This window comes from Oncorhynchus kisutch, unplaced genomic scaffold (genome assembly GCF_002021735.2).
Source record: "Oncorhynchus kisutch isolate 150728-3 unplaced genomic scaffold, Okis_V2 scaffold1550, whole genome shotgun sequence".
NCBI lineage: Eukaryota > Metazoa > Chordata > Actinopteri > Salmoniformes > Salmonidae > Oncorhynchus > Oncorhynchus kisutch.
In genome coordinates, this window is record NW_022263495.1 from 700 (window position 1) to 72788 (window position 72089).

The window sequence follows — 72089 nt, forward strand, 5'->3', positions numbered from 1 at the left end:
AGCTGTATAATATGGCTGATGTGTAAATGTATAATATGGCTGATGTGTAGCTGTATAATACGAAGCCATGTGTTGCTGTATAATATGGAGCCATGTGTAGCTGTATAATATGGCTGATGTGTAGCTGTATAATACGGCTGATGTGTAGCTGCATAATATGGAGCCATGTGTAGCTGTATAATATGGCTGATGTGTAGCAGTATAATATGGCTGATGTGTAGCTGTATAATATGGCTGATGTGTAGCTGTATAATATGGCTGATGTGTAGCTGTATAATATGGCTGATGTGTAGCTGTATAATATGGCTGATGTGTAGCTGTATAATATGGCTGATGTGTAGCTGTATAATATGGCTGATGTGTAGCTGTATAATGTGGCTGATGTGTAGCTGTATAATGTGGCTGATGTGTAGCTGTATAATATGGAGCCATGTGTAGCTGTATAATATGGCTGATGTGTAGCTGTATAATATGGCTGATGTGTAGCTGTATAATATGGAGCCATGTGTAGCTGTATAATATGGCTGATGTGTAGCTGTATAATATGGAGCCATGTGTAGCTGTATAATATGGCTGATGTGTAGCTGTATAATATGGCTGATGTGTAGCTGTATAATATGGAGCCATGTGTAGCTGTATAATATGGAGCCATGTGTAGCTGTATAATATGGAGCCATGTGTAGCTGTATAATATGGAGCCATGTGTAGCTGTATAATATGGCTGATGTGTAGCTGTATAATATGGCTGATGTGTAGCTGTATAATATGGAGCCATGTGTAGCTGTATAATATGGCTGATGTGTAGCTGTATAATATGGCTGATGTGTAGCTGTATAATATGGCTGATGTGTAGCTGTATAATATGGCTGATGTGTAGCTGTATAATGTGGCTGATGTGTAGCTGTATAATGTGGCTGATGTGTAGCTGTATAATATGGCTGATGTGTAGCTGTATAATGTGGCTGATGTGTAGCTGTATAATGTGGCTGATGTGTAGCTGTATAATGTGGCTGATGTGTAGCTGTATAATATGGAGCCATGTGTAGCTGTATAATATGGAGCCATGTGTAGCTGTATAATATGGCTGATGTGTAGCTGTATAATATGGCTGATGTGTAGCTGTATAATATGGCTGATGTGTAGCTGTATAATATGGCTGATGTGTAGCTGTATAATGTGGCTGATGTGTAGCTGTATAATGTGGCTGATGTGTAGCTGTATAATGTGGCTGATGTGTAGCTGTATAATATGGCTGATGTGTAGCTGTATAATGTGGCTGATGTGTAGCTGTATAATGTGGCTGATGTGTAGCTGTATAATATGGCTGATGTGTAGCTGTATAATATGGCTGATGTGTAGCTGTATAATATGGAGCCATGTGTAGCTGTATAATGTGGCTGATGTGTAGCTGTATAATATGGCTGATGTGTAGCTGTATAATATGGCTGATGTGTAGCTGTATAATATGGCTGATGTGTAGCTGTATAATACGGCTGATGTGTAGCTATATAATATGGAGCCATGTGTAGCTGTATAATACGGCTGATGTGTAGCTATATAATATGGAGCCATGTGTAGCTGTATAATATGGCTGATGTGTAGCTGTATAATATGGCTGATGTGTAGCTGTATAATATGGCTGATGTGTAGCTGTATAATATGGCTGATGTGTAGCTGTATAATATGGCTGATGTGTAGCTGTATAATATGGAGCCATGTGTAGCTGTATAATATGGCTGATGTGTAGCTGTATAATATGGCTGATGTGTAGCTGTATAATATGGCTGATGTGTAGCTGTATAATATGGCTGATGTGTAGCTGTATAATATGGCTGATGTGTAGCTGTATAATATGGCTGATGTGTAGCTGTATAATATGGCTGATGTGTAGCTGTATAATATGGAGCCATGTGTAGCTGTATAATATGGCTGATGTGTAGCTGTATAATATGGCTGATGTGTAGCTGTATAATATGGCTGATGTGTAGCTGTATAATATGGCTGATGTATAGCTGTATAATATGGCTGATGTGTAGCTGTATAATATGGCTGATGTGTAGCTGTATAATATGGCTGATGTGTAGCTGTATAATACGGCTGATGTGTAGCTGTATAATACGGCTGATGTGTAGCTGTATAATATGGCTGATGTGTAGCTGTATAATATGGCTGATGTGTAGCTGTATAATATGGCTGATGTGTAGCTGTATAATATGGCTGATGTGTAGCTGTATAATATGGCTGATGTGTAGCTGTATAATATGGCTGATGTGTAGCTGTATAATATGGCTGATGTGTAGCTGTATAATATGGCTGATGTGTAGCTGTATAATATGGAGCCATGTCTAGCTGTATAATATGGCTGATGTGTAGCTGTATAATATGGCTGATGTGTAGCTGTATAATATGGAGCCATGTGTAGCTGTATAATATGGCTGATGTGTAAATGTATAATATGGCTGATGTGTAGCTGTATAATATGGCTGATGTGTAGCTGTATAATACGAAGCCATGTGTAGCTGTATAATGTGGCTGATGTGTAGCTGTATAATATGGCTGATGTGTAGCTGTATAATATGGCTGATGTGTAGCTGTATAATGTGGCTGATGTGTAGCTGTATAATACGGAGCCATGTGTAGCTGTATAATGTGGCTGATGTGTAGCTGTATAATGTGGCTGATGTGTAGCTGTATAATATGGCTGATGTGTAGCTGTATAATATGGAGCCATGTGTAGCTGTATAATATGGAGCCATGTGTAGCTGTATAATGTGGCTGATGTGTAGCTGTATAATATGGCTGATGTGTAGCTGTATAATATGGAGCCATGTGTAGCTGTATAATATGGCTGATGTGTAGCTGTATAATATGGCTGATGTGTAGCTGTATAATATGGCTGATGTGTAGCTGTATAATACGGCTGATGTGTAGCTGTATAATACGGCTGATGTGTAGCTGTATAATACGGCTGATGTGTAGCTGTATAATACGGCTGATGTGTAGCTGTATATACGGCTGATGTGTAGCTGTATAATACGGCTGATGTGTAGCTGTATAATACGGCTGATGTGTAGCTGTATAATACGGAGCCATGTGTAGCTGTATAAAACGGAGCCATGTGTAGCTGTATAATATGGCTGATGTGTAGCTGTATAATACGGCTGATGTGTAGCTGTATAATATGCAGCCATGTGTAGCTGTATAATATGGCTGATGTGTAGCTGTATAATACGGAGCCATGCGTAGCTGTATAATATGGAGCCATGTGTAGCTGTATAATATGGCTGATGTGTAGCTGTATAATATGGCTGATGTGTAGCTGTATAATACGGCTGATGTGTAGCTGTATAATATGGAGCCATGTGTAGCTGTATAATATGGCTGATGTGCAGCTGTATAATATGGCTGATGTGTAGCTGTATAATATGGCTGATGTGTAGCTGTATAATATGGCTGATGTGTAAATGTATAATATGGCTGATGTGTAAATGTAAAATATGGCTGATGTGTAGCTGTATAATATAGCTGATGTGTAGCTGTATAATATGGCTGATGTGTAAATGTATAATATGGCTGATGTGTAGCTGTATAATATGGCTGATGTGTAGCTGTATAATACGGAGCCATGTGTAGCTGTATAATACGAAGCCATGTGTAGCTGTAAAATATGGCTGATGTGTAGCTGTATAATATGGCTGATGTGTAGCTGTATAATATGGCTGATGTGTAGCTGTATAATGTGGCTGATGTGTAGCTGTATAATATGGATGATGTGTAGCTGTATAATATGGCTGATGTGTAAATGTATAATATGGCTGATGTGTAAATGTATAATATGGCTGATGTGTAAATGTATAATATGGCTGATGTGTAATGTATAATATGGCTGATGTGTAAATGTATAATATGGCTGATGTGTAGCTGTATAATACGGAGCCATGTGTAGCTGTATAATACGAAGCCATGTGTAGCTGTATAATATGGCTGATGTGTAGCTGTATAATACGGCTGATGTGTAGCTGTATAATACGGCTGATGTGTAGCTGTATAATATGGCTGATGTGTAGCTGTATAATATGGCTGATGTGTAGCTGTATAATATGGCTGATGTGTAGCTGTATAATGTGGCTGATGTGTAGCTGTATAATATGGAGCCATGTGTAGCTGTATAATATGGCTGATGTGTAAATGTATAATATGGCTGATGTGTAGCTGTATAATACGAAGCCATGTGTTGCTGTATAATATGGAGCCATGTGTAGCTGTATAATATGGCTGATGTGTAGCTGTATAATACGGCTGATGTGTAGCTGCATAATATGGAGCCATGTGTAGCTGTATAATATGGCTGATGTGTAGCAGTATAATATGGCTGATGTGTAGCTGTATAATATGGCTGATGTGTAGCTGTATAATATGGCTGATGTGTAGCTGTATAATATGGCTGATGTGTAGCTGTATAATATGGCTGATGTGTAGCTGTATAATATGGCTGATGTGTAGCTGTATAATATGGCTGATGTGTAGCTGTATAATATGGCTGATGTGTAGCTGTATAATATGGCTGATGTGTAGCTGTATAATATGGCTGATGTGTAGATGTATAATATGGCTGATGTGTAGCTGTATAATATGGCTGATGTGTAGCTGTATAATGTGGCTGATGTGTAGCTGTATAATGTGGCTGATGTGTAGCTGTATAATATGGAGCCATGTGTAGCTGTATAATATGGCTGATGTGTAGCTGTATAATATGGCTGATGTGTAGCTGTATAATATGGAGCCATGTGTAGCTGTATAATATGGCTGATGTGTAGCTGTATAATATGGCTGATGTGTAGCTGTATAATGTGGCTGATGTGTAGCTGTATAATATGGCTGATGTGTAGCTGTATAATATGGAGCCATGTGTAGCTGTATAATATGGAGCCATGTGTAGCTGTATAATGTGGCTGATGTGTAGCTGTATAATATGGCTGATGTGTAGCTGTAAAATATGGCTGATGTGTAAATGTATAATATGGCTGATGTGTAGCTGTATAATATGGCTGATGTGTAGCTGTATAATACGAAGCCATGTGTAGCTGTATAATATGGAGCCATGTGTAGCTGTATAATATGGCTGATGTGTAGCTGTATAATATGGAGCCATGTGTAGCTGTATAATATGGCTGATGTGTAGCTGTATAATATGGCTGATGTGTAGCTGTATAATATGGAGCCATGTGTAGCTGTATAATATGGCTGATGTGTAGCTGTATAATATGGCTGATGTGTAGCTGTATAATGTGGCTGATGTGTAGCTGTATAATGTGGCTGATGTGTAGCTGTATAATGTTGCTGATGTGTAGCTGTATAATATGGCTGATGTGTAGCTGTATAATGTGGCTGATGTGTAGCTGTATAATGTGGCTGATGTGTAGCTGTATAATGTGGCTGATGTGTAGCTGTATAATATGGAGCCATGTGTAGCTGTATAATATGGAGCCATGTGTAGCTGTATAATATGGCTGATGTGTAGCTGTATAATATGGCTGATGTGTAGCTGTATAATATGGCTGATGTGTAGCTGTATAATATGGCTGATGTGTAGCTGTATAATGTGGCTGATGTGTAGCTGTATAATGTGGCTGATGTGTAGCTGTATAATATGGCTGATGTGTAGCTGTATAATGTGGCTGATGTGTAGCTGTATAATGTGGCTGATGTGTAGCTGTATAATATGGCTGATGTGTAGCTGTATAATATGGCTGATGTGTAGCTGTATAATATGGAGCCATGTGTAGCTGTATAATGTGGCTGATGTGTAGCTGTATAATATGGCTGATGTGTAGCTGTATAATATGGCTGATGTGTAGCTGTATAATATGGCTGATGTGTAGCTGTATAATATGGCTGATGTGTAGCTGTATAATACGGCTGATGTGTAGCTATATAATATGGAGCCATGTGTAGCTGTATAATACGGCTGATGTGTAGCTATATAATATGGAGCCATGTGTAGCTGTATAATATGGCTGATGTGTAGCTGTATAATATGGAGCCATGTGTAGCTGTATAATACGGCTGATGTGTAGCTGTATAATACGGCTGATGTGTAGCTGCATAATATGGAGCCATGTGTAGCTGTATAATATGGCTGATGTGTAGCAGTATAATATGGCTGATGTGTAGCTGTATAATATGGCTGATGTGTAGCTGTATAATATGGCTGATGTGTAGCTGTATAATATGGCTGATGTGTAGCTGTATAATATGGCTGATGTGTAGCTGTATAATATGGCTGATGTGTAGCTGTATAATATGGCTGATGTGTAGCTGTATAATATGGCTGATGTGTAGCTGTATAATATGGCTGATGTGTAGCTGTATAATATGGCTGATGTGTAGCTGTATAATATGGCTGATGTGTAGCTGTATAATATGGCTGATGTGTAGCTGTATAATGTGGCTGATGTGTAGCTGTATAATGTGGCTGATGTGTAGCTGTATAATATGGAGCCATGTGTAGCTGTATAATATGGCTGATGTGTAGCTGTATAATATGGCTGATGTGTAGCTGTATAATATGGAGCCATGTGTAGCTGTATAATATGGCTGATGTGTAGCTGTATAATATGGAGCCATGTGTAGCTGTATAATATGGCTGATGTGTAGCTGTATAATATGGCTGATGTGTAGCTGTATAATATGGAGCCATGTGTAGCTGTATAATATGGAGCCATGTGTAGCTGTATAATATGGCTGATGTGTAGCTGTAAAATATGGCTGATGTGTAAATGTATAATATGGCTGATGTGTAGCTGTATAATATGGCTGATGTGTAGCTGTATAATACGAAGCCATGTGTAGCTGTATAATATGGAGCCATGTGTAGCTGTATAATATGGCTGATGTGTAGCTGTATAATATGGAGCCATGTGTAGCTGTATAATATGGCTGATGTGTAGCTGTATAATATGGCTGATGTGTAGCTGTATAATACGGCTGATGTGTAGCTGTATAATGTGGCTGATGTGTAGCTGTATAATGTTGCTGATGTGTAGCTGTATAATATGGCTGATGTGTAGCTGTATAATGTGGCTGATGTGTAGCTGTATAATGTGGCTGATGTGTAGCTGTATAATGTGGCTGATGTGTAGCTGTATAATATGGAGCCATGTGTAGCTGTATAATATGGAGCCATGTGTAGCTGTATAATATGGCTGATGTGTAGCTGTATAATATGGCTGATGTGTAGCTGTATAATATGGCTGATGTGTAGCTGTATAATATGGCTGATGTGTAGCTGTATAATGTGGCTGATGTGTAGCTGTATAATGTGGCTGATGTGTAGCTGTATAATATGGCTGATGTGTAGCTGTATAATGTGGCTGATGTGTAGCTGTATAATGTGGCTGATGTGTAGCTGTATAATATGGCTGATGTGTAGCTGTATAATATGGCTGATGTGTAGCTGTATAATATGGAGCCATGTGTAGCTGTATAATGTGGCTGATGTGTAGCTGTATAATATGGCTGATGTGTAGCTGTATAATATGGCTGATGTGTAGCTGTATAATATGGCTGATGTGTAGCTGTATAATATGGCTGATGTGTAGCTGTATAATACGGCTGATGTGTAGCTATATAATATGGAGCCATGTGTAGCTGTATAATACGGCTGATGTGTAGCTATATAATATGGAGCCATGTGTAGCTGTATAATATGGCTGATGTGTAGCTGTATAATATGGAGCCATGTGTAGCTGTATAATACGGCTGATGTGTAGCTGTATAATGTGGCTGATGTGTAGCTGTATAATATGGCTGATGTGTAGCTGTATAATATGGCTGATGTGTAGCTGTATAATATGGCTGATGTGTAGCTGTATAATATGGCTGATGTGTAGCTGTATAATATGGCTGATGTGTAGCTGTATAATATGGCTGATGTGTAGCTGTATAATGCGGCTGATGTGTAGCTGTATAATGCGGCTGATGTGTAGCTGTATAATGCGGCTGATGTGTAGCTGTATAATGCGGCTGATGTGTAGCTGTATAATGCGGCTGATGTGTAGCTGTATAATATGGCTGATGTGTAGCTGTATAATATGGCTGATGTGTAGCTGTATAATATGGCTGATGTGTAGCTGTATAATATGGCTGATGTGTAGCTGTATAATATGGCTGATGTGTAGCTGTATAATATGGCTGATGTGTAGCTGTATAATATGGCTGATGTGTAGCTGTATAATATGGCTGATGTGTAGCTGTATAATATGGCTGATGTGTAGCTGTATAATATGGCTGATGTGTAGCTGTATAATATGGCTGATGTGTAGCTGTATAATATGGCTGATGTGTAGCTGTATAATATGGCTGATGTGTAGCTGTATAATATGGCTGATGTGTAGCTGTATAATATGGCTGATGTGTAGCTGTATAATATGGCTGATGTGTAGCTGTATAATATGGCTGATGTGTAGCTGTATAATATGGAGCCATGTGTAGCTGTATAATATGGAGCCATGTGTAGCTGTATAATATGGCTGATGTGTAGCTGTATAATATGGCTGATGTGTAGCTGTATAATATGGCTGATGTGTAGCTGTATAATATGGCTGATGTGTAGCTGTATAATATGGCTGATGTGTAGCTGTATAATATGGCTGATGTGTAGCTGTATAATATGGCTGATGTGTAGCTGTATAATATGGCTGATGTGTAGCTGTATAATACGGCTGATGTGTAGCTGTATAATACGGCTGATGTGTAGCTGTATAATATGGCTGATGTGTAGCTGTATATACGGCTGATGTGTAGCTGTATAATATGGAGCCATGTGTAGCTGTATAATATGGCTGATGTGTAGCTGTATAATATGGAGCCATGTGTAGCTGTATAATATGGCTGATGTGTAGCTGTATAATATGGAGCCATGTGTAGCTGTATAATATGGCTGATGTGTAGCTGTATAAGCTGATGTGTAGCTGTATAATATGGCTGATGTGTAGCTGTATAATATGGCTGATGTGTAGCTGTATAATGTGGCTGATGTGTAGCTGTATAATATGGCTGATGTGTAGCTGTATAATATGGAGCCATGTGTAGCTGTATAATATGGAGCCATGTGTAGCTGTATAATATGGAGCCATGTGTAGCTGTATAATATGGCTGATGTGTAGCTGTATAATGTGGCTGATGTGTAGCTGTATAATATGGCTGATGTGTAGCTGTAAAATATGGCTGATGTGTAAATGTATAATATGGCTGATGTGTAGCTGTATAATGTGGCTGATGTGTAGCTGTATAATATGGCTGATGTGTAGCTGTATAATGTGGCTGATGTGTAGCTGATGTGTAGCTGTATAATGTGGCTGATGTGTAGCTGTATAATGTGGCTGATGTGTAGCTGTATAATATGGCTGATGTGTAGCTGTATAATATGGCTGATGTGTAGCTGTATAATATGGAGCCATGTGTAGCTGTATAATATGGCTGATGTGTAGCTGTATAATATGGCTGATGTGTAGCTGTATAATATGGCTGATGTGTAGCTGTATAATATGGAGCCATGTGTAGCTGTATAATGTGGCTGATGTGTAGCTGTATAATATGGCTGATGTGTAGCTGTATAATACGGCTGATGTGTAGCTATATAATATGGAGCCATGTGTAGCTGTATAATACGGCTGATGTGTAGCTATATAATATGGAGCCATGTGTAGCTGTATAATATGGCTGATGCGTAGCTGTATAATATGGAGCCATGTGTAGCTGTATAATACGGCTGATGTGTAGCTGTATAATATGGCTGATGTGTAGCTGTATAATATGGCTGATGTGTAGCTGTATAATGTGGCTGATGTGTAGCTGTATAATATGGCTGATGTGTAGCTGTATAATATGGCTGATGTGTAGCTGTATAATATGGCTGATGTGTAGCTGTATAATATGGCTGATGTGTAGCTGTATAATGTGGCTGATGTGTAGCTGTATAATGTGGCTGATGTGTAGCTGTATAATGTGGCTGATGTGTAGCTGTATAATGTGGCTGATGTGTAGCTGTATAATATGGCTGATGTGTAGCTGTATAATATGGCTGATGTGTAGCTGTATAATATGGCTGATGTGTAGCTGTATAATATGGCTGATGTGTAGCTGTATAATATGGCTGATGTGTTGCTGTATAATATGGAGCCATGTGTAGCTGTAAAATATGGCTGATGTGTAGCTGTAAAATATGGCTGATGTGTAAATGTATAATATGGCTGATGTGTAGCTGTATAATATGGCTGATGTGTAGCTGTATAATACGAAGCCATGTGTAGCTGTATAATATGGAGCCATGTGTAGCTGTATAATATGGAGCCATGTGTAGCTGTATAATATGGCTGATGTGTAGCTGTATAATGTGGCTGATGTGTAGCTGTATAATATGGCTGATGTGTAGCTGTATAATATGGCTGATGTGTAGCTGTATAATATGGAGCCATGTGTAGCTGTATAATATGGCTGATGTGTAGCTGTATAATATGGCTGATGTGTAGCTGTATAATGTGGCTGATGTGTAGCTGTATAATATGGCTGATGTGTAGCTGTATAATGTGGCTGATGTGTAGCTGTATAATGTGGCTGATGTGTAGCTGTATAATATGGCTGATGTGTAGCTGTATAATGTGGCTGATGTGTAGCTGTATAATGTGGCTGATGTGTAGCTGTATAATGTGGCTGATGTGTAGCTGTATAATGTGGCTGATGTGTAGCTGTATAATGTGGCTGATGTGTAGCTGTATAATATGGCTGATGTGTAGCTGTATAATATGGCTGATGTGTAGCTGTATAATATGGAGCCATGTGTAGCTGTATAATGTGGCTGATGTGTAGCTGTATAATATGGCTGATGTGTAGCTGTATAATATGGCTGATGTGTAGCTGTATAATATGGCTGATGTGTAGCTGTATAATATGGCTGATGTGTAGCTGTATAATATGGCTGATGTGTAGCTGTATAATATGGCTGATGTGTAGCTGTATAATATGGCTGATGTGTAGCTGTATAATATGGCTGATGTGTAGCTGTATAATATGGAGCCATGTGTAGCTGTATAATGTGGCTGATGTGTAGCTGTATAATATGGCTGATGTGTAGCTGTATAATATGGCTGATGTGTAGCTGTATAATATGGCTGATGTGTAGCTGTATAATATGGCTGATGTGTAGCTGTATAATATGGCTGATGTGTAGCTGTATAATATGGCTGATGTGTAGCTGTATAATATGGCTGATGTGTAGCTGTATAATATGGCTGATGTGTAGCTGTATAATATGGCTGATGTGTAGCTGTATAATATGGCTGTAATGTAGCTGTATGTATTTTCTCCATCACTACTATACATACCGCGTTGTGTCCGAAGAACTCACAGTAGCAGCAGTCACAGTACTTCCCATCCTTCTGGTTGTTTGAGGAGGAAGCACAGGAGCTCCTCTCAGAACTAGAGTCCTCGTCCTCTCCCTCCTCCAGCTCCGAAGGGGGGTGACACAACCCCCCCGCCCCGTTAGACAGCTTATGTCCTTTACACGCCTGGTCCCTGGAGCATAGACACGGGATGCAGAGAACAGATAGTCAGATGTAGAGACAGAGAAAGACAGAAACCATGCTTAGTGAGGTGACATTTTTAATTGAGCAGTGACGACAGGTAGAACCACGGCCATGTCTCATCACTAGATTCTAGAGCAGTGATGACAGGTAGAACCACGACCATGTCTCATCACTAGATTCTAGAGCAGTGATGACCGGTAGAACCACGACCATGTCTCATCACTAGATTTTAGAGCAGCAGACAGCGATGACAGGTAGAACCACGACCATGTCTCATCACTAGATTCTAGAGCAGTGATGACCGGTAGAACCACGACCATGTCTCATCACTAGATTCTAGAGCAGTGATGACCGGTAGAACCACGACCATGTCTCATCACTAGATTCTAGAGCAGTGATGACAGGTAGAACCACGACCATGTCTCATGACTAGATTCTAGAGCAGTGATGACAGGTAGAAACACAACCATGTCTCATCACTAGATTCTAGAGCAGCAGACAGTGATGACCGGTAGAACCACGACCATGTCTCATCACTAGATTCTAGAGCAGTGATGACAGGTAGAACCACGACCATGTCTCATCAATATATTCTAGAGCAGTGATGACAGTTAGAACCACGACCATGTCTCATCACTAGATTCTAGAGCAGTGATGACCGATAGAACCACAAACATATCTCATCACTAGATTCTAGAGCAGTGATGACAGGTAGAACCACGGCCATGTCTCATCACTAGATTCTAGAGCAGTGATGACCGGTAGAACCACGACCATGTCTCATCACTAGATTCTAGAGCAGTGATGACAGACAGGTAGAACCACTACCATGTCTCATCACTAGATTCTAGAGCTGTGATGACAGGTAGAACCACGACCATGTCTCATGACTAGATTCTAGAGCAGTGATGACAGGTAGAACCACGACCATGTCTCATCACTAGATTCTAGAGCAGCAGACAGTGATGACCGGTAGAACCACGACCATGTCTCATCACTAGATTCTAGAGCAGAGATGACCGGTAGAACCACGACCATGTCTCATCACTAGATTCTTGAGTAGTGATGACCGGTAGAACCACGACCATGTCTCATCACTAGATTCTAGAGCAGTGATGACCGGTAAAAACCACGACCATGTCTCATCACCAGATTCTAGAGCAGTGATGACAGGTAGAACCACAGCCATGTCTCATCACTAGATTCTAGAGCAGTGATGACAGGTAGAACCACGGCCATGTCTCATCACTAGATTCTAGAGCAGTGACGACAGGTAGAACCACGACCATGTCTCATCATTAGATTCTAGAGCAGTGATGACAGGTAGAACCACGATCATTTCTCATCACTAGATTCTAGAGCAGTGATGACAGGTAGAACCACGACCATGTCTCATCACTAAATTCTAGAGCAGTGATGACCGGTAGAACCATGACCATGTCTCATCCCTAGATTCTAGAGCAGTGATGACAGGTAGAACCACGACCATGTCTCATCAATATATTCTAGAGCAGTGACGACAGGTAGAACCACGACCATGTCTCATCACTAGATTCTAGAGCAGCAGACAGTGATGAACGGTAGAACCACGACCATGTCTCATCACTACATTCTAGAGCAATGATGACCGGTAGAACCACGACCATGTCTCATCACTAGATTCTAGAGTAGTGATGACCGGTAGAACCACGACCATGTCTCATCACTAGATTCTAGAACAGTGATGACCGGTAGAACCACGACCATGTCTCATCACTAGATTCTAGAGCAGTGATGACAGGTAGAACCACAGCCATGTCTCATCACTAGATTCTAGAGCAGTGATGACAGGTAGAACCACGGCCATGTCTCATCACTAGATTCTAGAGCAGTGATGACCGGTAGAACCACGACCATGTCTCATCACTAGATTCTAGAGCAGTGATGACAGACAGGTAGAACCACGATCATTTCTCATCACTAGATTCTAGAGCAGTGATGACAGGTAGAACCACGACCATGTCTCATCACTAGATTCTAGAGCAGCAGACAGTGATGACCGGTAGAACCACGACCACGTCTCATCACTAGATTCCAGAGCAGTGATGACCGGTAGAACCACAACCATGTCTCATCACTAGATTCTAGAGTAGTGATGAACGGTAGAACCACGACCATGTCTCATCACTAGATTCTAGAGCAGTGATGACAGGTAGAACCACAGCCATGTCTCATCACTAGATTCTAGAGCAGTGATGACTGGTAGAACCACAACCATATCTCATCACTAGATTCTAGAGCAGTGATGACCGGTAGAACCACGACCATGTCTCATTACAAGATTCTAGAGCAGTGACGACAGGTAGAACCACGACCATGTCTCATCAATATATTCTAGAGCAGTGACGACAGGTAGAACCACAACCATGTCTCATCACTAGATTCTAGAGCAGTGATGACCGGTAGAACCACGACCATGTCTCATTACAAGATTCTAGAGCAGTGACGACAGGTAGAACCACGACCATGTCTCATCACTAGATTCTAGAGCAGCAGACAGTGATGACCGGTAGAACCACGACCATGTCTCATCACTAGATTCTAGAGCAGTGATGACCGGTAGAACCACGACCATGTCTCATCACTAGATTCTAGAGTAGTGATGACCGGTAGAACCACGACCATGTCTCATCACTAGATTCTAGAGCAGTGATGACCGGTAGAACCACAACCATGTCTCATCACTAGATTCTAGAGCAGTGATGACAGGTAGAACCACGACCATGTCTCATCACTAGATTCTAGAGCAGTGATGACAGACAGGTAGAACCACTACCATGTCTCATGACTAGATTCTAGAGCAGTGATGACAGACAGGTAGAACCACTACCATGTCTCATGACTAGATTCTAGAGCAGTGATGACAGGTAGAACCACAACAATGTCTCATCACTAGATTCTAGAGCAGTGATGATAGGTAGAACCACGACCATGTCTCATTACAAGATTCTAGAGCAGTGACGACAGGTAGAACCACGACCATGTCTCATCACTAGATTCTAGAGCAGTGATGACCGGTAGAACCACGACCATGTCTCATTACAAGATTCTAGAGCAGTGACGAAAGGTAGAACCACGACCATGTCTCATCACTAGATTCTAGAGCAGTGATGACTGGTAGAACCACGACCATGTCTCATCACTAGATTCTAGAGTAGTGATGACCGGTAGAACCACGACCATGTCTCATCACTAGATTCTAGAGCAGTGATGACAGACAGGTAGAACCACTACCATGTCTCATCACTAGATTCTAGAGCAGTGATGACAGACAGGTAGAACCACTACCATGTCTCATCACTAGATTCTAGAGTAGTGATGACCGGTAGAACCACGACCATGTCTCATCACTAGATTCTAGAGCAGTGATGACCGGTAGAACCACAACCATGTCTCATCACTAGATTCTAGAGCAGCAGACAGTGATGACCGGTAGAACCACGACCATGTCTCATCACTAGATTCTAGAGCAGTGATGACCGGTAGAACCACGACCATGTCTCATCACTAGATTCTAGAGTAGTGATGACCGGTAGAACCACGACCATGTCTCATCACTAGATTCTAGAGCAGTGATGACCGGTAGAACCACAACCATGTCTCATCACTAGATTCTAGAGCAGTGATGACAGGTAGAACCACGACCATGTCTCATCACTAGATTCTAGAGCAGTGATGACAGACAGGTAGAACCACTACCATGTCTCATGACTAGATTCTAGAGCAGTGATGACAGGTAGAACCACAACAATGTCTCATCACTAGATTCTAGAGCAGTGATGATAGGTAGAACCACGACCATGTCTCATCACTAGATTCTAGAGCAGTGATGACTGGTAGAACCACAACCATATCTCATCACTAGATTCTAGAGCAGTGATGACCGGTAGAACCACGACCATGTCTCATTACAAGATTCTAGAGCAGTGACGACAGGTAGAACCACGACCATGTCTCATCACTAGATTCTAGAGCAGTGATGACAGTTAGAACCACAACCATGTCTTATCACTAGATTCTAGAGCAGTGATGACCGGTAGAACCACGACCATGTCTCATCACTAGATTCTAGAGCAGTGATGATCGGTAGAACCATGACCATGTCTCATCACTAGATTCTAGAGCAATGACGACAGGTAGAACCACAACCATGTCTCATCACTAGATTCTAGAGCAGTGATGACCGGTAGAACCACGACCATGTCTCATCACTAGATTCTAGAGCAGTGATGACCGGTAGAACCACGACCATGTCTCATTACAAGATTCTAGAGCAGTGACGACAGGTAGAACCACGACCATGTCTCATCACTAGATTCTAGAGCAGCAGACAGTGATGACCGGTAGAACCACGACCATGTCTCATCACTAGATTCTAGAGCAGTGATGACCGGTAGAACCACGACCATGTCTCATCACTAGATTCTAGAGTAGTGATGACCGGTAGAACCACGACCATGTCTCATCACTAGATTCTAGAGCAGTGATGACCGGTAGAACCACAACCATGTCTCATCACTAGATTCTAGAGCAGTGATGACAGGTAGAACCACGACCATGTCTCATCACTAGATTCTAGAGCAGTGATGACAGACAGGTAGAACCACTACCATGTCTCATGACTAGATTCTAGAGCAGTGATGACAGGTAGAACCACAACAATGTCTCATCACTAGATTCTAGAGCAGTGATGATAGGTAGAACCACGACCATGTCTCATAACTAGATTCTAGAGCAGTGATGACTGGTAGAACCACAACCATATCTCATCACTAGATTCTAGAGCAGTGATGACCGGTAGAACCACGACCATGTCTCATTACAAGATTCTAGAGCAGTGACGACAGGTAGAACCACGACCATGTCTCATCACTAGATTCTAGAGCAGTGATGACCGGTAGAACCACGACCATGTCTCATTACAAGATTCTAGAGCAGTGACGAAAGGTAGAACCACGACCATGTCTCATCACTAGATTCTAGAGCAGTGATGACTGGTAGAACCACGACCATGTCTCATCACTAGATTCTAGAGTAGTGATGACCGGTAGAACCACGACCATGTCTCATCACTAGATTCTAGAGCAGTGATGACAGACAGGTAGAACCACTACCATGTCTCATCACTAGATTCTAGAGCAGTGATGACAGACAGGTAGAACCACTACCATGTCTCATCACTAGATTCTAGAGTAGTGATGACAGGTAGAACCACGACCATGTCTCATCACTAGATTCTAGAGCAGTGATGACAGGTAGAAACACAACCATGTCTCATCACTAGATTCTAGAGCAGTGATGACAGGTAGAACCACAGCCATGTCTCATCACTAGATTCTAGAGCAGTGATGACAGGTAGAACCACGGCCATGTCTCATCACTAGATTCTAGAGCAGTGATGACCGGTAGAACCACGACCATGTCTCATCACTAGATTCTAGAGCAGTGATGACAGACAGGTAGAACCACTACCATGTCTCATCACTAGATTCTAGAGCAGTGATGACAGGTAGAACCACGATCATTTCTCATCACTAGATTCTAGAGCAGTGATGACAGGTAGAACCACGACCATGTCTCATCACTAGATTCTAGAGCAGTGATGACAGACAGGTAGAACCACTACCATGTCTCATGACTAGATTCTAGAGCAGTGATGACAGGTAGAACCACAACAATGTCTCATCACTAGATTCTAGAGCAGTGATGATAGGTAGAACCACGACCATGTCTCATCACTAGATTCTAGAGCAGTGATGACTGGTAGAACCACAACCATATCTCATCACTAGATTCTAGAGCAGTGATGACCGGTAGAACCACGACCATGTCTCATTACAAGATTCTAGAGCAGTGACGACAGGTAGAACCACGACCATGTCTCATCACTAGATTCTAGAGCAGTGATGACCGGTAGAACCACGACCATGTCTCATTACAAGATTCTAGAGCAGTGACGAAAGGTAGAACCACGACCATGTCTCATCACTAGATTCTAGAGCAGTGATGACTGGTAGAACCACGACCATGTCTCATCACTAGATTCTAGAGTAGTGATGACCGGTAGAACCACGACCATGTCTCATCACTAGATTCTAGAGCAGTGATGACAGACAGGTAGAACCACTACCATGTCTCATCACTAGATTCTAGAGTAGTGATGACAGGTAGAACCACGACCATGTCTCATCACTAGATTCTAGAGCAGTGATGACAGGTAGAAACACAACCATGTCTCATCACTAGATTCTAGAGCAGTGATGACAGGTAGAACCACAGCCATGTCTCATCACTAGATTCTAGAGCAGTGATGACAGGTAGAACCACGGCCATGTCTCATCACTAGATTCTAGAGCAGTGATGACCGGTAGAACCACGACCATGTCTCATCACTAGATTCTAGAGCAGTGATGACAGACAGGTAGAACCACTACCATGTCTCATCACTAGATTCTAGAGCAGTGATGACAGGTAGAACCACGATCATTTCTCATCACTAGATTCTAGAGCAGTGATGACAGGTAGAACCACGACCATGTCTCATCACTAAATTCTAGAGCAGTGATGACCGGTAGAACCATGACCATGTCTCATCCCTAGATTCTAGAGCAGTGATGACAGGTAGAACCACGACCATGTCTCATCAATATATTCTAGAGCAGTGACGACAGGTAGAACCACGACCATGTCTCATCACTAGATTCTAGAGCAGCGATGACAGGTAGAACCACAGCCATGTCTCATCACTAGATTCTAGAGCAGCAGACAGTGATGAACGGTAGAACCACGACCATGTCTCATCACTACATTCTAGAGCAGTGATGACCGGTAGAACCACGACCATGTCTCATCACTAGATTCTAGAGCAGCGATGACAGGTAGAACCACAGCCATGTCTCATCACTAGATTCTAGAGCAGTGATGACAGGTAGAACCACGGCCATGTCTCATCACTAGATTCTAGAGCAGTGATGACCGGTAGAACCACGACCATGTCTCATCACTAGATTCTAGAGCAGTGATGACAGACAGGTAGAACCACGATCATTTCTCATCACTAGATTCTAGAGCAGCAGACAGTGATGACCGGTAGAACCACGACCATGTCTCATCACTAGATTCTAGAGCAGTGATGACAGTTAGAACCACAACCATGTCTTATCACTAGATTCTAGAGCAGTGATGACCGGTAGAACCACGACCATGTCTCATCACTAGATTCTAGAGCAGTGATGATCGGTAGAACCATGACCATGTCTCATCACTAGATTCTAGAGCAGTGATGACAGGTAGAACCACGACCATGTCTCATCACTAGATTCTAGAGCAGCAGACAGTGATGACCGGTAGAACCACGACCATGTCTCATCACTAGATTCTAGAGCAGTGATGACAGTTAGAACCACAACCATGTCTTATCACTAGATTCTAGAGCAGTGATGACCGGTAGAACCACGACCATGTCTCATTACAAGATTCTAGAGCAGTGACGACAGGTAGAACCACGACCATGTCTCATCACTAGATTCTAGAGCAGTGATGACCGGTAGAACCACGACCATGTCTCATCACTAGATTCTAGAGCAGTGATGACCGGTAGAACCACGACCATGTCTCATCACTAGATTCTAGAGCAGTGATGACAGACAGGTAGAACCACTACCATGTCTCATCACTAGATTCTAGAGCAGTGATGACAGACAGGTAGAACCACTACCATGTCTCATCACTAGATTCTAGAGCAGTGATGACAGACAGGTAGAACCACTACCATGTCTCATCACTAGATTCTAGAGCAGTGATGACAGACAGGTAGAACCACTACCATGTCTCATGACTAGATTCTAGAGCAGTGATGACAGGTAGAAACACAACCATGTCTCATGACTAGATTCTAGAGCAGTGATGACCGGTAGAACCACGACCATGTCTCATCACTAGATTCTAGAGCAGTGATGACAGGTAGAACCACGACCATGTCTCATCAATATCATCTAGAGCAGTGACGACAGGTAGAACCACAACCATGTCTCATCACAAGATTCTAGAGCAGTGATGACCGGTAGAACCACGACCATGTCTCATTACAAGATTCTAGAGCAGTGACGACAGGTAGAACCACGACCATGTCTCATCACTAGATTCTAGAGCAGTGATGACCGGTAGAACCACATCCATGTCTCATCACTAGATTCTGGAGCAGTGATGACAGGTAGAACCACGACCATGTCTCATCACTAGATTCTAGAGCAGTGATGACAGACAGGTAGAACCACTACCATGTCTCATGACTAGATTCTAGAGCAGTGATGACAGGTAGAAACACAACCATGTCTCATGACTAGATTCTAGAGCAGTGATGACCGGTAGAACCACGACCATGTCTCATCACTAGATTCTAGAGCAGTGATGACAGGTAGAACCACGACCATGTCTCATCAATATATTCTAGAGCAGTGATGACAGGTAGAACCACGACCATGTCTCATCAATATATTCTAGAGCAGTGACGACAGGTAGAACCACAACCATGTCTCATCACAAGATTCTAGAGCAGTGATGACCGGTAGAACCACGACCATGTCTCATTACAAGATTCTAGAGCAGTGACGACAGGTAGAACCACGACCATGTCTCATCACTAGATTCTAGAGCAGTGATGACCGGTAGAACCACGACCATGTCTCATCACTAGATTCTAGAGCAGTGATGACCGGTAGAACCACGACCATGTCTCATCACTAGATTCTAGAGCAGTGATGACAGACAGGTAGAACCACTACCATGTCTCATCACTAGATTCTAGAGCAGTGATGACCGGTAGAACCACGACCATGTCTCATCACTAGATTCTAGAGCAGTGATGACCGGTAGAACCACGACCATGTCTCATCACTAGATTCTAGAGCAGTGATGACAGACAGGTAGAACCACTACCATGTCTCATCACTAGATTCTAGAGCAGTGATGACAGGTAGAACCACGACCATGTCTCATCACTAGATTCTAGAGCAGTGATGACAGGTAGAAACACAACCATGTCTCATCACTAGATTCTAGAGCAGCAGACAGTGATGACCGGTAGAAACCCGACCATGTCTCATCACTAGATTCTAGAGCAGTGATGACAGGTAGAACCACGACCATGTCTCATCACTAGATTCTAGAGCAGTGATGACAGTTAGAACCACAACCATGTCTTATCACTAGATTCTAGAGCAGTGATGACCGGTAGAACCACGACCATGTCTCATCACTAGATTCTAGAGCAGTGATGATCGGTAGAACCATGACCATGTCTCATCACTAGATTCTAGAGCAGTGATGACAGGTAGAACCACGATCATTTCTCATCACTAGATTCTAGAGCAGTGATGACAGGTAGAACCACGACCATGTCTCATCACTAAATTCTAGAGCAGTGATGACCGGTAGAACCATGACCATGTCTCATCCCTAGATTCTAGAGCAGTGATGACAGGTAGAACCACGACCATGTCTCATCAATATATTCTAGAGCAGTGACGACAGGTAGAACCACGACCATGTCTCATCACTAGATTCTAGAGCAGCAGACAGTGATGAACGGTAGAACCACGACCATGTCTCATCACTACATTCTAGAGCAGTGATGACCGGTAGAACCACGACCATGTCTCATCACTAGATTCTAGAGCAGCGATGACAGGTAGAACCACAGCCATGTCTCATCACTAGATTCTAGAGCAGTGATGACAGGTAGAACCACGGCCATGTCTCATCACTAGATTCTAGAGCAGTGATGACCGGTAGAACCACGACCATGTCTCATCACTAGATTCTAGAGCAGTGATGACAGACAGGTAGAACCACGATCATTTCTCATCACTAGATTCTAGAGCAGCAGACAGTGATGACCGGTAGAACCACGACCATGTCTCATCACTAGATTCTAGAGCAGTGATGACAGTTAGAACCACAACCATGTCTTATCACTAGATTCTAGAGCAGTGATGACCGGTAGAACCACGACCATGTCTCATCACTAGATTCTAGAGCAGTGATGATCGGTAGAACCATGACCATGTCTCATCACTAGATTCTAGAGCAGTGATGACAGGTAGAACCACGACCATGTCTCATCACTAGATTCTAGAGCAGCAGACAGTGATGACCGGTAGAACCACGACCATGTCTCATCACTAGATTCTAGAGCAGTGATGACAGTTAGAACCACAACCATGTCTTATCACTAGATTCTAGAGCAGTGATGACCGGTAGAACCACGACCATGTCTCATTACAAGATTCTAGAGCAGTGACGACAGGTAGAACCACGACCATGTCTCATCACTAGATTCTAGAGCAGTGATGACCGGTAGAACCACGACCATGTCTCATCACTAGATTCTAGAGCAGTGATGACCGGTAGAACCACGACCATGTCTCATCACTAGATTCTAGAGCAGTGATGACAGACAGGTAGAACCACTACCATGTCTCATCACTAGATTCTAGAGCAGTGATGACAGACAGGTAGAACCACTACCATGTCTCATCACTAGATTCTAGAGCAGTGATGACAGACAGGTAGAACCACTACCATGTCTCATCACTAGATTCTAGAGCAGTGATGACAGACAGGTAGAACCACTACCATGTCTCATGACTAGATTCTAGAGCAGTGATGACAGGTAGAAACACAACCATGTCTCATGACTAGATTCTAGAGCAGTGATGACCGGTAGAACCACGACCATGTCTCATCACTAGATTCTAGAGCAGTGATGACAGGTAGAACCACGACCATGTCTCATCAATATAATCTAGAGCAGTGACGACAGGTAGAACCACAACCATGTCTCATCACAAGATTCTAGAGCAGTGATGACCGGTAGAACCACGACCATGTCTCATTACAAGATTCTAGAGCAGTGACGACAGGTAGAACCACGACCATGTCTCATCACTAGATTCTAGAGCAGTGATGACCGGTAGAACCACATCCATGTCTCATCACTAGATTCTGGAGCAGTGATGACAGGTAGAACCACGACCATGTCTCATCACTAGATTCTAGAGCAGTGATGACAGACAGGTAGAACCACTACCATGTCTCATGACTAGATTCTAGAGCAGTGATGACAGGTAGAAACACAACCATGTCTCATGACTAGATTCTAGAGCAGTGATGACCGGTAGAACCACGACCATGTCTCATCACTAGATTCTAGAGCAGTGATGACAGGTAGAACCACGACCATGTCTCATCAATATATTCTAGAGCAGTGATGACAGGTAGAACCACGACCATGTCTCATCAATATATTCTAGAGCAGTGACGACAGGTAGAACCACAACCATGTCTCATCACAAGATTCTAGAGCAGTGATGACCGGTAGAACCACGACCATGTCTCATTACAAGATTCTAGAGCAGTGACGACAGGTAGAACCACAACCATGTCTCATCACTAGATTCTAGAGCAGTGATGACCGGTAGAACCACGACCATGTCTCATCACTAGATTCTAGAGCAGTGATGACCGGTAGAACCACGACCATGTCTCATCACTAGATTCTAGAGCAGTGATGATCGGTAGAACCATGACCATGTCTCATCACTAGATTCTAGAGCAGTGATGACAGGTAGAACCACGACCATGTCTCATCACTAGATTCTAGAGCAGCAGACAGTGATGACCGGTAGAACCACGACCATGTCTCATCACTAGATTCTAGAGCAGTGATGACCGGTAGAACCACGACCATGTCTCATCACTAGATTCTAGAGTAGTGATGACCGGTAGAACCACGACCATGTCTCATCACTAGATTCTAGAGCAGTGATGACAGGTAGAACCACAGCCATGTCTCATCACAAGATTCTAGAGCAGTGATGACAGACAGGTAGAACCACTACCATGTCTCATCACTAGATTCTAGAGCAGTGATGACAGTTAGAACCACGATCATTTCTCATCACTAGATTCTAGAGCAGTGATGACCGGTAGAACCACGACCATGTCTCATCACTAGATTCTAGAGCAGTGATGACAGGTAGAACCACGACCATGTCTCATCAATATATTCTAGAGCAGTGACGACAGGTAGAACCACAACCATGTCTCATCACAAGATTCTAGAGCAGTGATGACCGGTAGAACCACGACCATGTCTCATTACAAGATTCTAGAGCAGTGACGACAGGTAGAACCACGACCATGTCTCATCACTAGATTCTAGAGCAGTGATGACCGGTAGAACCACATCCATGTCTCATCACTAGATTCTAGAGCAGTGATGACAGGTAGAACCACGACCATGTCTCATCACTAGATTCTAGAGCAGTGATGACAGACAGGTAGAACCACAACCATGTCTCATGACTAGATTCTAGAGCAGTGATGACAGGTAGAAACACAACCATGTCTCATGACTAGATTCTAGAGCAGTGATGACAGGTAGAAACACAACCATGTCTCATCACTAGATTCTAGAGCAGCAGACAGTGATGACCGGTAGAAACCCGACCATGTCTCATCACTAGATTCTAGAGCAGTGATGACAGGTAGAACCACGACCATGTCTCATCACTAGATTCTAGAGCAGTGATGACCGGTAGAACCACGACCATGTCTCATGACTAGATTCTAGAGCAGTGATGACAGGTAGAAACACAACCATGTCTCATGACTAGATTCTAGAGCAGTGATGACAGGTAGAAACACAACCATGTCTCATGACTAGATTCTAGAGCAGTGATGACCGGTAGAACCACGACCATGTCTCATCACTAGATTCTAGAGCAGTGATGACAGGTAGAACCACGACCATGTCTCATCAATATATTCTAGAGCAGTGACGACAGGTAGAACCACAACCATGTCTCATCACAAGATTCTAGAGCAGTGATGACCGGTAGAACCACGACCATGTCTCATTACAAGATTCTAGAGCAGTGACGACAGGTAGAACCACGACCATGTCTCATCACTAGATTCTAGAGCAGTGATGACCGGTAGAACCACGACCATGTCTCATCACTAGATTCTAGAGTAGTGATGACCGGTAGAACCACGACCATGTCTCATCACTAGATTCTAGAGCAGTGATGACCGGTAGAACCACATCCATGTCTCATCACTAGATTCTAGAGCAGTGATGACAGGTAGAACCACGACCATGTCTCATCACTAGATTCTAGAACAGTGATGACAGAGGTAGAACCACAACCATGTCTCATGACTAGATTCTAGAGCAGTGATGACAGGTAGAAACACAACCATGTCTCATCACTAGATTCTAGAGCAGCAGACAGTGATGACCGGTAGAAACCCGACCATGTCTCATCACTAGATTCTAGAGCAGTGATGACAGGTAGAACCACGACCATGTCTCATCACTAGATTCTAGAGTAGTGATGACAGGTAGAACCACGACCATGTCTCATCACTAGATTCTAGAGCAGTGATGACCGGTAGAACCACGACCATGTCTCATCACTAGATTCTAGAGCAGTGATGACAGGTAGAACCACAGCCATGTCTCATCACTAGATTCTAGAGCAGTGAAGACCGGTAGAAACATGACCATGTCTCATCACTAGATTCTAGAGCAGTGATGACCGGTAGAACCACGACCATGTCTCATTACAAGATTCTAGAGCAGCAGACAGTGATGACCGGTAGAACCACGACCATGTCTCATCACTAGATTCTAGAGCAGTGATGACTGGTAGAACCACGACCATGTCTCATCACTAGATTCTAGAGTAGTGATGACCGGTAGAACCACGACCATGTCTCATCACTAGATTCTAGAGCAGTGATGACCGGTAGAACCATGACCATGTCTCATCACTAGATTCTAGAGCAGTGATGACAGACAGGTAGAACCACTACCAAGTCTCATCACTAGATTCTAGAGCAGTGATGACAGACAGGTAGAACCACTACCATGTCTCATCACTAGATTCTAGAGCAGTGATGACCGGTAGAACCACGACCATGTCTCATCACTAGATTCTAGAGCAGTGATGACAGGTAGAACCACAGCCATGTCTCATCACTAGATTCTAGAGCAGTGAAGACCGGTAGAAACATGACCATGTCTCATCACTAGATTCTAGAGCAGTGATGACAGGTAGAACCACAACAATGTCTCATCACTAGATTCTAGAGCAGTGATGATAGGTAGAACCACGACCATGTCTCATCACTAGATTCTAGAGCAGCAGACAGTGATGACCGGTAGAACCACGACCATGTCTCATCACTAGATTCTAGAGCAGTGATGACTGGTAGAACCACGACCATGTCTCATCACTAGATTCTAGAGCAGTGATGAGCGGTAGAACCACGACCATGTCTCATCACTAGATTCTAGAGCAGTGATGAGCGGTAGAACCACGACCATGTCTCATCACTAGATTCTAGAACAGTGATGAACGGTAGAACCACGACCATGTCTCATCACTGGATTCTAGAGCAGTGACGACAGGTAGAATCACGACCATGTCTCATCACTAGATTCTAGAGCAGTGATGACAGGTAGAACCACGACCATGTCTTATCACTAGATTCTAGAGCAGCAGACAGTGATGACCGGTAGAACCACGACCATGTCTCATCACTGGATTCTAGAGCAGTGACGACAGGTAGAATCACGACCATGTCTCATCACTAGATTCTAGAGCAGTGATGACAGGTAGAACCACGACCATGTCTCATCACTAGATTCTAGAGCAGTGAAGACCGGTAGAACCATGACCATGTCTCATCACTAGATTCTAGAGCAGCACACAGTGATGACCGGTAGAACCACGACCATGTCTCATCACTAGATTCTAGAGCAGTGATGACTGGTAGAACCACGACCATGTCTCATCACTAGATTCTAGAGTAGTGATGACCGGTAGAACCACGACCATGTCTCATCACTAGATTCTAGAGCAGTGATGACCGGTAGAACCACGACCATGTCTCATCACTAGATTCTAGAGCAGTGATGACCGGTAGAACCACAACCATATCTCATCACTAGATTCTAGAGCAGTGATGACCGGTAGAACCACGACCATGTCTCATTACAAGATTCTAGAGCAGTGACGACAGGTAGAACCACGACCATGTCTCATCACTAGATTCTAGAGCAGCACACAGTGATGACCGGTAGAACCACGACCATGTCTCATCACTAGATTCTAGAGCAGTGATGACTGGTAGAACCACGACCATGTCTCATCACTAGATTCTAGAGTAGTGATGACCGGTAGAACAACGACCATGTCTCATCACTAGATTCTAGAGCAGTGATGACAGACAGGTAGAACCACGACCATGTCTCATCACTAGATTCTAGAGCAGTGATGACAGACAGGTAGAACCACTACCATGTCTCATCACTAGATTCTAGAGCAGTGATGACAGGTAGAACCACGACCATGTCTCACCACTAGATTCTAGAGCAGTGATGACCGGTAGAAACACAACCATGTCTCATCACTAGATTCTAGAGCAGTGATGACCGGTAGAACCACGACCATGTCTCATCACTAGATTCTAGAGCAGTGATGACAGACAGGTAGAACCACGACCATGTCTCATCACTAGATTCTAGAGCAGTGATGACAGACAGGTAGAACCACTACCATGTCTCATCACTAGATTCTAGAGCAGTGATGACAGGTAGAACCACGACCATGTCTCATCACTAGATTCTAGAGCAGTGATGACCGGTAGAACCACGACCATGTCTCATCACTAGATTCTAGAGCAGTGATGACCGGTAGAACCACGACCATGTCTCATCACTAGATTCTAGAGCAGTGATGACCGGTAGAACCACGACCATGTCTCATCACTAGATTCTAGAGCAGTGATGACCGGTAGAACCACGACCATGTCTCATCAATATATTCTAGAGCAGTGACGACAGGTAGAACCACAACCATGTCTCATCACTAGATTCTAGAGCAGTGATGACCGGTAGAACCACGACCATGTCTCATTACAAGATTCTAGAGCAGTGACGACAGGTAGAACCACGACCATGTCTCATCACTAGATTCTAGAGCAGCAGACAGTGATGACCGGTAGAACCACGACCATGTCTCATCACTAGATTCTAGAGTAGTGATGACCGGTAGAACCACGACCATGTCTCATCACTAGATTCTAGAGCAGTGATGACAGACAGGTAGAACCACGACCATGTCTCATCACTAGATTCTAGAGCAGTGATGACAGACAGGTAGAACCACTACCATGTCTCATGACTAGATTCTAGAGCAGTGATGACAGGTAGAACCACAACAATGTCTCATCACTAGATTCTAGAGCAGTGATGACCGGTAGAACCACGACCATGTCTCATCACTAGATTCTAGAGTAGTGATGACCGGTAGAACCACGACCATGTCTCATCACTAGATTCTAGAGCAGTGATGACAGGTAGAAACACAACCATGTCTCATCACTAGATTCTAGAGCAGTGATGACCGGTAGAACCACGACCATGTCTCATCACTAGATTCTAGAGTAGTGATGACCGGTAGAACCACGACCATGTCTCATCACTAGATTCTAGAGCAGTGATGACCGGTAGAACCACGACCATGTCTCATCACTAGATTCTAGAGCAGTGATGACAGGTAGAACCACGACCATGTCTCATCACTAGATTCTAGAGCAGTGATGACAGGTAGAACCACGACCATGTCTTATCACTAGATTCTAGAGCAGCAGACAGTGATGACCGGTAGAACCACGACCATGTCTCATCACTAGATTCTAGAGCAGTGATGACAGTTAGAACCACAACCATGTCTTATCACTAGATTCTAGAGCAGTGATGACCGGTAGAACCACGACCATGTCTCATCACTAGATTCTAGAGCAGTGATGCTCGGTAGAACCATGACCATGTCTCATCACTAGATTCTAGAGTAGTGATGACCGGTAGAACCACGACCATGTCTCATCACTAGATTCTAGAGCAGTGATGACAGGTAGAACCACAGCCATGTCTCATCACTAGATTCTAGAGCAGTGATGACAGACAGGTAGAACCACTACCATGTCTCATCACTAGATTCTAGAGCAGTGATGACAGGTAGAACCACGATAATTTCTCATCACTAGATTCTAGAGCAGTGATGACAGGTAGAACCACGACCATGTCTCATCACTAGATTCTAGAGCAGCAGCGATATTTCACTCTTTATTTGTCATTAAAACAGTCTCTATATACAGTATACTTCCATTCATTTCATTCCCAAATGGTACCGGGGGACAATCAGGGGCACAGAAATCGACTCTAGGGTGTAAAACAGCATGATCATTACACAGGTGCACCTTGTGCTGGGGATAATAAAAGGCCATACTGAAATGTCCAGTTTGTTCTCACAACGCCACAGATGTCTCATGTTTTGAGGGAGCGTGCAATCGGCATGCTGACTGCAGGAATGTCCACCAGAGCTGTTGCCCGAGATTTTATGTTAATTTCTCTTCCATAAAAAGTTGTTTTTGAGAATTTGGCAGTGTGTCCAACCGGCCTCACCGCAGACCATGTGTAACCACACCAGCCCAGGACCACCACATCCAGCTTCTTCACCTGCGGGGTCATCTGAGGAGTATTTCGGTCTGTAATAAAGCCATTTTGTGGGGAAAAACTCATTCTGATTGGCTGGGCCATTGTTAAATTCTTTGAAATTGTTGCTTGTTTCATTTTTATTTAGTGTATATCAACTGCCATTATTATACTAGACAAGGTGTCTATTACTGTACATTCCATGAAAACAACCTATCAACGGAACACCATTACCGTAGAAACACCAACCTATCAACGGAACACCATTACCGTAGAAACACCAACCTATCAACGGGACACCATTACCGTAGAAACACCAACCTATCAATGGGAACACCATTACCGTAGAAACACCAACCTATCAATGGGAACACCATTACCATAGAAACATCAACCTATCAACGGAACACCATTACCGTAGAAACACCAACCTATCAACGGAACACCATTACCGTAGAAACATCAACGGAACACCATTACCGTAGAAACACCAACCTATCAATGGGAACACCATTACCGTAGAAACATCAACGGAACACCATTACCGTAGAAACACCAACCTATCAATGGGAACACCATTACCGTAGAAACATCAACCTATCAACGGAACACCATTACCGTAGAAACACCAACCTATCAACGGAACACCATTACCGTAGAAACATCAACGGAACACCATTACCGTAGAAACACCAACCTATCAATGGGAACACCATTACCGTAGAAACATCAACCTATCAATGGGAACACCATTACCGTAGAAACATCAACCTATCAACGGAACACCATTACCGTAGAAACATCAACGGAACACCATTACCGTAGAAACACCAACCTATCAATGGGAACACCATTACCGTAGAAACATCAACCTATCAACAGAACACCATTACCGTAGAAACACCAACCTATCAACGGAACACCATTACCGTAGAAACATCAACCTATTAACTTCTTCGATATAGGGGGCGCTCTTTTATTTTTTGGATGCAAAAACGTTCCCGTTTTAAACAAGATATTTTGTCACGAAAAGATGCTCGACTATGCATATAATTGACAGCTTTGGAAAGAAAACACTGACGTTTCCAAAACTGCAAAGATATTATCTGTGAGTGCCACAGAACTGATGCTACAGGCGAAACCAAGATGAAATTTCAAACAGGAAATGCCCCAGATTCTGAAGGCGCTGTGTTCCAATGTCTCCTTATATGGCTGTGAATGCGCCAGGAATGAGCCTACACTTTCTGTCGGTTCCCCAAGGTGTCTGCAGCATTGTGACGTATTTGTAGGCATATCATTGGAAGATTGACCATAAGAGACTACATTTACCAGGTGCCCGCTTGGGGTCCTCCGATGAAATTATTGCATAATCTCCAGCTGCGTGCAATTGTCCATTTGGTTCAGAGGAGAAACCAAACTCCCACAAATGATTTATCATCGAATAGATATGTGAAAAACACCTTGAGGATTGATTCTAAACAACGTTTGCCATGTTTCTGTCGATATTTATGGAGTTAATTTGGAAAAAAGTTTGGCGTTGTAATGACTGAATTTTCAGGTTTTTTTCTTAGCCAAACGTGATGAACAAAACGGAGCGATTTCTCCTACACAAATAATGTTTTTGGAAAAACTGAACATTTGCTATCTAACTGAGAGTCTCGTCATTGAAAACATCCGAAGTTCTTCAAAGGTAAATTATTTTATTTGAATGCTTTTCTTGTTTTTGTGAAAATGTTGCCTGCTGAATGCTAGGCTTAATGCTATGCTAGCTATCAATACTCTTACACAAATACTTGTGTAGCTTTGGTTGAAAAGCATATTTTGAAAATCTGAGATGACAGTGTTGTTAACAAAAGGCTAAACTTGTGAGCCAATAAATTTATTTCATTTCATTTGCGATTTTCATGAATAGTTAACGTTGCGTTATGGTAATGAGCTTGAGGCTATAATTACGCTCCCGGATACGGGATTGCTCGACGCTAGAGGTTAACAGAACACCATTACCGTAGAAACATCAACCTATCAACGGAACACCGTTACCGTAGAAACACCAACCTATCATTGGGAACACGATTACCGTAGAAACATCAACCTACCAACGGAACACCATTACCGTAGAAACACCAACCTATCAACGGAACACCATTACCGTAGAAACATCAACGGAACACCATTACCGTAGAAACATCAACGGAACACCATTACCGTAGAAACATCAACCTATCAACGGAACACCATTACCGTAGAAACACCAACCTATCAACGGAACACCATTACCGTAGAAACATCAACCTATCAACGGAACACCATTACCGTAGAAACATCAACCTATCAATGGGAACACCATTACCGTAGAAACATCAACCTATCAACGGAACACCATTACCGTAGAGACATCAACGGAACACCATTACCGTAGAAACACCAACCTATCAATGGGAACACCATTACCGTAGAAACATCAACCTATCAACGGAACACCATTACCGTAGAAACACCAACCTATCAACGGAACACCATTACCGTAGAAACAGCAACCTATCAACGGAACACCATTACCGTAGAAACATCAACGAAACACCATTACCGTAGAAACATCAACGGAACACCATTACCGTAGAAACATCAACCTATCAATGGAACACCACTAAGAGCTGTCTTATCACTAGATAGATACTATCACTACATTTTATGAACCTACATCGTTTCACAGGAATCTGGATGGAGAAGAACAATCTATCAAACTACCAACCTGCAGGCGCCAGCGGTCAGGTGTTGCCCAGCGGTCAGGTGTTGCCCAGCGGTCAGGTGTTGCCCAGCGGTCAGGTGTCCCACGTTGGAAGAGGGCAGCGCCCCCCCACTGTGGCCATTACAGGGGTGGTTACAGCCCATCAGGGAGGGGCCCAGTTTGCTGTGCTGGCCGTTCACAGGAGGAATGTGTGAGTTTTTACATGCCAAGGGCTTATGGAGGGCCGCTGCTGAGCAGTCAGGGCCACTCAGGGCCCCCAGCTTGGCCCCTGTTGGGCAGTCAGGGCCACCCAGGGCCCCCAGCTTGGCCCCTGCTGAGCAGTCAGAGCCACCCAGGGCCCCCAGCTTGGCCCCTGCCGAGGGGACGTGGAGGTTTGGTACCAGCGGGGAGAAGGGGGCGTGAGCAGCTAGACCGGGAGAGGAGGAGGATGTGACATGGCCGTGCTGCTGCCCTCCAGGGCTCTGCTTGAGGGGCAGGAGAGAGGAATGCTGAGAGGAGGATGAGAGGCCAGTGGGGCTGTTGGGGGGGACAGACAGGTCTGAGTGTTGGTGGTGGTCGCTGGGGTGGAATGCTTCCCCTGGAGGACAGAGGAGAGACAAGTGGTGAGTGGAATATTGGACAAATATAGTTGTGATTCCCAGTGGTTACAGATGTCTGCTTGTCTCTAGAGGTGTAATCTATGGGCCATATCTCTGCTTCTCTCTAGATTAATAATCTATGGGCCATATCTCTGCTTCTCTCTAGAGGTGTAATCCATGGGCCATATCTCTGCTTCTCTCTAGATTAATAATCTATGGGTCATATCTCTGCTTCTCCCTAGATTAATAATCTATGGGTCATATCTCTGCTTCTCTCTAGAATAATAATCTATGGGTCATATCTCTGCTTCTCCCTAGATTAATAATCTATGGGCCATATCTCTGCTTCTCCCTAGATTAATAATCCATGGGTCATATTTCTGCTTCTTCCTAGATTAATAATCTATGGGCCATATCTCTGCTTCTCTCTAGATTAATAATCTATGGGCCATATCTCTGCTTCTCTCTAGAGGTGTAATCCATGGGCCGTATCTCAGCTTCTCTCTAGAGGTGTAATCCATGGGCCTTATCTCTGTTTCTCTCTAGAGGTGTAATCCATGGGCCATATCTCTGCTTCTCTCTAGAGGTGTAATCCATGGGCCATATCTCTGCTTCTCTCTAGAGGTGTAATCTATGGGCCATATCACTGCTTCTCTCTAGAGGTGTAATCTATGGGCCATATCACTGCTTCTCTCTAGATTAATAATCTATGGGCCAAATCACTGCTTCTCTCTAGATGAATAATCTATTGGTCATATCTCTGCTTCTCTCTAGATTAATAATCTATGGGCCATATCTCTGCTTCTCTCTAGAGGTATAATCCATGGGCCATATCTCTGCTTCTCTCTAGATTAATAATCTATGGGCCATATCTCTGCTTCTCTCTAGAGGTGTAATCCATGGGCCTTATCTCTGCTTCTCTCTAGAGGTGTAATCCATGGGCCATATCTCTGCTTCTCTCTAGATTAATAATCTATGGGTCATATCTCTGCTTCTCCCTAGATTAATAATCTATGGGTCATATCTCTGCTTCTCCCTAGATTAATAATCCATGGGCCATATCTCTGCTTCTCTCTAGATTAATAATCTATGGGCCATATCTCTGCTTCTCTCTAGAGGTGTAATCCATGGGCCATATCTCTGCATCTCTCTAGATTAATAATCCATGGGCCATATCTCTGCTTCTCTCTAGAGGTGTAATCTATGGGCACAATCCTTCCCTGAGATTTGTGTGTGTATGCATTAATAATGTGCTATTGTCAACAGGACACGTGAACTGTAATTCAGTTTAGATGCCGGTATGTCTTGAATTCTCTGTGTCCTAAAAAGGGTGGAGAGAAAGAGAGAGATCTCACCAGGCGGTGTTGGTCGTCGGCACATGGTCTTGAAGTGCTTTGGGGTGGTCTTACAGAGGTCCCCGGAGGTAGAGAGCGGGTTCCCGGGGGAAGAACCACTGGAATTCTGGGAAGGGTGACTGTAGGGGCACACTTTGGCCCCAGGCGTTTTAGCAGATTTCCCAGGAGCCTCATGAGAGCCTCGCTTCTCGTGACATGCTGGTCCCCCTGTTCCTATTGGACCAGAGGAGGGAGGGATAATGAAGAGGAGGAAGATGAACGTTTGAACATCTTGGCCATGTTCTGTTATAATCTCCACCCGGCACAGTCCAGAAGAGGACTGGACACCCCTCATAGCCTGGTTCCTCTCTAGGTTTCTTCCTAGGTTCTGGCCTTTTCTAGGGAGTTTTTCCTAGCCACCGTGCTTCTACACCTGCATTGCTTGCTGTTTGTGGTTTTAGGCTGGGTTTCTGTACAGCGCTTTGTGACATCGGCTGATGTAAGACGAGATTTATAAATACATTTGATTTGATTGATTGAAGAAAGTTTTACTCAGAGGAGTAACAGGTTCTGTTTCAGTAGACACACACTGGAGTACAGTTCCCTCCATGTTGTCAGTGTAAATTCTGTTACAGTAAATGAACTGAAAACCATTTTTTCAAATGTATTTGACCAGGCAAGTCAGTTAAGAACAAATTCTTATTTTCAATGACGGCCTAGGAACAGTGGGTTAACTGCCTGTTCAGGGGCAGAACGACAGATACACTGTCAGCTCGGGGGTTTGGACTTGCAACCTTCCGGTTACTAGTCCAACGCTCTAACCACTAGGCTGCCCTGCCGCCCCGGTAGCCTAAATAATGAAATGTATACAGTAGTTTGCATCCGTGTATGACTTAACCTTGAGAGACCCGAGCAGAGAGGTGTGGGGTCAAGGTGCGTTTTACCTTGCTGTGCGTGCGAGGCAGTGCTGTGGTTGCAGTGGATCCCTCCGTTGCTGTGAGCTGAATTCCAGAGACCAGAAAGCTTGTGGGCTGAGAGGAAGGAGGATGGGTCCCAGTCTACCGAGCTCTGCTCTGGGTAACCATTCCCACAACTCTGAGCCTTACACAACGATGAGTGGGACAACGGAACCTGGGTGGGGAGGAGAGAGAGAAGATGCTAGTTCAGGACATGGTTGATTAGGTATAGCCTTTCCCCCCCCCCCCCCACTAACATTTGATGCTGTAGACAGAGCAGAAATGGAGGAAGATGCAATGCTATTAATTGGAGCTGTCTGACTGGTACCTGGGAGAGGAGGAGACAGGAGAAACAAGATATGTTAGTTCAATTGCATTATTTATGTCTGTGTTCACACTTCTGTTCATAAGTTTGGGGTTACTCAGAAATGTCCTTTTTTATTTTGAAGAAAAACCTTTTTTGGTCCATTAAAATAACATCACATTTATCAGAAATACAGTGTAGACATTGTTAATGTTGTCAATGACTATTGGAGCTGGAAACGGCAGATTTTTTATGGAATATCTACATAGGTGTACAGAGGCCCATTATCAGCAACCAACACTCCTGTGTTCCAATGGCACGTTGAGTTAGCTAATCCAAGTTTATAATTTAAAAGGCTAATTGATCATTAGAAAACCCTTTTGTAATTATGTTAGCACAGTTGAAAACTGTTGTCCTGATTAAAGAAGCAATAAAACTGACCTTCTTTAGACTAGTTGAGTATCTGGAGCATCAGCATTTGCGGGTTCGATTACAGGCTCAAACTGGCCAGAAGAACTTTCTTCTGAAACTCGTCAGTCTATTCTTGTTCTGAGAAATGAAGGCTATTCCATGCGAGAAATTGCCAAGAAACTGAAGATCTCGTACAACGCTGTGAACTACTCCCTTCACAGAACAGCACAAACTGGCCCTAACCAAAATAGAAAGAGGAGTGGGAGGCCCCAGTGCACAACTGAGCAAGAGGACAAGTACATTAGAGTGTCTAGTTTCAGAAACAGACGCCTCACAAGTCCTCAACTGGCAGCTTCATTAAATAGTACCCACAAAACACCAGTCTCAAAGTCAACAGTGGAGAGGCGACTCTGGGATGCTGGCCTTCTAGGCAGAGTTCCTCTGTCCAGTCTCAACATCAACAGCGGAGAGGCGACTCCGGGATGCTGGCCTTCTAGGCAGAGTTCCTCTGTCCAGTCTCAACGTCAACAGTGAAGAGGCGACTCCAGGATGCTGGCCTTCTAGGCAGAGTTCCTCTGTCCAGTCTCAACGTCAACAGTGAAGAGGCGACTCCGGGATGCTGGCCTTCTAGGCAGAGTTCCTCTGTCCAGTCTCAACGCCAACAGTGAAGAGGCGACTCCGGGATGCTAGCCTTCTAGGCAGAGTTCCTCTGTCCAGTCTCAACGCCAACAGTGGAGAGGCGACTCCGGGATGCTGGCCTTCTAGGCAGAGTTCCTCTGTCCAGTCTCAACGCCAACAGTGGAGAGGCGACTCCGGGATGCTGGCCTTCTAGGCAGAGTTCCTCTGTCCAGTCTCAACGCCAACAGTGGAGAGGCGACTCCGGGATGCTGGTCTTCTAGGCAGAGTTGCAAAGAAAAAGCCATGTCTCAGACTGGCCAATAAAAATAAAAGATTAAGATGGACAAAAGAACACAGACACTGGACAGGAACTCTGCCTAGAAGGCCAGCATCCCAGAGTCGCCTCTTCACTGTTGACGTTGAGACTGGACAGAGGAACTCTGCCTAGAAGGCCAGCATCCCAGAGTCGCCTCTTCACTGTTGACATGGAGACTGGACAGAGGAACTCTGCCTAGAAGGCCAGCATCGCGGAGTCGCCTCTTCACTGTTGAAGTTGAGACTGGTGTTTTGTGGGTACTATTTAATGAAGCTGCACCACAGTTCATAACATTAATGAGCCCCACAGTTCATATCATTAATGAGCCCCACAGTTAATAACATTAATGAGCCCCACAGTTCATAACATTAATGAGCCCCACAGTTTATAACATTAATGAGCCCCACAGTTCATATCATTAATGAGCCCCACAGTTCATATCATTAATGAGCCCCACAGTTCATAACATTAATGAGCCCCACAGTTCATAACATTAATGAGCCCCACAGTTCATAACATTAATGAGCCCCACAGTTCATATCATTAATGAGCCCCACAGTTCATAACATTAATGAGCCCCACAGTTCATAACATTAATGAGCCCCACAGTTCATAACATTAATGAGCCCCACAGTTTATAACATTAATGAGCCCCACAGTTCATATCATTAATGAGCCCCACAGTTCATAACATTAATGAGCCCCACAGTTCATATCATTAATGAGCCCCACAGTTCATATCATTAATGAGCCCCACAGTTGTTTTTTAATATAATAATTTTAAACTAATACTACCATCCTGATGGTTGTAGGCATTCATTATATATAATTTCAAAACTCTACATTTCTCTAGTATAGAGCTACTTATCATAACGAACAATATCAGCTAAACGCCTCTGACAAGTGATCGGTCGGTGTCGATCGTTTTAGGTTCGTCACCCTCTTCTCAAACCCTATGGGCCGTTCTGTCTCTGACAACACTAGTTATTTACCTTACCTTGAGCACAGAGCAATCTCTTAAGAGTTGTATTGCATTTAAATACAGATATATATAGTTTTTATATATATATAAAAACGCCTCTTAAGACGAAAAGTATATTTTCTCCAGAATCCACATGAATAAGACTACCTCTGCTTGTGACGAGAGAAGGCCAAGTCTAACAGAGAACAAACAGCTCTAGAAGAGACTAATCTTATGTCAGGATGCTTAGATGTGGTATTCATTTAGCCGTGCAGAATGAAGCACTGTAACACCATAAAGAGTCATGGCATAACAGTCCCAAAGCTGCCTGTCTCCATCACCACCACATCCAGTGCCTTTCAGCTTGTTGGTGTATAAGCTGACCAAACACACACACTATTGTAAAAACTTTTTTTTTTTTAATTTAAAGACCTTCAGAAAACAGCCATTTCCATAAACACAACCCATAGCTAGCAGGCTGGAACATGGGTGTTGTGAAACATAACTGTAGATAGTGCTAATACTAGGCTTGAGGTGCATGCATGGTCTTGTCATATGCAGCAGTGCAGACATCTCCTCACCTCCCTTTTCTCCTCTCCTCTCACTCGCCTAACTCTTCCACTCCCCTACGCCCCCCCCCCCCCCCCCCCCCCCCCCCCCCGCCTCACTCATTCTTCTCCTTACGGTGCAGGTGTCTCCTGGGCACTCTGTCTCTCCTCATCTTCTCCCCTCCCTCACCCCTCCCTACCTCCTCCTCACCCCTCCCTACCTCCTCACCCCTCCCTACCTCCTCCTCACCCCTCCCTACCTCCTCCTCACCCCTCCCTACCTCCTCCTCACCCCCCCCCCCCCCCCTTACCGGTGCAGGTGTCTCCTGGGCGCTCAGTCTCTCCTCTCCTCATCTTCCACCCTCTCCACATACCACCTCCTCTCCCCTCCCTACCTCCTCCTCCCTACTTACCGGTGCAGGCGTTTCCTGGGTGCTCAGTCTCTCCTCATCTTCCTCCTCGCATACCACCTTCTATCCCCTTCCCCCCTACCTCCTCCCTCCCTCCCCTTCTTACCGGTGCAGGCGTTTCCTGGGTGCTCTGTCTCTCCTCTTCCTCAACACTCTTCCGGCAGCTCTGGCAGATCCAGAGCGGAACCTCTCCCAGTAGAGACTGGCTCAGCGAAGGCACGGTGTCGGACAGCTTCTGGCCCGGCACCTCTCGGAGCAGGGCCTGGGACAGGGCTGGGACAGCGTCAGCTAGCTTCGCCCCGTGACCCCCAGGCAGACCGTTGGCAGAGCTCGCCCCCCAGTCCTTAAACTCACGGTGACACAGGAGGCAGCAGGTGTGCCTCGGCTGGGGGAGAGCGACAGAGAGGTGAGCCAGTGACATTAGGAATGCAGCGGAGAGGAGGAGAGAGAAAGGTCAATCATCTAGGTGAAGGGCAGGAGAGGAAGAGAGAAGGAGAGGAAGAGAGAAGGGGAGGAGAAGAGAGGGTTGGAGAGGAGGACAGGGGAGAGGAGAATGGATTTGGTCAATAAGATTAGGTGTGGGGGGGAAAGGATGGGATCTGAGGAGAGGTGGATGTCAGTGAGATAGACATGGAGCATGATGAAGTTGCCCTCTGGACACAGACCTGCGGTCAGATTTTTAACAGACAATAATTTCACGAGTAAGATCTGACTATGTTGACCACGATCACAACATCTATATAGCAAAGAGGAAGTAAAGATTGGCCATGGAGGCAGCTTGGCACATGCACAGTGGCACGTTTGTAGTGATTTAATGTGTCCCAGGTCCACACTAGTTAGTGGTCTGCTGGTAAAGTAAGATTTGTTGACCACAAAACCCCATACACCTACAAGGGCGTCCATGTAATGTTTAGGTAACAACTTCGACTCATGCACATGACACTTCAGAGTAGAAATGCGCGCAGAGAAACTGTATGAAAATACTACAGACGCTGATTTCGCATGCAAAGTGCAAACATAACAAAGCAAGCCATGCATGGTGCTAGCCAAACGTTAAAACCATTTACAGCTGGCCAGATGAATACCCCCGGGATGTAGTGTGTTAGCAACCTAGCTACAACATGTAGTAACAGCACCGGTGCTCAGTATATGGTGTACCAACTGCCAAGTGCGGTTAAAATGTAAGCAAACTTGCAATACCACGGCGAGCTAGGAGCTAACAAGCTAGATACAAATTAGATGGCAACTTATCCGTGGCAGGCGATTGCAACAATGTCAATCTTGTGGATGACACGAACTACTACCAGCAAATGCAGACTGGATGTAGTTAGTTACTGTAGCTAGACTAGTTGGCTAAATGCAGACTGGATGTAGTTAGTTACTGTAGCTAGACTAGTTGGCTAAATGCAGACTGGATGTAGTTAGTTACTGTAGCTAGTCTATTTGGCTAAATGCAGACTGGATGTAGTTAGTTACTGTAGCTAGTCTATTTGGCTAAATGCAGACTGGATGTAGTTAGTTACTGTAGCTAGACTAGTAGGCTAAATGCAGACTGGATGTAGTTAGTTACTGTAACTAGACTAGTTGGTTAAAACTGATGCGAATGGGTCTTTATTGTCGACTTGCTGGCTAAGTTTTAATGATGTATTATGCTAGTGGAGCTAGCTATAATTCGGCCCCGATCACAAATAGTAAATGAACGAAAATACAAAACCTGGAGCACAAGCTAGTTATACAACTGAGCTAGAATCAACCATCCAAACCCCCTCTCTAAAGAAATAAGCAGAACTACAGGATGGCTCTAACTGATCGGTAGGTTAGCTAACCTTTTAATTAGCCCGCTGGTAGTTTTCTCTGCTTGCTAGGCTAGTTACCTGATTCGCCCTGGCCGCCAGTCTATCCAGCCCTGCATCACCGCCAGCTGCATCTCCGGGAGAGACGGGGCTCTTCGATATGCTCTGTTGTCCGGACACTAACTCCTTGCTCGCGACTCCATGTTGTTTGCTTTTCTTCCTCGCCATCACGCAGATATCGGATATATCCTTTGGTCACGGTTGCACTAGTTTAGAGATGTTTAAAAGCACGGTTTTTATTTGTTCTAGGATCACAAATGTTTCCCTATCTTCTCCAGTCAAGACAACAGTCAATATGGCGGAGCGCTGCCACACTCTGGGGGTTCATAGGTCAAAGATAGTGCTGGCAAAATGGCTTCACCGTGTTGACGCTAAGCAGTCGCCATGTTGAATGAGGGCAACCGTTCCAGGTTAGTTTCACACAGTATAACATGTTGTACAAAATCTCTGGTTACAGGCCACAAATTAGTGCATTTATTGGCATAATGAATCTATCAATGATTGGCTACCACATCATTCAACGTCATGTTATTACACACGTATTATATGAATTGCATTATATGTCTAAGATATCTAAATGTTGTCTAAGATCTAAATGTAAACTGGAAAATAACAATTCAGATTTTATGCAGCCATTCATTTGCATATGCGTTTCAATATGCCAGTGTAATCTTGTAAAATGTTGCTCAAGTGTTCAAACCATAGAGTTGGGGCCATGTCTATGTTCCCTGGGCCTTATATGTTCCCGGTGGCTGAGGGAACATAGGAGTGTACCGTACCTAAAGGTCATTCAATTTTGCATTAGGAGAACATTTTGTAGCAAGCTATTGATGTCAGTGTACAATTAAATACTTTGTATCTTCTTCGCAATAATGCTCAGATTTGTTGGTCCTTTGGATGACCATGGCAGCCCTAGATGAGGGTTCCCCGAACTCTCGGTTTTATTTGGACCCCAAAGTTATTGGAGAAAAATATATATTTTCATTGTTGGACCTAAAAGACTGTAAAAAAAAAAATCCTTTCCCAAGTATTCCCACGCATAATAGACAAGGGTGGTATACAAATGTAAACAGGGTTTGAAATGATTATGTTTTAGTCAAACATTATATTTGTTTGTGTTTCTTGTGGTCAATTTGCAGTGTAGAAATGATTTGTAATTATGTTCTGGCCCCCGACCTGCTCAAGAAACAAATCCAGCAGCTAAAACTAGTTGATGATCCCTGCCCTAGACTTGTGGAACAATTATTGATACGGAAACACAATTCAAATCAGAAGACCAAACGACTGACTGGGCATAACAATTTCTCTCTTGAAATTGTTTTCAGTTTCAATATGCATAAAAACTGTAGGTACAATGTCTCATTATAAAGAACAAAACATTGAAAACTGCTATATATTTTTTTAGATGTCAATACAACCATGTTCTGAATTTTAAAAAACGTTATCGTTCAAGGTCGTATTTCGAGAATATCAGTTCTGTTCTATTAATAGGCTGCTCATAATTCAAAGTCAAAATTGCGCCCGCTCCGACTGAGGCCGATGGAAAACAAGAGAGCGCTTGTCGAGGAGGACGGGAGCGGATGACGTCATTACGTAGCGGAAGAAGGTGATTTCTTTGCTGAAGTGCAGAATACGTAGCACATCGTCTTGCAGCACTCTGTCGTTGAGATACATCTTGCTTGGTATATTTACCTATAGTTCAACCAGTGGCGATGCCAGCAAAGTCACTACACACAATAACACTAAACAATACATGAATTGCACTATAACGGTGACAAACGGTGCCCACAAACTGTTAGGGCCTACAGTACATAACGCTATCCCAACAGCGGAGTCACAACAGCAGTCCCAACACCCCCTACACCTGGCTATCAGCAGAGGCTTGACTGGCAGCGAAACAGTTCATTGAGCCTCATTTACTGCCTTTAAAAAAAACATAGCTGATATGGCTGACTTGCTTAAACAAATGTGGTTTCTACTGACAGTTGAGATGTACAAACTATGGCGTAAGGTATAAGAGACCATCCGTAATTTTGATTAAGACATGAATGAGTGAGCCAGGATTGACATAGTTAATATAACTATTTGTTCAACAATTTTGAAATGTACAGCGACAGAATGCAGAACATGGGCTGCTCTTACAGTGTTTTCCCTGTACACCAAGTCAGAACCGTAGGATAAATAAAGGGGGTATATAAGCAGACATTGAAACTCTTACAATATTCAATGATTACATTTCTCAAAACAGATTATAGGCTACATGTGCACCACCGAGTCAGAACAGTAACGTCAGGTGAAATTAAGAGGTGAAAATAGACCAAGTTATGAGGGTGAGGCACATGGGCTACTAACAGCTTACTACACAACATACACTTAGTATTACTTTCTTAGCTACAGTCTACACATCTCCCTGGCATATTACATCATTTATGCAGCAGCATAGAATACATTTTTGGACTCTCCTTGTTGTCATGTGCTCACTTGAACAGGAAGGAGGCGCGGCAGTCCTTTGTGGGCAAATTTTGTCATCAAAGAAAGACAAAGAGGCCGGATTTACAATTCCAAGTTGGATTTGAATGACTGTTCAAAACGTATGATGACGACTGCTAGCTAAGATTTTGAAAGTAAGATGTTAACCTGATCCGTCCAATCAAAGCTACTGTACATGTAACGTGATTTGACATAATTTTATCCGTTAGCCAATGACCCTGAGCCTTCTTGGAAGGGCACTACTAATGTAAGTCTATGGCAGGAGCCAAAGGGCTTGAATGTTCGATGAATGTCTAATCTACTTGGCTGTGACATAAAGTCCCCATGAGTGACAGAAGACTGAGCCAATCACGGCACAACGCTCCTATTTTCTGCTGGCTTGACCCACCACCCCAGAAAGCACTGAGCTAGGCTGAAACACCTGTATTTTGGAGCTGCCTTACTCAATAAAAGAAAAAAGAGACCATGTTTGTTCGCAGCTTTTTAACTCCATGATGTATATATATATATATATTTACATTGTTTGCCAAGTGATATGTGACTCGTATTAATACCAAAATAATGTGCAAAACAGGTAAGCCCCCACAAAATATATATATATATATATATATATATATATATATATATATATATATATATATATATATATATATAAAGAAAATACAAAAAATGTGGGGCTCAAAACCTGTCCTGAATGACGGGTCACCACTTATTTAAAATACTTACAATGGACGCGAACATTCAGGTTCTCCTGCAAGCTATGGAATTCTTGGAGAGAAGAAAACGAGGTAGTTTTCTATTCTGTCTATCAAATTCACTTGTCAATCAGCTAGGGCACAATAACGAAAATCAAATAATCTCAGTGAAAACAAATCCACAATAATGTAGGCCTCAACTACAGGCCTGCTGTCATTAACATGTACTTGTTGGATGGATTGGATATGCATTGGTGTCTAGGGATATTGGTGTCTAGTGATATTGGTGTCTAGTGATGTTGGTGTCTACCTGTCGGCTAGTTGTCTAGTGATGTTGGTGTCTAGTGATATTGGTGTCTACCTGTCGGCTAGTTGTCTAGTGATGTTGGTGTCTAGTGATATTGGTGTCTACCTGTCGGATAGTTGTCTAGTGATGTTGGTGTCTAGTGATATTGGTGTCTAGCTGTTGGCTAGTTGTCTAGTGATGTTGGTGTCTACCTGTTGGCTAGTTGTCTAGTGATATTGGTGTCTACCTGTCGGCTAGTTGTCTAGTGATATTGGTGTCTACCTGTCGGCTAGTTGTCTAGTGATATTGGTGTCTACCTGTCAGCTAGTTGTCTAGTGATGTTGGTGTCTAGTGATATTGGTGTCTACCTGTCGGCTAGTTGTCTAGTGATGTTGGTGTCTAGTGATATTGGTGTCTACCTGTTGGCTAGTTGTCTAGTGATGTTGGTGTCTACCTGTCGGCTAGTTGTCTAGTGATGTTGGTGTCTAGTGATATTGGTGTCTAGCTGTCGGCTAGTTGTCTAGTGATGTTGGTGTCTACCTGTTGGCTAGTTGTCTAGTGATATTGGTGTCTACCTGTCGGCTAGTTGTCTAGTGATATTGGTGTCTACCTGTCGGCTAGTTGTCTAGTGATGTTGGTGTCTAGTGATATTGGTGTCTACCTGTCGGCTAGTTGTCTAGTGATGTTGGTGTCTAGTGATATTGGTGTCTACCTGTCGGCTAGTTGTCTAGTGATGTTGGTGTCTAGTGATATTGGTGTCTAGCTGTCGGCTAGTTGTCTAGTGATATTGGTGTCTTGTGATGTTGGTGTCTAGTGATGTTGGTGTCTAGTGATATTGGTGTCTACCTGTCGGCTAGTTGTCTAGTGATATTGGTGTCTAGCTGTCGGCTAGTTGTCTAGTGATGTTGGTGTCTACCTGTTGGCTAGTTGTCTAGTGATATTGGTGTCTACCTGTCGGCTAGTTGTCTAGTGATATTGGTGTCTACCTGTCGGCTAGTTGTCTAGTGATGTTGGTGTCTAGTGATATTGGTGTCTACCTGTCGGCTAGTTGTCTAGTGATGTTGGTGTCTAGTGATATTGGTGTCTAGCTGTCGGCTAGTTGTCTAGTGATGTTGGTGTCTAGTGATATTGGTGTCTAGCTGTCGGCTAGTTGTCTAGTGATATTGGTGTCTTGTGATGTTGGTGTCTAGTGATGTTGGTGTCTAGTGATATTGGTGTCTAGCTGTCGGCTAGTCGTCTAGTGATGTTGGTGTCTAGTGATATTGATGTCTACCTGTCGGCTAGTTGTCTAGTGATGTTGGTGTCTAGTGATATTGGTGTCTAGCTGTCGGCTAGTTGTCTAGTGATATTGGTGTCTAGCTGTCGGCTAGTTGTCTAGTGATATTGGTGTCTAGTGATATTGGTGTCTACCTGTCGGCTAGTTGTCTAGTGATGTTGGTGTCTAGTGATATTGGTGTCTACCTGTCGGCTAGTTGTCTAGTGATGTTGGTGTCTAGTGATATTGGTGTCTAGCTGTCGGCTAGTTGTCTAGTGATATTGGTGTCTTGTGATGTTGGTGTCTAGTGATGTTGGTGTCTAGTGATATTGGTGTCTAGCTGTCGGCTAGTCGTCTAGTGATGTTGGTGTCTAGTGATATTGATGTCTACCTGTCGGCTAGTTGTCTAGTGATGTTGGTGTCTAGTGATATTGGTGTCTAGCTGTCGGCTAGTTGTCTAGTGATATTGGTGTCTAGCTGTCGGCTAGTTGTCTAGTGATATTGATGTCTTGTGATGTTGGTGTTTAGTGATGTTGGTGTCTAGTGATATAGTCGTCTGGTGATATTGGTGTCTAGTGATATTGGTGTCTAGTGATATTGGTGTCTGGTGATATTGGTGTCTAGCTGTAGACTAGTTGTCTAGTGATATTGGTGTCTAGCTGTAGACTAGTTGTCTAGTGATATTGGTGTCTAGTGATATTGGTGTCTAGTGATATTGGTGTCTAGTGATATTGGTGTCTGGTGATATTGGTGTCTAGCTGTAGACTAGTTGTCTAGTGATATTGGTGTCTAGCTGTAGACTAGTTGTCTAGTGATATTGGTGTCTAGCTGTAGACTAGTTGTCTAGTGATATTGGTGTCTAGCTGTAGACTAGTTGTCTAGTGATATTGGTGTCTAGCTGTAGACTAGTTGTCTAGTGATATTGGTGTCTAGTGATATTGGTGTCTAGCTGTAGGCTAGTTGTCTAGTGATATTGGTGTCTAGCTGTATAGTTGTCTAGTGATATTGGTGTCTAGTGATATTGTTGTCTAGCTGTAGACTAGTTATCTAGTGATATTGGTGTCTTGTGATGTTGGTGTCTAGTGATATTGGTGTCTAGCTGTCGGCTAGTTGTCTAGTGATGTTGGTGTCTAGTGATATTGATGTCTACCTGTCGGCTAGTTGTCTAGTGATATTGGTGTCTAGCTGTCGGCTAGTTGTCTAGTGATATTGGTGTCTAGCTGTCGGCTAGTTGTCTGGTGATATTGGTGTCTAGCTGTAGACTAGTTGTCTAGTGATATTGGTGTCTGGTGATATTGGTGTCTAGCTGTAGACTAGTTGTCTAGTGATATTGGTGTCTAGCTGTAGACTAGTTGTCTAGTGATATTGGTGTCTAGTGATATTGGTGTCTAGTGATATTGGTGTCTAGTGATATTGGTGTCTGGTGATATTGGTGTCTAGCTGTAGACTAGTTGTCTAGTGATATTGGTGTCTAGCTGTAGACTAGTTGTCTAGTGATATTGGTGTCTAGCTGTAGACTAGTTGTCTAGTGATATTGGTGTCTAGCTGTAGACTAGTTGTCTAGTGATATTGGTGTCTAGCTGTAGACTAGTTGTCTAGTGATATTGGTGTCTAGTGATATTGGTGTCTAGTGATATTGGTGTCTAGTGATATTGGTGTCTAGCTGTATAGTTGTCTAGTGATATTGGTGTCTAGTGATATTGGTGTCTAGTGATATTGGTGTCTAGTGATATTGGTGTCTAGCTGTATAGTTGTCTAGTGATATTGGTGTCTAGTGATATTGGTGTCTAGTGATATTGGTGTCTAGTGATATTGGTGTCTAGCTGTAGACTAGTTGTCTAGTGATATTGGTGTCTAGCTGTAGACTAGTTGTCTAGTGATATTGGTGTCTAGCTGTAGACTAGTTGTCTAGTGATATTGGTGTCTAGCTGTAGACTAGTTGTCTAGTGATATTGGTGTCTAGCTGTAGACTAGTTGTCTAGTGATATTGGTGTCTAGCTGTAGACTAGTTGTCTAGTGATATTGGTGTCTAGTGATATTGGTGTCTAGTGATATTGGTGTCTAGCTGTATAGTTGTCTGGTGATATTGGTGTCTAGTGATATTGGTGTCTAGTGATATTGGTGTCTAGCTGTAGACTAGTTGTCTAGTGATATTGGTGTCTAGTGATATTGGTGTCTAGCTGTAGACTAGTTGTCTAGTGATATTGGTGTCTAGCTGTAGACTAGTTGTCTGGTGATATTGGTGTCTAGCTGTAGACTAGTTGTCTAGTGATATTGGTGTCTGGTGATATTGGTGTCTAGCTGTAGGCTAGTTGTCTAGTGATATTGGTGTCTAGCTGTCGGCTAGTTGTCTAGTGATATTGGTGTCTAGCTGTAGGCTAGTTGTCTAGTGATATTGGTGTCTAGCTGTAGGCTAGTTGTCTAGTGATATTGTTGTCTAGCTGTCGGCTAGTTGTCTAGTGATGTTGGTGTCTAGTGATATTGTTGTCTAGCTGTCGGCTAGTTGTCTAGGGATATTGTTGTCTAGCTGTCGGCTAGTTGTCTAGTGATGTTGGTGTCTAGTGATATTGTTGTCTAGCTGTCGGCTAGTTGTCTAGTGATGTTGGTGTCTAGTGATATTGTTGTCTAGCTGTCGGCTAGTTGTCTAGTGATATTGGTGTCTAGCTGTCGGCTAGTTGTCTAGTGATATTGGTGTCTAGTGATATTGTTGTCTAGCTGTCGGCTAGTTGTCTAGTGATGTTGGTGTCTAGTGATATTGTTGTCTAGCTGTCGGCTAGTTGTCTAGTGATATTGGTGTCTAGCTGTCGGCTAGTTGTCTAGTGATATTGTTGTCTAGCTGTCGGCTAGTTGTCTAGTGATATTGTTGTCTAGCTGTCGGCTAGTTGTCTAGGGATATTGTTGTCCATCTTCAGCTGATTCAGGAAATACAACAAATATTGATATAAAATAATCAGCTAAATAAAAGGTCTACTACTTCTGGTCACGGATGGCACGGAGCAGACCAGTACCCACGATGCACCTGAAAAAACAATGAGCGCTCTAAACAGCTGACTGACAAAAGCAAACAATGATAAATTAACGGATACATCTACTGCATTGGAATAAAGGCAGAGGCTATTTTTATCAAGGACGCATGGCAAACAAATGGCAAAAATGAGGAATTTCAAACTGAAATATATTATTTTAAAGGCTCTCAGCATAGGCCCAAATTCAGCACTACCGTTCGTGGACAAGGAGACGGTTTGTGCAGCCACATCGAAATAAATGATTTAAACTTTTACATTTGTCATTTAGTCATTTAGCCATTTTTCAAAGTGATTTATAGGAGCAATTGGGGTTAAATGCCTGGCTAAACCATGACAGAGAGGTGAGTGTGTTAGTTGCATAGTTACATAAAGCATATGTACCCCTGCATTTTAAATAAATAGTAGAATGGTTCAATGTTATTATTTAGAGACCACCAAAAACATAAATCCGCTTTGACATTATGGCATACTGCCCCTGAACAGGCAGTTAACCCACTGTTCCTAGGCTGTCGTTCTGCCCCTGAACAAGGCAGTTAACCCACTGTTCCTAGGCTGTCGTTCTGCCCCTGAACAGGCAGTTAACCCACTGTTCCTAGGCTGTCGTTCTGTCCCTGAACAAGGCAGTTAACCCACTGTTCCTAGTCTGTCGTTCTGCCCCTGAACAGGCAGTCAACCCACTGTTCCTAGGCTGTCGTTCTGCCCCTGAACAGGCAGTTAACCCACTGTTCCTAGGCTGTCGTTCTGCCCCTGAACAGGCAGTTAACCCACTGTTCCTAGGCTGTCGTTCTGCCCCTGAACAGGCAGTTAACCCACTGTTCCTAGGCTGTCGTTCTGCCCCTGAACAGGCAGTTAACCCACTGTTCCTAGGCTGTCGTTCTGCCCCTGAACAGGCAGTTAACCCACTGTTCCTAGGCTGTCGTTCTGCCCCTGAACAGGCAGTTAACCCACTGTTCCTAGTCTGTCGTTCTGCCCCTGAACAGGCAGTTAACCCACTGTTCCTAGGCTGTCGTTCTGCCCCTGAACAGGCAGTTAACCCACTGTTCCTAGGCTGTCGTTATGCCCCTGAACAGGCAGTTAACCCACTGTTCCTAGTCTGTCGTTCTGCCCCTGAACAGGCAGTTAACCCACTGTTCCTAGGGTGTCGTTCTGCCCCTGAACAGGCAGTTAACCCACTGTTCCTAGGGTGTCGTTCTGCCCCTGAACAGGCAGTTAACCCACTGTTCCTAGGGTGTCGTTCTGCCCCTGAACAGGCAGTTAACCCACTGTTCCTAGGCTGTCGTTCTGCCCCTGAACAGGCAGTTAACCCACTGTTCCTAGGGTGTCGTTCTGCCCCTGAACAGGCAGTTAACCCACTGTTCCTAGGCTGTCGTTCTGCCCCTGAACAGGCAGTTAACCCACTGTTCCTAGGCTGTCGTTCTGCCCCTGAACAGGCAGTTAACCCACTGTTCCTAGGCTGTCGTTATGCCCCTGAACAGGCAGTTAACCCACTGTTCCTAGTCTGTCGTTCTGCCCCTGAACAGGCAGTTAACCCACTGTTCCTAGGGTGTCGTTCTGCCCCTGAACAGGCAGTTAACCCACTGTTCCTAGGGTGTCGTTCTGCCCCTGAACAGGCAGTTAACCCACTGTTCCTAGGGTGTCGTTCTGCCCCTGAACAGGCAGTTAACCCACTGTTCCTAGGCTGTCGTTCTGCCCCTGAACAGGCAGTTAACCCACTGTTCCTAGGGTGTCGTTCTGCCCCTGAACAGGCAGTTAACCCACTGTTCCTAGGCTGTCGTTCTGCCCCTGAACAGGCAGTTAACCCACTGTTCCTAGGCTGTCGTTCTGCCCCTGAACAGGCAGTTAACCCACTGTTCCTAGGCTGTCGTTATGCCCCTGAACAGGCAGTTAACCCACTGTTCCTAGTCTGTCGTTCTGCCCCTGAACAGGCAGTTAACCCACTGTTCCTAGGCTGTCGTTCTGCCCCTGAACAGGCAGTTAACCCACTGTTCCTAGGCTGTCGTTCTGCCCCTGAACAGGCAGTTAACCCACTGTTCCTAGGCTGTCGTTCTGCCCCTGAACAGGCAGTTAACCCACTGTTCCTAGGCTGTCGTTCTGCCCCTGAACAGGCAGTTAACCCACTGTTCCTAGGCTGTCGTTCTGCCCCTGAACAGGCAGTTAACCCACTGTTCCTAGGCTGTCGTTCTGCCCCTGAACAGGCAGTTAACCCACTGTTCCTAGGCTGTCGTTCTGCCCCTGAACAGGCAGTTAACCCACTGTTCCTAGGCTGTCGTTCTGCCCCTGAACAAGGCAGTTAACCCACTGTTCCTAGTCTGTCGTTCTGCCCCTGAACAGGCAGTTAACCCACTGTTCCTAGGCTGTCGTTCTGCCCCTGAACAGGCAGTTAACCCACTGTTCCTAGGCTGTCGTTCTGCCCCTGAACAGGCAGTTAACCCACTGTTCCTAGGCTGTCGTTCTGCCCCTGAACAGGCAGTCAACCCACTGTTCCTAGGCTGTCGTTCTGCCCCTGAACAGGCAGTTAACCCACTGTTCCTAGGCTGTCGTTCTGCCCCTGAACAGGCAGTTAACCCACTGTTCCTAGGCTGTCGTTCTGCCCCTGAACAGGCAGTTAACCCACTGTTCCTAGGCTGTCGTTCTGCCCCTGAACAGGCAGTTAACCCACTGTTCCTAGGCTGTCGTTCTGCCCCTGAACAAGGCAGTTAACCCACTGTTCCTAGTCTGTCGTTCTGCCCCTGAACAGGCAGTTAACCCACTGTTCCTAGGCTGTCGTTCTGCCCCTGAACAGGCAGTTAACCCACTGTTCCTAGGCTGTCGTTCTGCCCCTGAACAGGCAGTTAACCCACTGTTCCTAGGCTGTCGTTCTGCCCCTGAACAGGCAGTTAACCCACTGTTCCTAGGCTGTCGTTCTGCCCCTGAACAGGCAGTTAACCCACTGTTCCTAGGCTGTCGTTCTGCCCCTGAACAGGCAGTTAACCCAGTTAACTCTTAACTGACTTGCCTGGTTAAATAAAGGTAAAATAAAAATAAAATAAATACTGTGTTTACGCCAGTGACCCAAACATCTAAATGTAATACATTTTAAGTTCAGGCTGTAACACAACAAGATGTGGACAAAGTCTAGGGTATCAATACTTTCTGAAGGCACTGTGAGTGTCAATTAAAACGAGTCCTTTCGCTCTTTTCTATCCAGAGGCAGAACATGGCTATGCATCAGTGAAACGCCTAAAATTAAACTTTGTGTTTACAATCTCATTGATTTGTTCATTTTGCCTGTCATTGATTTCCCAAGGCAATAGTCTATGAAAACATAAGTTTATGTCACGGTCTTGGAAAGGAGCGGACCATAGGAGTATAGTTCCACATATTTATTTAAGTGAAACTAACAAAACCAAAATAACAAAGACCGTGAGGACATAGTGCCCAAACAAACAATCAATATCCCACAAAACACAGTTGGGGAAATACCTAGAGGGACCTAAATATACCTAAATATGATCCCCAATCAGAGGCAACGATAAATAGCTGCCTCTAATTGGGAACCACATTAGCACCAACATAGAAATAGATATACTAGATCGCCCCCTAGTCGCACCTTGACCTACTACACCCCCCCCCCCCAAAAGATGCGGACTCCGGCCACAAAACCTGAAACCAAATGGGCAGAACGCCATGCCTGAACTGGGCACCGGCGCAGAGGAAGGCTCCGGCCTTGGAGCTGGACTGGACACCTTGCCTGGAAGCTCTGGACTGTTGACCCTCGCTGGAGGTTCCGGACCGTGGACCGTCGCAGGAGGTTCCGGACCGTGGACCGTCGCAGGAGCTTCTGGACCGTGGACTGTCGCTGGAGGTTCCGGACCGTGGACTGTCGCTGGAGGTTCCGGACCGTGGACCGTCGCAGGAGGTTCCGGACCGTGGACCGTCGCAGGAGGTTCCGGACCGTGGACCGTCGCAGGAGGTTCCGGACCGTGGACCGTCGCAGGAGGTTCCGGACCGTGGACCGTCGCTGGAGCTTCTGGACCGTGGACCGTCGCTGGAGGTTCCGGACTGTGCTCTGGACCGTGAAAGTGCACTGGAGGCACACTAACAAACAATCAATATCCCACAAAACACAGGTGGGGAAATAGCTACCTAAATATGAACCCCAATCATAACGAAGGCTGAGAGGCTTACGTTGCCAACTTCCCTTGCTTGACTAATCATTTGGACCAACGATAAATATGGCAGCGGGGATTCCCCGAAGGGCACAAGGCGAGGTTAAGTAGAGGAGGGGGTTTTATGACTTTGAAACGCAGCCCAGATTTCAGTCCTGGAGGTGTGATCCCTGGCAGATTTGGTTATTGATGATTGTCCCCCATGAGCCACTGTACACGTTATAGCCTATTTCACAAGGATGTTTTATTTGCACAAGTTTACATCTAACTAAGTTGTTTTGGTGCAGTATTTCTTAAGTAAAAAAAAAAATGTGCAAAGTGTTGTCTTCTGTAAACAAAGTCAGAGCTGAGCTGGACAGGTCTGTCTCACTGTTTGTGCTAGTGGATAGAGAGCAATCACTGCAGCTGTTCACCTTCTGTTAGTGAGCAAATGGACATCGTCAAAATCAAAAACACAACTGTCATTTACTCGTTGTGACTCACGGCTCTTCTAAACTCTGTTTTAGACAGACTGACTTGATCCTATTTACTCGTTGTGACTCACGGCTCTTCCAAACTCTGATTTAGACAGACTGACTTGATCCTATTTACTCGTTGTGACTCACGGCTCTTCCAAACTCTGTTTTAGACAGACTGACTTGATCCTATTTACTCGTTGTGACTCACGGCTCTTCCAAACTCTGTTTTAGACAGACTGACTTGATCCTATTTACTCGTTGTGACTCACGGCTCTTCCAAACTCTGTTTTAGACAGACTGACTTGATCCTATTTACTCGTTGTGACTCACGGCTCTTCCAAACTCTGTTTTAGATAGACTGACTTGATCCTATTTACTCGTTGTGACTCACGGCTCTTCTAAACTCTGTTTTAGACAGACTGACTTGATCCTATTTACTCGTTGTGACTCACGGCTCTTCCAAACTCTGATTTAGACAGACTGACTTGATCCTATTTACTCGTTGTGACTCACGGCTCTTCCAAACTCTGTTTTAGACAGACTGACTTGATCCTATTTACTCGTTGTGACTCACGGCTCTTCCAAACTCTGTTTTAGACAGACTGACTTGATCCTATTTACTCGTTGTGACTCACGGCTCTTCTAAACTCTGTTTTAGACAGACTGACTTGATCCTATTTACTCGTTGTGACTCACGGCTCTTCCAAACTCTGTTTTAGACAGACTGACTTGATCCTATTTACTCGTTGTGACTCACGGCTCTTCCAAACTCTGTTTTAGATAGACTGACTTGATCCTATTTACTCGTTGTGACTCACGGCTCTTCTAAACTCTGTTTTAGACAGACTGACTTGATCCTATTTACTCGTTGTGACTCACGGCTCTTCCAAACTCTGATTTAGACAGACTGACTTGATCCTATTTACTCGTTGTGACTCACGGCTCTTCCAAACTCTGTTTTAGACAGACTGACTTGATCCTATTTACTCGTTGTGACTCACGGCTCTTCCAAACTCTGTTTTAGACAGACTGACTTGATCCTATTTACTCGTTGTGACTCACGGCTCTTCCAAACTCTGTTTTAGACAGACTGACTTGATCCTATTTACTCGTTGTGACTCACGGCTCTTCCAAACTCTGTTTTAGACAGACTGACTTGATCCTATTTACTCGTTGTGACTCACGGCTCTTCCAAACTCTGTTTTAGACAGACTGACTTGATCCTATTTACTCGTTGTGACTCACGGCTCTTCCAAACTCTGTTTTAGACAGACTGACTTGATCCTATTTACTCGTTGTAGTCAAGGTTGACCCTAAAACAATTGTTTGTGAATCATATCGATGCCACAGCCTGTTGTCAAAGGGATTTGTTGCTTTTTAAAGGGAGTCGCTTTTTAAGGTCTTAATTAATTTAATCTCTAATTTCAACTGGGCTTTTGTTTTATTTAGTAAAGCAAGTAGCCTTATCTGAACCAGAACGGCCCGTAGGGCAGGAGTCCATCTCCTGTTTCTGTAGAGTGGACCAGAACGGCCCGTAGGGCAGGAGTCCATCTCCTGTTTCTGTAGAGTGAACCAGAACGGCCCGTAGGGCAGGAGTCCATCTCCTGTTTCTGTAGAGTGAACCAGAACGGCCCGTAGGGCAGGAGTCCATCTCCTGTTTCTGTAGAGTGAACCAGAACGGCCCGTAGGGCAGGAGTCCATCTCCTGTTTCTGTAGAGTGAACCAGAACGGCCCGTAGGGCAGGAGTCCATCTCCTGTTTCTGTAGAGTGAACCAGAACGGCCCGTATGGCAGGAGTCCATCTCCTGTTTCTGTAGAGTGAACCAGAACGGCCCGTATGGCAGGAGTCCATCTCCTGTTTCTGCAGAGTGGACCAGAACGGCCCGTAGGGCAGGAGTCCATCTCCTGTTTCTGTAGAGTGGACCAGAACGGCCCGTATGGCAGGAGTCCATCTCCTGTTTCTGTAGAGTGAACCAGAACGGCCCGTATGGCAGGAGTCCATCTCCTGTTTCTGTAGAGTGAACCAGAACGGCCCGTAGGGCAGCAGTCCATCTCCTGTTTCTGTAGAGTGAACCAGAACGGCCCGTATGGCAGGAGTCCATCTCCTGTTTCTGTAGAGTGAACCAGAACGGCCCGTATGGCAGGAGTCCATCTCCTGTTTCTGTAGAGTGAACCAGAACGGCCCGTAGGGCAGCAGTCCATCTCCTGTTTCTGTAGAGTGAACCAGAACGGCCCGTATGGCAGGAGTCCATCTCCTGTTTCTGTAGAGTGAACCAGAACGGCCCGTATGGCAGGAGTCCATCTCCTGTTTCTGTAGAGTGAACCAGAACGGCCCGTAGGGCAGGAGTCCATCTCCTGTTTCTGTAGAGTGAACCAGAATGGCCCGTAGGGCAGGAGTCCATCTCCTGTTTCTGTAGAGTGAACCAGAACGGCCCGTATGGCAGGAGTCCATCTCCTGTTTCTGTAGAGTGAACCAGAACGGCCCGTAGGGCAGCAGTCCATCTCCGGTTTCTGTAGAGTGAACCAGAACGGCCCGTAGGGCAGGAGTCCATCTCCTGTTTCTGTAGAGTGAACCAGAACGGCCCGTAGGGCAGGAGTCCATCTCCTGTTTCTGTAGAGTGAACCAGAACGGCCCGTAGGGCAGGAGTCCATCTCCTGTTTCTGTAGAGTGAACCAGAACGGCACGTAGGGCAGGAGTCCATCTCCTGTTTCTGTAGAGTGAACCAGAATGGCCCGTAGGGCAGGAGTCCATCTCCTGTTTCTGTAGAGTGGACCAGAACGGCCCGTAGGGCAGGAGTCCATCTCCTGTTTCTGTAGAGTGGACCAGAACGGCCCGTATGGCAGGAGTCCATCTCCTGTTTCTGTAGAGTGAACCAGAACGGCCCGTATGGCAGGAGTCCATCTCCTGTTTCTGTAGAGTGAACCAGAACGGCCCGTATGGCAGGAGTCCATCTCCTGTTTCTGTAGAGTGAACCAGAACGGCCCGTAGGGCAGCAGTCCATCTCCTGTTTCTGTAGAGTGAACCAGAACGGCCCGTATGGCAGGAGTCCATCTCCTGTTTCTGTAGAGTGAACCAGAACGGCCCGTAGGGCAGGAGTCCATCTCCTGTTTCTGTAGAGTGAACCAGAACGGCCCGTAGGGCAGGAGTCCATCTCCTGTTTCTGTAGAGTGAACCAGAACGGCACGTAGGGCAGGAGTCCATCTTCTGTTTCTGTAGAGTGAACCAGAACAGCCCGTAGGGCAGGAGTCCATCTCCTGTTTCTGTAGAGTGAACCAGAACGGCCCGTAGGGCAGGAGTCCATCTCCTGTTTCTGTAGAGTGAACCAGAACGGCACGTAGGGCAGGAGTCCATCTTCTGTTTCTGTAGAGTGAACCAGAACAGCCCGTAGGGCAGGAGTCCATCTCCTGTTTCTGTAGAGTGAACCAGAACGGCCCGTATGGCAGGAGTCCATCTCCTGTTTCTGTAGAGTGAACCAGAACGGCCCGTAGGGCAGGAGTCCATCTCCTGTTTCTGTAGAGTGAACCAGAACGGCCCGTATGGCAGGAGTCCATCTCCTGTTTCTGTAGAGTGAACCAGAACGGCCCGTAGGGCAGGAGTCCATCTCCTGTTTCTGTAGAGTGAACCAGAACGGCCCGTATGGCAGCAGTCCATCTCCTGTTTCTGTAGAGTGAACCAGAACGGCCCGTATGGCAGGAGTCCATCTCCTGTTTCTGTAGAGTGAACCAGAACGGCCCGTAGGGCAGGAGTCCCTCTCCTGTTTCTGTAGAGTGAACCAGAACGGCCCGTAGGGAAGGAGTCCATCTCCTGTTTCTGTAGAGTGAACCAGAACGGCCCGTAGGGCAGGAGTCCCTCTCCTGTTTCTGTAAAGTGAACCAGAACGGCCCGTATGGCAGGAGTCCATCTCCTGTTTCTGTAGAGGGGACCAGAACGGCCCGTAGGGCAGGAGTCCCTCTCCTGTTTCTGTAGAGTGAACCAGAACGGCCCGTAGGGCAGGAGTCCATCTCCTGTTTCTGTAGAGTGAACCAGAACGGCCCGTATGGCAGCAGTCCATCTCCTGTTTCTGTAGAGTGAACCAGAACGGCCCGTATGGCAGGAGTCCATCTCCTGTTTCTGTAGAGTGAACCAGAACGGCCCGTAGGGCAGCAGTCCATCTCCTGTTTCTGTAGAGTGAACCAGAACGGCCCGTAGGGCAGGAGTCCATCTCCTGTTTCTGTAGAGTGAACCAGAACGGCCCGTAGGGCAGGAGTCCCTCTCCTGTTTCTGTAGAGTGAACCAGAACGGCCCGTAGGGAAGGAGTCCATCTCCTGTTTCTGTAGAGTGAACCAGAACGGCCCGTAGGGCAGGAGTCCCTCTCCTGTTTCTGTAGAGTGAACCAGAACGGCCCGTATGGCAGGCGTCCATCTCCTGTTTCTGTAGAGTGAACCAGAACGGCCCGTATGGCAGGAGTCCATCTCCTGTTTCTGTAGAGGGGACCAGAACGGCCCGTAGGGCAGGAGTCCCTCTCCTGTTTCTGTAGAGTGAACCAGAACGGCCCGTAGGGCAGGAGTCCCTCTCCTGTTTCTGTAGAGTGAACCAGAACGGCCCGTAGGGCAGGAGTCCATCTCCTGTTTCTGTAGAGTGAACCAGAACGGCCCGTAGGGCAGGAGTCCATCTCCTGTTTCTGTAGAGTGAACCAGAACGGCACGTAGGGCAGGAGTCCATCTCCTGTTTCTGTAGAGTGAACCAGAACGGCCCGTAGGGCAGGAGTCCATCTCCTGTTTCTGTAGAGTGAACCAGAACGGCACGTAGGGCAGGAGTCCATCTTCTGTTTCTGTAGAGTGAACCAGAACGGCCCGTAGGGCAGCAGTCCATCTCCTGTTTCTGTAGAGTGAACCAGAACGGCCCGTAGGGCAGGAGTCCATCTCCTGTTTCTGTAGAGTGAACCAGAACGGCCCGTAGGGCAGGAGTCCCTCTCCTGTTTCTGTAGAGTGAACCAGAACGGCCCGTAGGGAAGGAGTCCATCTCCTGTTTCTGTAGAGTGAACCAGAACGGCCCGTAGGGCAGGAGTCCCTCTCCTGTTTCTGTAGAGTGAACCAGAACGGCCCGTATGGCAGGCGTCCATCTCCTGTTTCTGTAGAGTGAACCAGAACGGCCCGTATGGCAGGAGTCCATCTCCTGTTTCTGTAGAGGGGACCAGAACGGCCCGTAGGGCAGGAGTCCCTCTCCTGTTTCTGTAGAGTGAACCAGAACGGCCCGTAGGGCAGGAGTCCCTCTCCTGTTTCTGTAGAGTGAACCAGAACGGCCCGTAGGGCAGGAGTCCATCTCCTGTTTCTGTAGAGTGAACCAGAACGGCCCGTAGGGCAGGAGTCCATCTCCTGTTTCTGTAGAGTGAACCAGAACGGCACGTAGGGCAGGAGTCCATCTCCTGTTTCTGTAGAGTGAACCAGAACGGCCCGTAGGGCAGGAGTCCATCTCCTGTTTCTGTAGAGTGAACCAGAACGGCACGTAGGGCAGGAGTCCATCTTCTGTTTCTGTAGAGTGAACCAGAACAGCCCGTAGGGCAGGAGTCCATCTCCTGTTTCTGTAGAGTGAACCAGAACGGCCCGTATGGCAGGAGTCCATCTCCTGTTTCTGTAGAGTGAACCAGAACGGCCCGTAGGGCAGGAGTCCATCTCCTGTTTCTGTAGAGTGAACCAGAACGGCCCGTATGGCAGGAGTCCATCTCCTGTTTCTGTAGAGTGAACCAGAACGGCCCGTAGGGCAGGAGTCCATCTCCTGTTTCTGTAGAGTGAACCAGAACGGCCCGTATGGCAGCAGTCCATCTCCTGTTTCTGTAGAGTGAACCAGAACGGCCCGTATGGCAGGAGTCCATCTCCTGTTTCTGTAGAGTGAACCAGAACGGCCCGTAGGGCAGCAGTCCATCTCCTGTTTCTGTAGAGTGAACCAGAACGGCCCGTAGGGCAGGAGTCCATCTCCTGTTTCTGTAGAGTGAACCAGAACGGCCCGTAGGGCAGGAGTCCCTCTCCTGTTTCTGTAGAGCGAACCAGAACGGCCCGTAGGGAAGGAGTCCATCTCGTGTTTCTGTAGAGTGAACCAGAACGGCCCGTAGGGCAGGAGTCCCTCTCCTGTTTCTGTAAAGTGAACCAGAACGGCCCGTATGGCAGGAGTCCATCTCCTGTTTCTGTAGAGTGAACCAGAACGGCCCGTATGGCAGGAGTCCATCTCCTGTTTCTGTAGAGGGGACCAGAACGGCCCGTAGGGCAGGAGTCCCTCTCCTGTTTCTGTAGAGTGAACCAGAACGGCCCGTAGGGCAGGAGTCCATCTCCTGTTTCTGTAGAGTGAACCAGAACGGCCCGTAGGGCAGGAGTCCATCTCCTGTTTCTGTAGAGTGAACCAGAACGGCCCGTAGGGCAGGAGTCCCTCTCCTGTTTCTGTAGAGTGAACCAGAACGGCCCGTAGGGAAGGAGTCCATCTCCTGTTTCTGTAGAGTGAACCAGAACGGCCCGTAGGGCAGGAGTCCCTCTCCTGTTTCTGTAGAGTGAACCAGAACGGCCCGTATGGCAGGCGTCCATCTCCTGTTTCTGTAGAGTGAACCAGAACGGCCCGTATGGCAGGAGTCCATCTCCTGTTTCTGTAGAGGGGACCAGAACGGCCCGTAGGGCAGGAGTCCCTCTCCTGTTTCTGTAGAGTGAACCAGAACGGCCCGTAGGGCAGGAGTCCATCTCCTGTTTCTGTAGAGTGAACCAGAACGGCCCGTAGGGCAGGAGTCCATCTCCTGTTTCTGTAGAGTGAACCAGAACGGCCCGTATGGCAGGAGTCCATCTCCTGTTTCTGTAGACTGAACCAGAACGGCCCGTAGGGCAGGAGTCCATCTCCTGTTTCTGTAGAGTGAACCAGAACGGCCCGTAGGGCAGGAGTCCATCTCCTGTTTCTGTAGAGTGAACCAGAACGGCCCGTAGGGCAGGAGTCCATCTCCTGTTTCTGTAGAGTGAACCAGAACGGTATGGCAGGAGTCCATCTCCTGTTTCTATGGTGTGAGGCAGATTAATGTACAGTACACCTCCTGGATAAGACACTCGTCTATGGCAGGTTCTAGTTTACAAATAGTTGTATTATTCTAACAAATGTGCTCAGTTTTGTATTGTATTGTTGTGTGGTTGTATTGTATTGTTGTGTGGTTGTATTGTATTGTTGTGTTGTATTGTGTTGTTGTGTGGTTGTATTGTATTGTTGTGTGGTTGTATTGTATTGTTGTGTGGTTGTATTGTATTGTTGTGTGGTTGTATTGTATTGTTGTGTTGTATTGTGTTGTTGTGTGGTTGTATTGTATTGTTGTGTGGTTGTATTGTATTGTTGTGTGGTTGTATTGTATTGTTGTGTGGTTGTATTGTATTGTTGTGTGGTTGTATTGTATTGTTGTGTGGTTGTATTGTATTGTTGTGTGGTTGTATTGTATTGTTGTGATGTATTGTGTTGTTGTATTGTATTGTTGTGTGGTTGTATTGTGTTGTTGTGTTGTTGTATTGTATTGTTGTGATGTATTGTGTTGTTGTGTGGTTGTATTCTATTGTATTGTTGTGATGTATTGTGTTGTTGTGTGGTTGTATTGTATGTATTGTTGTGATGTATTGTGTTGTTGTATTGTATTGTTGTGTGGTTGTATTGTGTTGTTGTGTTGTGTTGTTGTATTGTATTGTTGTGTTGTTGTATTGTATTGTTGTGTGGTTGTATTGTATTGTGTTGTTGTGTTGTGTTGTTGTATTGTATTGTTGTGTTGTGTTGTTGTATTGTGTTGTTGTATTGTATTGTTGTACCACACTCAAGGTGCTAAACGATATCATAACCGCCATCGATAAAAGACAGTACTGTGCAGCCGTCTTCATCGACCTAGCCAAGGCTTTCGACTCTGTCAATCACCATATTCTTATCGGCAGGATATAACTATAGTCCCTATAGTTATATCATCTATAGCATCTGTAGTTTTATCATCTATAGTCCCTATAGTTATATCATCTATAGTCCCTATAGTTATAGAATCTATATCATCTATAGTCCCTGTAGTTATATCATATATAGTCCCTATAGTTATAGAATCTATATCATCTATAGTCCCTGTAGTTATATCATATATAGTCCCTATAGTTATAGAATCTATATCATCTATAGTCCCTGTAGTTATATCATCTATAGTCCATAAAGCATCTATAGTCCCTGTAGTTATATCATCTATAGCCCCTTCAGTTATATCATCTATAGTCCTTGTAGTTTTATCATCTATAGTCCCTATATTTATATAATCTATAGTCCCTACAGCATCTATAGTCCCTACAGATATATCATCTATAGTCCCTGTAGTTATAATCATATATAGTCCCTATAGTTATAGAATCTATATCATCTATAGTCCCTGTAGTTATATCATCTATAGTCCCTGTAGTTATATCATCTATAGTCCATAAAGCATCTATAGTCCCTGTAGTTATATCATCTATAGTCCATAAAGCATCTATAGTCCCTGTAGTTATATCATCTATAGTCCATAAAGCATCTATAGTCCCTGTAGTTGTATCATCTATAGTCCCTGTAGTTATATAATCTATAGTCCATAAAGCATCTATAGTCCCTGTAGTTATATCATCTATAGCCCCTTCAGTTATATCATCTATAGTCCTTGTAGTTTTATCATCTATAGTCCCTATATTTATATAATCTATAGTCCCTACAGCATCTATAGTCCCTACAGATATATCATCTATAGTCCCTGTAGTTATAATCATATATAGTCCCTATAGTTATAGAATCTATATCATCTATAGTCCCTGTAGTTATATCATCTATAGTCCCTATAGTTATATCATCTATAGTCCATAAAGCATCTATAGTCCCTGTAGTTATATAATCTATAGTCCCTACAGCATCTATAGTCCCTACAGATATATCATCTATAGTCCCTGTAGTTATAATCATATATAGTCCCTATAGTTATAGAATCTATATCATCTATAGTCCCTGTAGTTATATCATCTATAGTCCCTATAGTTATATCATCTATAGTCCATAAAGCATCTATAGTCCCTGTAGTTATATAATCTATAGTCCCTACAGCATCTATAGTCCCTACAGATATATCATCTATAGTCCCTATAGTTATATCATCTATAGTCCCTAAAGCATCTATAGTCCCTATAGTTATATCATCTATAGTCCCTGTTGTTATATCATCTATAGCCCCTTCAGTTATATCATCTATAGTCCCTATAGTTATATCATCTATAGTCCCTATCGTTATATAATCTATAGTCCCTACAGCATCTATAGTCCCTATAGATATATAATCTAAAGTCCCTATAGATATATCATCTGTAGTCCCTATAGTTATATAATCTATCATCTCTTCCTGGGCAGTCCCAGTCATCAGCAGCTCTTCCTGGGCAGTCCCAGTCATCAGGAGCTCTTCCTGGTTAGTCCCAGTCATCAGGAGCTCTTCCTGGTTAGTCCCAGTCATCAGGAGCTCTTCCTGGTTAGTCCCAGTCATCAGGAGCTCTTCCTGGGCAGTCCCAGTCATCAGGAGCTCTTCCTGGACAGTCCCAGTCATCAGGAGCTCTTTCCTGGGCAGTCCCAGTCATCAGGAGCTCTTCCTGGGCAGTCCCAGTCATCAGGAGCTCTTCCTGGTTAGTCCCAGTCATCAGGAGCTCTTCCTGGGAAGTCCCAGTCATCAGGAGCTCTTCCTGGGCAGTCCCAGTCATCAGGAGCTCTTCCTGGGCAGTCCCAGTCATCAGGAGCTCTTCCTGGGCAGTCCCAGTCATCAGGAGCTCTTCCTGGGCAGTCCCAGTCATTAGCAGCTCTTCCTGGGAAGTCCCAGTCATCAGGAGCTCTTCCTGGGCAGTCCCAGTCATCAAGACCTCTTCCTGGGCAGTCCCAGTCATCAGGAGCTCTTCCTGGGCAGTCCCAGTCATCAGGACCTCTTCCTGGGCAGTCCCAGTCATCAGGACCTCTTCCTGGGCAGTCCCAGTCATCAGGAGCTCTTCCTGGGCAGTCCCAGTCATCAGGAGCTCTTCCTGGGCAGTCCCAGTCATCAGGAGCTCTTCCTGGGCAGTCCCAGTCATCAGGAGCTCTTCCTGGGCAGTCCCAGTCATCAGCAGCTCTTCCTGGGCAGTCCCAGTCATCAGCAGCTCTTCCTGGGCAGTCCCAGTCATCAGGACCTCTTCCTGGGAAGTCCCAGTCATCAGGAGCTCTTCCTGGGCAGTCCCAGTCATCAGGAGCTCTTCCTGGGCAGTCCCAGTCATCAGGAGCTCTTCCTGGGCAGTCCCAGTCATCAGGAGCTCTTCCTGGGCAGTCCCAGTCATCAGGACCTCTTCCTGGGCAGTCCCAGTCATCAGGAGCTCTTCCTGGGCAGTCCCAGTCATCAGGAGCTCTTCCTGGGCAGTCCCAGTCATCAGGAGCTCTTCCTGGGCAGTCCCAGTCATCAGGAGCTCTTCCTGGGCAGTCCCAGTCATCAGGACATCTTCCTGGGCAGTCCCAGTCATCAGCAGCTCTTCCTGGGCAGTCCCAGTCATTAGCAGCTCTTCCTGGGAAGTCCCAGTCATCAGGAGCTCTTCCTGGGCAGTCCCAGTCATCAGGAGCTCTTCCTGGGCAGTCCCAGTCATCAGGAGCTCTTCCTGGGCAGTCCCAGTCATCAGGAGCTCTTCCTGGGCAGTCCCAGTCATTAGCAGCTCTTCCTGGGAAGTCCCAGTCATCAGGAGCTCTTCCTGGGCAGTCCCAGTCATCAGGAGCTCTTCCTGGGCAGTCCCAGTCATCAGGAGCTCTTCCTGGGCAGTCCCAGTCATCAGGACCTCTTCCTGGGCAGTCCCAGTCATCAGGAGCTCTTCCTGGGCAGTCCCAGTCATTAGCAGCTCTTCCTGGGAAGTCCCAGTCATCAGGAGCTCTTCCTGGGCAGTCCCAGTCATCAGGAGCTCTTCCTGGGCAGTCCCAGTCATCAGGAGCTCTTCCTGGGCAGTCCCAGTCATCAGGACCTCTTCCTGGGCAGTCCCAGTCATCAGGAGCTCTTCCTGGGCAGTCCCAGTCATCAGGAGCTCTTCCTGGGCAGTCCCAGCAGTTGTTTTATATACGGCCATACACAGACAAGTTATATTTGCATGGTTTAGCATAATTAATGAATCATTACCATTTTGCTTCATAACATGTAACAGACAAATACTGGTTCATAACATGACAGACAAATACTGGTTCATAACATGACAGACCAATACTGGTTTATAACATGACAGACCAATACTGCTTCATAACATGTAACAGACAAATACTGGTTTATAACATAACAGACCAATACTGGTTCATAACATGACAGACCAATACTGGTTCATAACATGACAGACCAATACTGGTTCATAACATGACAGACCAATACTGGTTCATAACATGACAGACCAATACTGGTTTATAACATGACAGACCAATACTGCTTCATAACATGTAACAGACAAATACTGGTTCATAACATGACAGACCAATACTGGTTCATAACATGACAGACCAATACTGGTTTATAACATGACAGACCAATACTGGTTCATAACATTTAACAGACCAATACTGGTTTATAACATGACAGACCAATACTGCTTCATAACATGTAACAGACAAATACTGGTTCATAACATGACAGACCAATACTGGTTCATAACATGACAGACCAATACTGGTTTATAACATGACAGACCAATACTGGTTCATAACATTTAACAGACCAATACTGGTTCATAACATGACAGACCAATACTGGTTTATAACATAACAGACCAATACTGGTTCATAACATTTAACAGACCAATACTGGTTCATAACATGACAGACCAATACTGGTTCATAACATGACAGACCAATACTGGTTTATAACATGACAGACCAATACTGGTTCATAACATGACAGACCAATACTGGTTTATAACATAACAGACCAATACTGGTTCATAACATGACAGACCAATACTGGTTCATAACATGACAGACCAATACTGGTTTATAACATGTAACAGACAAATACTGGTTCATAACATGACAGACCAATACTGGTTTATAACATGACAGACCAATACTGGTTCATAACATGTAACAGACAAATACTGGTTCATAACATGACAGACCAATACTGGTTTATAACATGACAGACCAATACTGGTTCATAACATGACAGACCAATACTGGTTTATAACATAACAGACCAATACTGGTTTATAACATAACAGACCAATACTGGTTCATAACATTTAACAGACCAATACTGGTTCATAACATGACAGACCAATACTGGTTCATAACATGTAACAGACAAATACTGGTTCATAACATGACAGACCAATACTGGTTCATAACATGACAGACCAATACTGGTTTATAACATGACAGACCAATACTGGTTCATAACATGACAGACCAATACTGGTTTATAACATGACAGACCAATACTGGTTTATAACATGACAGACCAATACTGGTTCATAACATGACAGACCAATACTGGTTTATAAAATGACAGACCAATACTGGTTCATAACATGTAACAGACAAATACTGGTTCATAACATGACAGACCAATACTGGTTTATAACATGACAGACCAATACTGGTTCATAACATGACAGACCAATACTGGTTTATAACATAACAGACCAATACTGGTTCATAACATTTAACAGACCAATACTGGTTCATAACATGACAGACCAATACTGGTTCATAACATGACAGACCAATACTGGTTCATAACATGACAGACCAATACTGGTTTATAACATTTAACAGACCATCACCTCACCAGTCTTCTTCTCTCTAAGCTGAGACCTTGAAACGGAGATATCTCTTTCTCTAAACAAGGTTGTGGGCATACTGCCATATTGCAGATACTGATAGTTAGGATTCATTAAATCAGTCACTTGCATGAACACAGAAATTGGTTATTAGAACTGCACATGAATAGAACACAGAAATTAGTTATTAGAACTGCACATGAATAGAACACAGAAATTAGTTATTAGAAAAGCACAAACATTACAATTCCACTACAAGGCAATGTTGTATTGTGTTGTAACAGACGTGCTCAGTTGAGACATTGTTGTATTGTGTTGTGCACTATATAGGGCAGGGTTTCTCTCAGGACCCCCCTAACAAATCAGAGAACAACACCCCCCCCCCTAATAAATCAGAACACAACACCCCCCCCCCCCTAATAAATCAGAACACAACACCCCCCCCCTAATAAATCAGAACACAACACCTCCCCCTTAATAAATCAGAACACAACACCCCCCCCCTAATAAATCAGAACACAACACCCCCCCCCCTAATAAATCAGAAACCCCCCCTAATAAATCAGAACACAACACCCCCCTCGTAATAAATCAGAACACAACACCCCCCCCGTAAAAAATCAGAACACAACACCCCCCCCCCCCTAATAAATCAGAACACAACCCCCCCCCTAATAAATCAGAACACAACACCCCCCCCCCTAATAAATCAGAACACAACACCCCCCCCCCTAATAAATCAGAACACAACACCCCCCCCCTAATAAATCAGAACACAACACCCCCCCCCCCCCCCTAATAAATCAGAACACAACACCCCCCCCAATAAATCAGAACACAACCCCTCCCCCTTAATAAATCAGAACACAACACCCCCCCCCCGTAATAAATCAGAACACAACCCCCCCCCCCCCCGTAATAAATCAGAACACAACACCCCCCCCCCGTAAAAAATCAGAACACAACACCCCCCCCTAATAAATCAGAACACAACACCCCCCCCCCTAATAAATCAGAACACAACACCCCCCCCCCCCCTAATAAATCAGAACACAACACCCCCCCCCCCCCTAATAAATCAGAACATAACACCCCCCCCCTAATAAATCAGAACACAACACCCTCCCCCTAATAAATCAGAACACAACTGGAGATAAAAATAATAGCATACAAGTAGTTCTACTACGACGAACCAGTGCATGGCCCAACGAGCCAGTGCATGGCCCGACGAACCAGTGCATGGCCCGACGAACCAGTGCATGGCCCGACGAACCAGTGCATGGCCCGACGAACCAGTGCATGGCCCGACGAACTAGTGTCATGGCCCGACGAACTAGTGTCATGGCCCGACGAACCAGTGCATGGCCCGACGAACTAGTGTCATGGCCCGACGAACTAGTGCATGGCCCGACGAACTAGTGTCATGGCCCGACGAACTAGTGCATGGCCCGACGAACCAGTGCATGGCCCGACGAACTAGTGCATGGCCCGACGAACCAGTGCATGGCCCGACGAACCAGTGCATGGCCCGACGAACCAAGTCTCGGGCCCTTGGAAGGAACATTTTACAGGCCCATCTCTTGGCATCGGAGGGAGCATTGAGCAGTTTAAGCAAATTTCTTGCACAATTCTACACATTTTGCCATGAGTGAAGAGTTTTAAAGCTTAAATTACAGTGCATTTAAAAATATCTATATTTTTTTAATGGAATACAAGAAGTATAGAGCTGAAAAATGTATAGATGCTGGAGTACTGTGGATATCAATGTCAGGTCTTGTTGCCCAAGGTTAAAGGTGCTGCATGGTCAATCCGACATCTGCATTGGTCGTACAGCATTTACAGTGATACGGCCTTTGCAGAAGTCAGGGCATTCATATTTCTTGCGCTTCACGGAGCAGAGCTGTTTGGGAAGGGATTTATCAAAGAAGTGAGTGTGTGTTTATACAGGACCTCCCGCCCCTAACCAATCAAAGCCCTAAGGCATTGTTACAAAATTTGGGAGCTGCACGACGATGCGGTACGGAGCTCAGTTTGGCCTCTGCATGCCTCCGGAGGATCCGAAGTTGCTTCACATCCTCCATACGGAGCCTCCGATCGGATCGAGCATAAATTTGCTCCTAAGAACATAACTTTGTAGACTCATAATACTACATTGATCGCCATTTATTGCCCTGGCCACATCTGCAGTCCTCATGCCTCCTTGCAGCATGCCTAAGGCACGTTCACGCAGATGAGCAGGGACCATCCTCCATACGGAGCCTCCGATCGGATCGAGCATAAATTTGCTCCTAAGAACATAACTTTGTAGACTCATAATACTACATTGATCGCCATTTATTGCCCTGGCCACATCTGCAGTCCTCATGCCTCCTTGCAGCATGCCTAAGGCACGTTCACGCAGATGAGCAGTGAACGTGGTGTTTTTCCAGAGTCAGTAGAAAGGCCTCTAGTGTCCTAAATTTTCATAACTGACCTTAATTGCCTACAGCCTAAATCTTAACGACTGTTCCACAGGTGCCTGTTCATTAATTGTTCATTGAACAAGCATGGGGAAACAGTGTTTAAACCCTTTCAAATGAAGATCTGTGAAGTCACATGAATATTTACTAATTATCTTTGAAAGACAGGGTCCTGAAAAAGGGACGTTTCTCTTTTTGCTGCGTTTATGTCGGCTCAATCGTAAACTGACTTTAAAAGCTGTAATGCCTACAGTATAACCTGCGATCGGATTGAATCCGGTCTAAATCTGTGTCCAGGAACCCACCAAGTTGTCTAAATCGGTGTCCAGGAACCCACCACCAAGTTGTCTAAATCGGTGTCCAGGAACCCACCACCAAGTTGTCTAAATCGGTGTCCAGGAACCCACCCTGTAGTCTAAATCTGTCTACATCTTTAACCTACCTAGTAAATTGTACCAAACTCATAAAGCACAAAGTCTAACGGTTTCATTAGTCTGAACAATTGATGTTTGACAGAAATGATGGAACTCATTGGAAATGCAGTAGTCTTTGCCGAGTGTCCATAGTGGTGATCTCTGCTAAGTGTCCATAGGGGTGATTTTTGCTACGTGTCCATAGGGGTGGTCTTTGCTAAGTGTCCATAGGGGTGATCTTTGCTGAGTGTCCATAGGGGTGATCTTTGCTGAGTGTCCATTGGGGTGGTCTCTGTGCGCCGCTCTATGGGACTCCTAATCACAGCCAGTTCTGATACAGCCTGGAATCGAACCAGGGTCTGCAGTGACGCCTCGAGCACTGAGATGCTGCGCTCCTCAGGAGCCCAAATACTGAGTAATGCATTCAGATAGAATGGATTCAAGTTCATATTAGCTAATAAGTCCCACAGGGCGGCGCACAATTGGCGCAGCGTCGTCCAGGTTTGGCCAGGGTAGGCAGTCATTGTAAAAAATAATTTGTTCTTAACTGACTTGCCTAGTTAAAGATTAAATAAATAAAAAATAAATCTTGATTATACATGCAATAGATGCCACCATGTTGGTTTAGTACGTTTGGACAGAAAGCATTATTTGATATGTAATACAGTACTTTACATCAATAGGTTCAGGATGTTACCCACCGAGGTGTGCTGAGTGACTTCCTGTTACCGACCGAGGTGTGCTGAATGACTTCAGGATGTTACCCACTGAGGTGTGCTGAGTGACTTCAGGATGTTACCCACTGAGGTGTGCTGAGTGACTTCCTTGTACCCACTGAGGTGTGCTGAGTGACTTCAGGATGTTACCCACTGAGGTGTGCTGAGTGACTTCCTGTTACCACCGAGGTGTGCTGAGTGACTTCAGGATGTTACCCACTGAGGTGTGCTGAATGACTTCCTGTTACCCACTGAGGTGTGCTGAGTGACTTCCTGTTACCCACTGAGGTGTGCTGAGTGACTTCCTGTTACCCACCGAGGTGTGCTGAGTGACTTCAGGATGTTACCCACCGAGGTGTGCTGAGTGACTTCAGGCTGTTACCCACTGAGGTGTGCTGAGTGACTTCCTGTTACCACCGAGGTGTGCTGAGTGACTTCAGGATGTTACCCACTGAGGTGTGCTGAGTGACTTCCTGTTACCCACCGAGGTGTGCTGAGTGACTTCAGGATGTTACCCACTGAGGTGTGCTGAGTGACTTCAGGATGTTACCCACTGAGGTGTGCTGAGTGACTTCAGGATGTTACCCACCGAGGTGTGCTGAGTGACTTCAGGATGTTACCCACTGAGGTGTGCTGAGTGACTTCCTGTTACCACCGAGGTGTGCTGAGTGACTTCAGGATGTTACCCACTGAGGTGTGCTGAGTGACTTCAGGATGTTACCCACCGAGGTGTGCTGAGTGACTTCAGGATGTTACCCACCGAGGTGTGCTGAGTGACTTCAGGATGTTACCCACCGAGGTGTGCTGAGTGACTTCAGGATGTTACCCACCGAGGTGTGCTGAGTGACTTCAGGATGTTACCCACCGAGGTGTGCTGAGTGACTTCAGGATGTTACCCACTGAGGTGTGCTGAATGACTTCCTGTTACCCACCGAGGTGTGCTGAGTGACTTCAGGATGTTACCCACTGAGGTGTGCTGAGTGACTTCAGGATGTTACCCACTGAGGTGTGCTGAGTGACTTCAGGATGTTACCCACTGAGGTGTGCTGAGTGACTTCAGGATGTTACCCACCGAGGTGTGCTGAGTGACTTCAGGATGTTACCCACCGAGGTGTGCTGAGTGACTTCAGGATGTTACCCACCGAGGTGTGCTGAGTGACTTCAGGATGTTACCCACCGAGGTGTGCTGAGTGACTTCAGGATGTTACCCACCGAGGTGTGATGAGTGACTTCAGGATGTTACCCACTGAGGTGTGCTGAGTGACTTCAGGATGTTACCCACTGAGGTGTGCTGAGTGACTTCAGGATGTTACCCACCGAGGTGTGCTGAGTGACTTCAGGATGTTACCCACCGAGGTGTGCTGAGTGACTTCAGGATGTTACCCACCGAGGTGTGCTGAGTGACTTCAGGATGTTACCCACTGAGGTGTGCTGAGTGACTTCAGGATGTTACCCACCGAGGTGTGCTGAGTGACTTCAGGATGTTACCCACCGAGGTGTGCTGAGTGACTTCCTGTTACCCACTGAGGTGTGCTGAGTGACTTCCTGTTACCACCGAGGTGTGCTGAATGACTTCCTGTTACCCACCGAGGTGTGCTGAGTGACTTCCTGTTACCACCGAGGTGTGCTGAGTGACTTCCTGTTACCACCGAGGTGTGCTGAGTGACTTCCTGTTACCACCGAGGTGTGCTGAGTGACTTCCTGTTACCACCGAGGTGTGCTGAATGACTTCAGGATGTTACCCACCGAGGTGTGCTGAGTGACTTCCTGTTACCCACTGGAGGTGTGCTGAGTGACTTCAGGATGTTACCCACCGAGGTGTGCTGAGTGACTTCCTGTTACCCACTGGAGGTGTGCTGAGTGACTTCCTGTTACCCACCGAGGTGTGCTGAGTGCCTGCCTGCCTTCAGGATGTTCATACCCCAACAAGATGCCTTATGATCTTGTCATTGCAACAACAAAATGTCTATCTATCTAAAGGCACCCAGTCTTCCTCTGTCCCAGTGCTATTATGTTTTATTTGACCTTTATTTAACCAGGCAAGTCAGTTAAGAGCAAATTCTTATTTTCAATGACGGCCTAGGAACAGTGGGTTAACTGCCTGTTCAGGGGCAGAACGACTCAGCTCAGGGGTTTGAACTCGCAACCTCCCGGTTACTAGTCCAATGCTCTAACCACTAGGCTACCCTGCCGCCAGGGTATGCATGCCTATTGTATGAATACATATTTAATACTAATCACTTCCTTGTTATTCAAGTTACTATGAGATTATTTGAGGGAAAACAAATTGAAAAAAGGATCCATGTAACATAAAATATTTTATTGGTATTCATCAATAAGCCGATACTGTTGCTCAAACATAGCACATTCATCATTTGTATGCATTCATTAAAAAAATAAAAATAATTATTAAACAGTACTTTGTTTACCTTTCAGCCAGTGGTTCTGATAGGAGCGCTCACAAGCCAAAAGTGGTCCCCGAATATTGTGTACTACATCACGCATGTGCACCACATCATCGCTCCTCTCTCTGCTGCGTTAGCATCTTGCTAGCTGTCACTCAAAATGTCAAAAAGGGTCTGAAGCCCGCGGACTACAAACTAACTGCTGGCCCATGTGGCGGGAAAGGGTTAGAAACTAGGGATTTCATGGCTAATTGAGGTAAGACAGTAATTCTGCATGTTTATAAACTGAGTGGGTCGAGCCCTGAATGAGGATTGGCTGACAGCCGTGGTATATCAGACCGTATAGCATGGATATGACAAAACATGATGTAAATTTTTACTGCTCTAATTACGTTGGTAACCGGTTTCTAATAGCAATAAGGCACCTCTGGATATGTGATATATGGCTTAGGAACAGCCCTTAGCTGTGGTATATTGGCCACGTGCCAACAACCCCTCGAGCATTATTGATGAAACTAGACACATCCAGCCCAAAGCGGGAGGTTGAAAAAATAAATTAAAAAACTGTCACACCCAGGATGTTTTTAAGTGTCATTTACAACTTCAGCAATTTGACTCACTTTCTGGAGCTAATTTCTTCAAGCATGCCTCATACAGACCTCGATGTCGACAGCAATCCTGTCTGTTCACAATGTCAAGAGCGAGGTTCACTTTCAAGCAAC

General features: G+C 44.9%; 2 protein-coding genes across 4 annotated transcripts in view; both read right to left on the reverse strand.

Annotated features, from left to right (window-relative positions):
- Window positions 1-11310: 11310 nt before the first annotated feature.
- Window positions 11311-40592, reverse strand: LOC109885471 (protein FAM193B; the record flags this gene model as incomplete). Its single annotated transcript, XM_031818682.1, has 6 exons — window positions 40253-40592; window positions 38485-38763; window positions 34799-34985; window positions 33876-34088; window positions 31946-32519; window positions 11311-11574 (listed from the first exon to the last, which is right to left on the reverse strand). Coding segments are annotated over exons 1-6 (1664 nt in total), but the record flags the coding sequence as incomplete, so codon positions are not given.
- A 30669-nt stretch (window positions 40593-71261) lies between these two features.
- The window catches only part of LOC109886240 (PRELI domain-containing protein 1, mitochondrial), a 16567-nt gene continuing 15739 nt past the window's right edge, over window positions 71262-72089 (reverse strand). For all 3 annotated transcript variants that reach the window (XM_031818679.1, XM_031818681.1, XM_031818680.1), the window contains exon 6: window positions 71262-72089. This exon is cut by the window's right edge and continues 2411 nt beyond it. The gene's annotated coding sequence lies outside the window, so the exon portion shown is untranslated.